The 72,089-nt window shown below is 42.2% G+C and overlaps 1 protein-coding gene across 2 annotated transcripts; it reads right to left on the reverse strand.

Moving 5' to 3' along the window:
- Positions 1–12,823: 12,823 nt before the first annotated feature.
- On the reverse strand, positions 12,824–45,142 carry DRD3 (dopamine receptor D3). 2 transcript variants are annotated; one of them, XM_045088164.1, is made up of 7 exons: positions 44,873–45,142; positions 35,378–35,490; positions 26,080–26,222; positions 18,470–18,666; positions 14,621–14,754; positions 14,472–14,521; positions 12,824–13,305 (listed from the first exon to the last, which is right to left on the reverse strand). In XM_045088164.1, the coding sequence occupies exons 1-7, from the start codon at positions 45,140–45,142 to the stop codon at positions 13,109–13,111; spliced, it is 1,104 nt and encodes a 367-aa protein (XP_044944099.1). In that variant the 3' UTR covers positions 12,824–13,108. The 2 variants fall into 2 exon arrangements, with proteins under 2 accessions (XP_044944099.1, XP_044944098.1); XM_045088163.1 differs by having other exon boundaries at positions 14,472–14,754.
- Positions 45,143–72,089: the final 26,947 nt, after the last annotated feature.

Raw genomic sequence — 72,089 nt, forward strand, 5'->3', positions numbered from 1 at the left:
TCCTCCCAAGTTGAGCCTTTTCCTTGGAGATAGCTGCTTTTCATACTTGATTGATATGTGGGTATAAAGGCCTGGTCCATGTACCTAAGGGTGGCAGAAGTCTGAAGGGCTGTCTCAGATCCAGGGAACCCTATGTGATCTGCTAAAGCTCTTGTTATAATTGAATTGTAGTAATTTGGCTCATAAGATCTGGGGAACTCAATGGCATAGGAAATATCATTGATAAGAAAAATGCCCTGTAGATTTAATGGTAAGCCTCAGCAGGAAAACCCAAATCGACCCCTAAGATTCAGAAGTGAGGCAAGCTATCTGTAGCAGGGAAGTATATACCTTTAGAAAAACAGCTCCTGGGGCGCCTGGGTGGCTCAGGTCATGATCCCAGGGTCCTGGGATCGAGCCCCACATCGGGCTCTCTGCTCAGCAGGGAGCCTGCTTCCTCCTCTCTCTCTGCCTACTTGTGATCTCTGTCTGTCAAGTAAATAAATAAAATCTTAAAAAAAAAAAAAGAAAGAAAGAAAAACAGCTCCTGGTACGCTACTGGTTCTTGGCAGAAACAGGGGAACTGACCATATGATACCAAGGGTCCGTGCAGCCAGAACTGCCCATCACAAATTCTGTCAGACCCCCAACAACAATCTGAAGGAAAGAAAGTTGTACATCCAGGGTCAGGTATGAGCAGAGCCAGAGAGCAAAAATAATAAGCTGCATGGTAGGTGGCCCAGACCTCTGTGGCATTTACCACTCTTGCACTAATACTTCATGCTTAGCTCATAATTATGGCTACCGTGGGGTGAGAAGAAAAGCTGAATTTGGTCTATGAGTAGGTAAAATCAGCATGTGATTGAAACTAAAAGTAGCCTATGGCTGTACTTCATGGGTGCCGTCCACTCAGGGATGTCTCTGAAAAATAGAGATAAGTGGAATTCTTCCTAATGGACAAAGCCTGTCAAAAGAGATACTTTGAGATAAGAATATATATCACTCATGGGCAGTAGTGAATGACTTGACTAGTGAACTCTCCACAACCTAGGAAATATAATGTCTTAGCTAGTTGATGCTAGCCAACTTGTATCAGTGCTGGTGCAATAGGCACAGTTAGGGAGAGATGGAGTCACCATCCTAGCAAGGTTAATTGATCTTGATCATCAGGAGAAGGTAGTCCTTCTCTTACATAACAGAGATAGAAAAGAATACTTCTTTGCCCAATTTTGATGATAAGGGACAAATACAACAGACATAGCCTGAGAATGGTGAGGTTGTAGGCTATGTGTGGCCCCAAAATGTGGGCTCTTTCTTGCTAAGGCTGCTCTAATTACTGCTACTGTTGGAATATCCAGCCTCCTAGCAACAGACATTTGCACTGAGCTCCCAATATGGCCCCAGCTCTTGAAAGATCAACCAGCTTCTTAGCAGCAAGTTAATTACAACAGCTGCTCCCATATTGTGATTCATCTTGATTAGAATTGACCAGAACTGACTAATACTCCAATTTGGACTTGCCCTTCCTACTCACACAGCCTCAGCCAGACAGTGCTTTTGCCGCATTTGATCCACTGGAATAGAACACTGGCAAAAATAGCATCAGACCAAGGTAATTGCTTATATCAGTGGAGGTATGACCGGCCATGCGCACATGACCGTGAGCTCCACTGCTTCTATTACACCTCCCAGAAGCTGCTAGTCTGAAGGAACGTGCAGCGGTTTTTCGGATGCACAATGGAGGCATCAACTTGGACATGATATTCTGATGATGGGGCGCCAGCTTTCAGACATTGGATATGCTCTAAATCAAAGACCATTGATGTTGCTTAACCCATCAGTAGAATACATGGATCTAGGAAACAAGAAATAGAAATAGAAGTGTTCCCACTAAACATTATTTTCCCTGACCCGCTTGAAGAATTTTGTACTTCTTGTCTCTGCTCTTTTGGACTCTGTGGATTTAAAGGGGCTTGTTCTTCTTATTTTTAAAACAACTTTATTAAGGTGTATTTTACATAGTGTATAATTCACCTACTTGAAGTGTATAACTCAATGATTTTTAGTAAGGTTACCAAGTTGTACAACCATCACAATAAATCAGTTTTAAAATATTTGTATTGTCCCAATAATATCCTCATGCCCATTTACTAGTAATCTCCATTCCTACCCTCTGCTCCAGGCAACCACTAATCTTCTCTCTGTATAATTTTACCTTTTCTGGACATTTCACAGAATGGAATAATACCACATATATAGTCTCTGGCGGTTTGCTTCTTTCTCTTAGGAAAAGATTCTGAGATTTATCTATGTCATAGTATGTATCGTTAGTTTGTTACTTTTCATTGTTGAATAGTATTTTGTTATATTGGATACACCATATTTTGTTTATCCCTTCACCAATTGATGGATGTCTGGACTGTTTCCAACTTTTGGCTGTTGTGAATAACACTATAAGGAATATTAATGTACAAGTCTTTGTGTGGATATTTGTTTTCATTTCTTTTGGGGAGATGCCCAAGAGCAGAATCACCAGATGATATGGTAAATCTATGCTTAACTTTTTAAGAGACTGTCAAACCATTTTCCAAAGCAACTGTACTATTTTGCATTCTTATTGGCAATGTGTAAAGATTCCCATTTCTCTACCCGCTTTCTAACATTTGTTATTCTCTGTCTTAAGCCACTCTTGGATGACTAATGATGTTGATTATGGTTTTATGTGTTTATGGGTGATTTTTTATCTTCTTTACTAAAATGTATGATTAAATATTTTGCCTTTTTTTGGACTGGGTGAGTGGGTTATTTGTTTTCTTATTATTAAATTGTAAAAGTTATTTGTATATTCTGTTATATCTTTTTTTTTTTTTTTTTTTTTTTTTTAAGTAAGCTCTATGCTTCAGCAAGGGGCTTGAATTCATGACCCTGAGATCAAGAGTTGTACGCTTTACTGACCGAGCCAGCTAGGCATCCCTTGTACATTCCAGATGCAGTCTCTTATCAGATACGTGTTTTGCAAACATTTTAGAAGCCAATCTTATTGTTTTTAAATGGTGCCTTTTGACATGCAAAGTTTTGAGTTTTCATAAGATCAAATTTATTCTTTCTCTTTTGATGGTGCTTTTAGTATCTCATAAGAAATCTTTGCCTATGTTAAGGTCTCAAAGATTTTTCGCTTGCATTTTCTTTTAAAAGTTTTATTGTTTAGCTCTTATATTTAATTCTGTGCTCCATTTTGAGTTAATTTTGGGTTATGGCATGAGCTGGGACCTAAATTGTATTTTTGCATCTGAATATCTAATTGTCCTAACACCATTTGTTTAAAAGGCTCTCCTTTCTTCAGCAGATTACCTTTGTTGAAAATCAATTGACCAGAGATACAAGGATTTGCTTCTAGAATTTCAGTTGTGTTTCATTGATCTATATATCTATCTTATGCCAATACAGCACTCTTTTTTAAAAAATCAATGTATTTATTTTCAACATAACAGTATTCATTGTTTTTTCACCACACCAAGTGCTCCATGCAATCTGTGCCTTCTATAATACCCACCACCTGGTACCCCAGCCTCCCCACCCCCCGGCACTTCAAACCCCTCAGATTGTTTTTCAGAGTCCATAGTCTCTCATGGTTCACTTCCCCTTCCAATTTCCCCCAATTCCTTTCTCCTCTCTAACTCCCCATGTCCTCCATGCTATTTGTTATGCTCCACAAATAAGTGAAACCATACGATAATTGACTCTCTCTGCTTGACTTATTTCACTCAGCATAATCTCTTCCAGTCCCGTCCATGTTGCTACAAAAGTTGGGTATTCATCCTTTCTGAAGGAGGCATAATACTCCATAGTGTATATGGACCACATCTTCCTTACCCATTCGTCCGTTGAAGGGCATCTTGGTTCTTTCCACAGTTTGGCGACCATGGCCATTGCTGCTATAAACATTGGGTACAGATGGCCCTTCTTTTCACTACATCTGTATCTTTGGGGTAAATACCCAGTAGTGCAATTGCAGGGTCATAGGAAGTTCTATTTTTAATTTCTTGAGGAATCTCCTCACTGTTCTCCAAAGAGGTTGCACCAACTTGCATTCCCACCAACAGTGTAAGAGGGTTCCCCTTTCTCCACATCCCCTCCAACACATGTTGTTTCCTGTTTTGTTAATTTTGGCCATTCTAACTAGTATAAGGTGATATCTCAATGTGGTTTTAATTTGAATCTCCCTGAGGGCTATTGATAGTGAACATTTTTTCATGTGTCTGATAGCCATTTGTATGTCTTCATTGGAGAAGTGTCTGCTCATATCTTCTGCCCATTTTTTTATATGATTGTCTGTTTTGTGTGTGTTGAGTTTGAGGAGTTCATTATAGATCCTGGATATCAACCTTTTGTCTGTACTGTCATTTGCAAATATCTTCTCCCATTCTGGTTGCCTCTTTGTTTTGTTGACTGTTTCCTTCTCTGTGCAGAAGTTTATGATTTTGATGAAGTCCCAAAAGTTTATTTTCGCTTTTGTTTCCTTTGCCTTTGGAGACATATCTTGAAAGAAGTTGCTTGTGGCTGATATCGAAGAGATTACTGCCTATGTTCTCCTCTAGGATTCTGATAGACCTCTCACGTTGAGGTCTTTTATCCATTTTGAGTTTATCTTTGTGTACGGTGTAAGAGAATGGTCGAGTTTCATTCTTCTACATATAGCTGTCCAGTTTTCCCAGCACCACTTATTGAAGAGCACTCTTGATAACTGTATCTTTATAGTAAGTTTTGAAATTGGGAAGTAAACACTCTCCAACTCTGTTCTTCTTTTAATAAGAATTAATTTTGGTTATTCTGGATTGTTTGCATTTCCATATAAATTTCACAATCTGCTTATAAGTTTCTGGGGACTGGGGGGAAAGTCCTGTTGGACTTTTGAGAAGGATTGTGTTGCATATACAGATCAATATCAAGAGATTTACCATCTTAACAATATTGAGTCTTCTGATCAGAGAACACGGAACCTCTAGGTCCTGTTCTTTTTCTATTTCTTGTTAAAGTTAAAAAATCATTAAGGCAAAATTCATAAACATAAAAGTAACCATTTTTAAATGAACAATTCAGTGGCATTTAGTACCCCTATCTATTTTGAGACCAATATCACCCCCAAAGAAATTGTATATCCATTAAGCAGTTACTCCCCATACCCTTCTCTCCTACTTTTGGAAACCACCAATTTACTTTTATTTCTATGGATTTAACTATTGTAGATATTTCATAAAGGTGAAATCATACAATAGTGACCTTTTGTGCCTAGCTCTTTCCACTTATTATAATGTTTCTGAGGTTCAACCACATTGTAGCACATATCAATATGTTATTCCTTTTTATGGCCAAATAATATTCCATTGTATGGCTATACCATGATTTGTTTACGCATTTGTGTGTTGATGGACATTTGGAATCTTTCCAAATTTTTGGCTACTACGAATAGTGCTGCTATGAACAATTCTATGCAAGTGGGTTTCTTGGTTTTGTTTTGATTTTTGTTTTGAATCCTTGTTTCTAATTATTTAGTTTATACACCTAGGGATGGAATTGCTGGATCATGAAGTAATGCTAGGCTTAACTTTTTAAGGTAAAGAACCTTGTTCTTTTTTTTTTTTTAAGATTTTATTTATTTGTCAGAGAGAGAGAGAGGGAGGGAGGGAGAGAGAGAGAGAGAGAGAACAAGTAGGGGGAGCAGCAGGCACAGGGAGAGGGAGAAGAAGACTCCCCACTGAGCAAGGAGCCTGACGTGGGACTCGGTCCTAGGCCCCTCAGCTCATGATCTGAGCCAAAGGCAGATGTTTAACCTACTGAGCCACCTAGGCATCCCAGGAGCCTTGTTCTTAAAGGAGGAATATGTATAGTAGGGGATGAAAACCCCATTAAGCTTTAAGTTATGGCTTTTACCTAGTCATTTGGAGCTCCTAGTGCCAGAAGGCCAACAGATAAGTGATGGAGCATCCTGGCAAATATAATTGAATCCTGATAATCAGGAGAAGTTAAGGATGTTGTGACACAGTAGGGATGGGGAAGAACACATTTGGTGCCTGGATGGTCCACTGAAGTGTCTCTCTGGATTCCTTTGTTTAATTTTACCACAACATAGGTAAGTGTAGCAGCCATGGCCTGAGAAGGTCACCATAGCCCACAGGGTCACCCCATCAGATATGTCCCTAGACCAGAAGAGTGCTAACTGGTAGTGAGAAGAATCTAGAATAGATGACAGAAGAAGGCGATGATGAGAATTATTTTGGCATTGAGACCAGTTGCTTTGACAGAGATTATAGGCCATCCCATTCAACTTCCACAGGAAGAGAGACAAACTAGATTCCTGATGAAGCTGTTTCTAGAATTTACTACATAAGGAAAGTGGAGTCAAATGGCATATAGTGCATGATGCACACCCCCTCTTCAGAACTGAGGAATTTGTTCCCCCAACTTGCCAGGAGAGTTGATAGTGAAATCTTTCAACTGCACAGATCTTTCTTGCCTAAGGCATCTCTCCTTCCTGGGGATAGTCCACCTCCAGTTTTTGGCTTGGGCCATAAAAGGCCCTGCCCCCTGAGAAATCCCAGTGAGATTGTCTGAGTTCCTTGTGTGACTACATCACATTTCAACTCCTCCCTCTGCTGAATCCTACTTCTTTCACATACAGGTGGTTGATCCCTAAGGTATATCCCATTAAAGTGACCCATTCAGGGTGCGGATCTCCTTCTTAGGGTTGCAATATGATTCCGTGTAATTTGTTGGGTCATTCAAAATTGAACATTCCAATCATGCAGAAATGAGTCTGCAGCACTCTGAACTGGTTAAACAAACCATATTTAGAAGATTATATTCTTGCTGGGCCCTTGCATTTTAACAGGAATACTAACAACATGGCTACATCCAGAAGAAATCAACAAAGATGGAGAGTGCAAGAAAATATTACCTGGAGTAGAGAAAGAGGAATTGAGACTTTGGAAAACTGTCTGAGACACCCCACAAAGGTTGCCATTGGGAAAATGGAATAGAAGTTTCTGTGCTGGAGAAAAGAATAGGAGCACAAAGGTAGATTTTATAAGAAGGCAGATTTTGGCTGAAAGGTGGAAAGAGTTTTCTAAAGGATGGCCAGTCACATGTATTGGGAAGAAGTGATCCAGCTTTTTAATACAGCAGGGTGGTGACCATGGGTCAGGGATATTAGAGAGAATTTCTTCAGTGACTTGGAGACCAGGCTAAAGTCCCTCCCAAGTTTCAAATCCCATGATTTTATGTTGTGAAAAATCACAAGCTTTTCAAGGGTCTTTAATATGAAGTCTTATGGAATCTGCTCAAAGCATAAGGCAAGACTCCATTATGTAAGTTTTTCTTAAAGGCAAACACCATCTTTACCATTGCCCATCTGGAGTGGTGCTACATGAAGTAGGGGAGCTACATGATATTCCTTCAGTTTTCCTCAGCTCTAATGAGTTTGCTATTGCATTCCTTTTCATTTCATTTTATTTATTTTTTAAGACAGAGACAATTAAGGATGGTCTTTGAAGAGTTGGACTTTTATTAATAAGCATGCTTGTAGGTTTTTAGGGCTCAGAAGATAATTTATGAGCTTCTAGAATTATGTTTAGCATGTCTTATCATAGCTTAGGAATTCAGACTTACCATTTTATTGATAACAAATCTGAGTGCCAGGAAGTTTGCACACTTGACTCAGGCCACTAAAAAGGCTATATGCCAAGGCTGGAATCTGACCTCTTACATTCTGAATGACACAACTTTTGTGCATTACCCCAAGTCATCCAAGTTCCAAGTCCTCTTGCCTTCCAGATCACTTTCTCCGTATTTTATGGATTGATTTGTGTCCCCTCCAAAAGATATGTTGAAGTCTTAAACCCCAGAATCTGTAAATGTAAGCCTCTTTTGAAAGAGTCTTTGCAGATATAATCAAGTCAAGATGAGGTCACATTGGATCAGGCCGGGTTTTAATTTGATAACTTATAAGAAGAGGGAAACTTGGACACAAACACACACATACAGCAGGGAAATACCATGTTAAGTTGGAGGAGAGGTTGGAGTTATGCCGCCCCACTTAGGGATACCGAAGATTGCTGGCAACCACCAGAAACTAGAAAGAGGCAAAGAAAGATCTTCCCCTACAGACTTCAGAGAGAGCATGGCCCTGCCAACACCTTGATTTTGGACTTGGAGCTTTCAAAACTATGAGAGAAGTCTCTGTTATGTTAAGCCCCATGGTTTGTGGTCATTTGATACAGCAGCCCTAGGAAATGAATGTACTATATCCGGGGCACTTTTCTCAGGAAGGAAGAGGTGGAGCAAGAGGAAACACATTCGGCTCAGACATCATGAAGAACACAGACAGAAAGTCTTGAGGGGTGTGTGTATTCTGCTTCTCATTCCCTGGTCAGGAGATGAGCAAAGACCCCCGCCCCCCCGCCAAGGTCACCCTTAGCAAGCACACACCTGCCATCAGCCTAACATCAGATCATGCTATACTTGGGCATGTGGCTGGCAGAGCAGGGAAAGGGTGTGCTGTTTAGGACTAGCCATTTGCCTAACAACTTCACTACAAATTCAGCCAAGTATCCTGGGTACATGTAGGGAATAAAAGACAAGAGAAAAATCAGATTTCATGTGGGTGGCTGAACAGATTGTGCCTGATAACATGAGACAATTAGAGAATCAGCAAGGAGAAAGAAAGATGGGCTGTGAACCAGAGGGGAATAAAAATAGCTGCTTGGGGGGGAGGGATGATGATGATGATGGTGATGGTGGTGGTGGTGGTGGTGGTGGTGGTGATGTCAATGATAACAATCTCTCACACTTGTTACAACTTTATAGTTGGCAAAACACTTCTAATTCATGATGTCTAATTGTTGTCTAGTGAGGAAGGCCATTGGGGTGGGTGGGGCAAGAGGTCCCAGGACTTGCGCTTGGCACTGACTCCCAGGTTCTGCCTCTGTCAGCGTGTGCGACAGAGCCGAGCTGACACTGGCATCACCCTCCACTGAGTCTCTGTGTCAGGAGGTAGTCATGGAAACTCACTCCCTTCCTAAGCTGATGAGGAGAGAATTAGGTAGAAAGGAGGAATCAAGTTAATTGCCTGTCATCCCCTCTCTGCTCTTTGTGTGTTGATTCAAATTAAGCTTTTTCAGTTTTCTGATGTCAGCAGATACCAAAGGATGAGAGCACAGGCCTGGGAGTCAGGACCTGCAGGAAACAGCCAGTTCTTAGAAAATCCCTGAACCCTTCTGCTTCTCTGTTTAGTTCTGACCCAAGCATTCAGGAAAACAAATTTCTTTGCCTGACTCCTAACCCCCTCTCCTGCCCCTCGATTTCTGGCCCAAACTCTCTGAACTGCCTTCATTTTAACCATCTCTGACTCTGCATCCATTTAGTCAGCCATTACCCTCCTCTTGCAGAGAAAAGAGCAAAGAATTCTAATTGAATTCTGCATTTATTGAAATTCACTGTAGCTCAGAGGGAAGTAATTAAATAAGTCAGTTAAGTAAGTCGTCTGTGATGTGTGTTGCCCACATGGAGCGAAGTGGAGGGAAGACCTAGAGGTTTTCGGCAACTGGGATCACCACTAGCTTGGTTGTCACCTGTGCAGAACAGGAGGAGGTCTCCAAAGATGAGGCCCTTTCCTTTCCCGTCCTATGATCTCTTCTCTACAGCCAGATGGAATTATTTGAGATTCCTTGCGTGCTCCTTGCTTGTTCATATCTTCAGCTCTTCAAAAGGTTTTCTCTGCCTAGAACACCCTCCGTACTTCTGAATTATGTCTTAACCCTGACAATACTTGTCTGGGAAGCCTCTTTAGGGCTGAATAGAGGACTTCCAAAAACCACGAAATCCCTTTACTATAGACAAAGAGCAGGTCATCAGTGTACACACAAATTCGACCTCCCCACTGTACTACAAGCGTTGGGGGCAGGGACCCTGTCTCCTTTGATGATGTTTCCCAGCACTATACCATGCCCCGCACATGGAAGGTGGTAAATCAGTATTTACTGAATAAGCAGTTCGATGAAAGGAGTATAGAGGTTAGAGTATAGAAGAAAATATTTACTTATGATTTAGAGTTGAATGTTGGTTGTAATCTCTCTGGATTTCTATACTATTTGCATTTCACCCAAATAGTATGGCGGGCCCTGAGGCCTTTTTTTAGGGCCCAGAACAGGTTTGCCCCAAGAACTCTGCCTTGCTTCATTCAGGCCAGCGTCTCTCCTGGAACTTTTCACCACGTTGGCTCTGAAAGTAGCAAGCTGTGAGGTTAAGTGCTGGCTCATGGTGGAAACTACAGAGGCAGAGGTGGTAGAATGAAGACTCCCAGGCTGAAGGGGCTGAAGAGAGTGCTCGGAATTCTTCTAGAAGGTTCTTCCTGGACCAGAAGAAAATTCTGGGAAAGGGATGTTGTCTCAGATTAGGGATAAGAAGGCTGCTGTCTAGGGAAAAAATGCCCCTCAGTAAGGATGAAGGTGACAGGATGACTCTCTCCTTGTATCTACATGGAGTTTATAGTTTTTATAGAAGAGTTCAGTATATTGGCACTCTTATCTGTCGTTAGCCAATGGGGACAATTATTCTGGACTTCCGTTTCCTTTTATATAAATGAAGGAGAGAGTAGAACCAAATGCTCTCCAAGGTCTGTCACCTGTTTTTTTTTTTTTTTTTTAAAGATTTTATTTATTTGTTTGACAGAGATCACAAGTAGGCAGAGAGGCAGGCAGAGAGGGAGAGGAGGAAGCAGGCTCCGCGCTGAGCAGAGAGCCCAATGCAGGGCTCGACCCCAGGACCCTAAGACCATGACCTGAGCCGAAGGCAGAGGCATTAACCACTGAGCCACCCAGGTGCTCCTGTCACCTGGTTTTATACAAACAGATTATGACTTTGCTGTGTGACTGTTTTAGAAGTCAAAAGTAGCAGGAGAGTGAGAGCATTGCATCGGGCAGGCCGCCTCGGGAAGTTAAGGGGTGGAGGTGGGTCAGGCAGGCTGAGGATCTTCCTGGGACCATGGCTCCGTTTTTTTCTCCCCGTCTTACTCTCCCACCCATTTTCCTCTCTGGTGGAAAGCAGTGAATCCTAGCGGTTAGTTGCATGGGCTTGCGAATCAGGTAGATGTACACTTAAACCCCAGCTCTGCCCAGTTGAATGTGTGTGACCTTGGCCTGTTAGCCTGTTTCCTCACCTCCAAAACTGAGTTTATCTTCTCTTAAGGTAATCCTAAGGTTTTAATGACTTGGTGGAAAGGAAGGATACACAATATTTGCCATCCTTCTTCTTCATAAATATATTACTACTGACACTGTCTATGTTTTTATTTTTAGAACTCTCATTTTGACATGGAATTTTATTAATTTTAACCCACTGTCCTACTTTTTTTCTGTTTATTTTGCATGGAAAATCCTAGGAATCATGTACTTTTACTTCTTCAGATATGTAACAGTCTTAGTCCCCAGTTCTGCTTGCCCAATAAACCCCTTGAACTAGACGGCATGAGGTACAGGAAGCTAGCAGGCACACAGAATTTTTCCACCAGACTTACAATATAAATACTATTTTAGGCAATAACATTTTAAAAATGCTGGCATTAAAAGCATTCAGGAGTAACAGGTAACTAGTCACTGGGGATATAAATTTCCTTCTTACACACTTAAGGGTTAGAGGAATAAAGATGGGGCAAAGAAGCCTTGGATTCTTTGTAAAGTTCTTGTGTACTTCAAAATTTTACCAGCATCACAGTGGACATCTGTCACACCTGTGCACTAACAGCTCTTCACAGTAAATTTATTGAAGTTCAAGATGATAACACTTCATAAATTATCCATAAATTGTATCTGGATTCTCTAGGCAATGAGAAATAGCTTCTGTAGGTGAAAAGGGAAGTGGTGAGAATATTCGAGTTCCTTCTAACTGCAATTTTGAATAACATCAACACATTATTTCTATTATGCCTTTCATTTCAGTTGTTGGAGTAGCCCTGTGCACACTCTGCACTGGGCCTTTATGAAGACTATCCATGTAACATCTTTGGACAGCTACCCTGCCTGCTGCCCTCAGTTCTGAGGTCCTCTGACAGTCTAGGGGGAGTCCCTACTAACCTTACAGGTGAATGAAAAAACACAGAAGCAGGTGGTGGGCAAGAGCTGTCTTCTTCATTGTCATCAATCCAGAGCCTGGGAAGTGACTGGCACTTTGTAGACACTTAAGACTTAATGGGTTTAGGGTCTGAAAGTATTGGGTCTCTGTTAAGTAGGAGATGAAGATGCTTGGGTAGGAAAACCTTATAGTGTTATGAAAAACATTATCTAAGGCATGTTATGAACCATAGAGTTTAAAGTGAATCTATAGTGGGAGTGGCCACTTTCTTAACATCCTCATCCCGAATTACTCTGGAGTTGAGTCTCTGAGAATACAGGAATGGAGTCAGAGGACCTTCTTAGTGAGAGCTACTGGGCAGGGGTAGCAAGGTTTAAAAGCAAGCCCAGGTCCCAATGTGGGACAATGTCTCCCATGGGGTGAGGAATTTCCCTCATCAGCTGCAGCCAGATTCTACAGAGAATAAGGTGCCCTTATAATTCAGCATACAGCAAACAAAAGGAATGACCACAAGGGTATAGGCCCACAACTGCACAAGGTCAGCCTGTTGGTTTAAGTAGAGGCTTGAAGGAAGAGAGACTGGCTATTCTGCAATGGTTTACTGGCTGAGATTTCAAGGACCCCTGGCGAGTTGACAATTATATCTGTTCATTTTTTCCATCACTGTGATGAATCATGCCTCTGATGACAATTGTGTGTGTGTGTGTGTATGTGTGTATAGAGTCATGTTTTACGAGCTTCTTTCTGAATTATTGCTTGTCATTCAGGGACCTCCCAACCACTTGAAGATTGCCCGGATGGAGTCAGATTTTAGCTGGGGAGGTAGAACATTCTGTTTAGGAAGAAGCAGTTGGTTAAACCTGCCACTCAGGGAGGTCCTGGCTCCGGGAGTCTTCTTCCTATCTCACGCCACAGAACACAGCACTGTCGTTCTGAGCGGGCCCTGGCCGATGGCCTCATGGCCTGTCAGCTAAGGGTGGGCACAGGGAGTCCATTCTCCTCTCCTTCAGCAAGACAGGATCTTGAGGAACGCTTTACGGAACTCGACATTGAAGGTGGTATAGATCACGGGGTTGAGGGCACTGTTCACGTAGCCCAGCCACGTGGTGGCGCTGTAAAGCTCTGGGGACACATGGCAGGCTTGGCAGTGAGTATTGAGAACGTGGGTCAAAAAGAAGGGCAGCCAGCAGACAATGAAGGCCCCTGGGTTGCAAAAGAAGAGAGAAACTGGGTCAGGGGTTTGCTTACTCCTTATGTTATAACATGAAAATGACTCACGGTTGTTTGCTTTGTGCCAGCCACCATGCTGGAATTGTACATGCCCCTTTAATTTTTACACCAACCCTATGAAGGAGGTGTGATTAGCCACCTCATTTTTCTTTCTTTCTTTTCTTTTCTTTTTGGATGAGAAAATTACATGTTTACATCTTTGATTCATCTCAGGCCTTTGTTCCTAAATCAACTTTTCTAGTTTGATATTTAGGTAGCTCTTTACTAGTCTTTTCTACTTCTCAGTTCAATTCAAATATTTATTTAATGTCTAGCTGTGCAAGACATGACCCTAGGCACTGACAGGGAAGAGGACCTTAAAGACATGACTGACGTTTCCTGCTGTTGAAATTACATCCAGGTATCCTCATGAAGTCCCTGAGACATGAGAAAGGAAGGTTTGTCAATGACAGTGAACAAGATGAATCGCCTTCACTAACTCTACATGCTATCTGTGATTTATCAACTTTTTCTCTTTAAATACATTTTCTATTTTTCTACTATAAAAATGAACCCTGATTTTGTACATTATGGAAAACTTGGTAAATACAGAAAAGTAGAAAGAAGAAAAATAACCACCCACCACTCAAAGACAATCACTTTTGACATCTTGGTGAATTAATTTTCATGTTTTTCTTTCTCTGTCTTTGAAATAATCTAGATGTTATCACACCATATGACAGCAGTTTTTTGCATCCTTATTTTTTCACTTAATATTTTAGAATAAGTAAGACTTTATTAAATAGCCAATATATGCCAGACACTTTTATTGAATTATTATCTTATTTATTATTTGATTTATCCATTTTAATTTCATAGGATAGACAACAAACACAATGAATAAATGCAATTCAGTTAGGTCACATGTTCAATTTTATATCTCATAATTTCAGCCCAGGCCTTTTGAATTTTCCCCAGAGTTAACATTGATACACAAACCCTTCTCAATTGTATTGCAAGCATTTATAAATATTACCACTATTGGATTTCCATTTCTGACAAATGTGTTTCCTTAGTACCCTCTGCCAGCTTCAACAAACTCAACCTAACCCAACCAAATTCAACCCAACTCAACCCAACTCAACATGATCCAAACTCACCAAGCACAATTGCCAGCATCTGGGTTGCCTTCTTCTCCCGAAGTGGCATTCCACGAGGCTGCAAGGGCCCCAGCTTTAGAGATGTCGACAACCTGCCATTACTGAGTTTTCGAACCTCTAAGCTGAGCTTGGGTGCCATGGTGGGGCTGAGGGAGTTCCGAGTCCTCCCCTCCCTCTTCAACTCTCCCCCGGCCTCTTGGAATCCGGGTCGCCCCAAGGCAGTATCTTGGCAGATGCTGTAGTAACGCTTCAGCTCCATGTGTGCCTGACTAGGGGAGAGTGGCTGTAGGTGGGACAAGAGAGGATCCTGACATTTTTGGGGACACTGTTTATCTTCTGCATGTTCCTGAAAAGGAAAGGGCATGCAAAGAAGTTAGAGGAAATCATCATTCTGTGAAACCTCCGGAGAGCACATCTGAGAATGTGGGATCATGAGAAGTTAAGGTACATGAAATCTGCTTCTGACTTCACAACTAAAAAATACCTACCAGATATAGAACATTTGAAAATCACAATGGCCCCTTGAGGAGGATAGTATAGGAGTATAGCTTGGCCTTTTTGAGTTAGAATGAGCTAGATATACAGAGGAACATGTGAAATGATGCTACTAAGATGTAAATCACAAAATCTGGAATGTGGGAAACTCTGTTAGACAAATGACTCAGTTTTTTTCAACAAATAAATGGCAACAACAACAACAATCGCATTTACCAGTTGCAAAGTATGGGTCTTATTTGAATTTCGAGTCAAACTATGAAAGACTTGTAGGACAATTGGAATAATGTGAACACTGACTGGATATTTAATGATAATAGAAAGTTATTTATTTGCTTAGGGTTATGTATTATGGTCATACATTTTATAAAGTCTTCCTTAGAGAGTCTTACAGAAATATTTTTGCTGAAATGTTATGATGTTTGAGATCTGCTTCATAAGAATCCAATGGGCATGGATGAGTGTAGGGGGGAGTGCAGATGAAATGAAATAAGATTGGCCATGAGTTAATTGCATGAGTTAATTGGCCCTGACTTAGTTGTATTTCTGCTTTTTTTATTTTTGAAAATTTCCATAATAAAAAGTGAAAAAGAAAGAAAGAAAGAAAAGATAAGAAAACCCAGGATTTTCACCTCAGCTTTCCTACTTATTAGAAGGACCCTTGGGCAAGTTAATTAAATACCTCTGAATCTCATTTGTAAAACAGAAGAAGTTGGGAAATTTTGGTTTAGGTTGGGTAGACCCTGAGAGTATGTGGACATTTCTGGTTATTTGGTGGGGATGAGTGTGTGCTCAACATCTAAACTTCTTTCCGTATTTGAAGAATCAGACACTATATCAATCTCGAATAGCAGGCAGGACCCTTTAGCTCCCATTACTGAAGCTATAAAAGTCATATATTCACTCTCCACACATCCTTACTAGACATCTAGAGCTCTGGCACATAAACTAAGCCCAGCCAATTAGAAATTTGCACCAAAGACCTTGAACTGGAGCTGGTGAAGCAGGGACACTTGAGAATTTGTCTAGCAGTGATATGAGTCGCAGGTCTTCCAACCTGGTTCTTCCTTAGGCATGAACATCATCATCTGAAGTTATTCTCCAACCTTCTCACTGAGTCTGAGCTACTTAGTATCCTTCCAGTAAATTCTTTTTTCTATATGTTAGTGTCAACAGCCAAGAATGCTCATTATTCTCTCCTTAGTTCAAGAAATCACAGAGCTCCAAGTGATCCTTCCCAGATTATATATTGGTGAGTGTATTTTTCAGCTCTCTGTAAACCCTCATCACTACCTTCATGGTGGGCATGAAGAAACACTGGATACTTGGGGTCTATCTGGCAGAACCCTCCACTCCCAGATGGTAGGACAGACCAATTTCTCCAAACTCCTGGCAATGCCAGCCTCTTGCTTCTCTATTCTCTCTTTAGTAGTCTCCACTTTTCTCCTTTTGGGCTTGGAGTCTCCTCAGACCTTAGATCTGCTGTAGGTAACTTGAACATTCTTAACTATTAAAAAAAATATTTACAGTAAGACTCTCTAACTGCTATACCAGGACTATAAAAAAATGGTTAATTGGCTGTACAGAGATGGGACAAAACTCAGAATGAGTTCCTAAAATTTTATTCCTAATATTGGCTTGGAGTTCAGGGAGAGGAATATTAATCTTCTAACACCTCCATTCTGCACTCAGCTTGTGTCGGGGTGGGGCAGGGCTGGCTTGAATCCTTGAAAGGATAAGGATAAGGGTGACCATGAAATTGTCTTGGTTTTCCCCCTTATATAGTGGGAAATAGGACACTTGAAAGTCTCACATTAGCCTCTCTTCTGTGTTTTTCTTGGCTCTGCCCATGTGTGTTTCATTGATACCCTATTCCTTCTAGCCAGGTGACTCTAGATGGCATTTTCACACCATGTCCAAGCGTCACTGGTTCCAGTCATTGAGATCTAGCTCAAGAGTGATATGCTTTCTGTAGATCACTTGGTGATTCTTATTCTGAAGCTCAAATCAGGATTTCATATTTGTTATTTATAAGAGATACAAGTAAAACATTGGGACCATTCCATTCTGTGGTGAAAGTGGAAGCAAGTCAAGTCAGAGTGTTGAGAAAAGGTACCTTATATTTCTCCTGTAACCAAATACATGGCTTACTTACCATTTGTCCAGTGGCATCTGATGGAATTCTGTCCCTTATTGAAAACTGCCGAATGGGGTGCAGCCTCAGACAGGAAGACTAGGGTGGGTTGAAGGAGAGACAGTTGTAGGTTAAGGTCGCCATGGTTGAACCATATAGATGATAATGTTTCAAATATCCTCAATGTTTGTCCATATCCTCAGCTTCAGGTCCTTACCTCCTATTTCATGGGAACCAATATTTTTGTTCTATCCAAACTGTGGGACTTCAATTTTGAGAGACTGACTCTTACTCAGGTCATTAAAGCTTAATCTGAGTATCTGCACTGGACCTCCCTTCAACATCAAATTCAGTTCTCACTCTGTTTATGAAGCCAATTCCTGAGCATATTGACCTTTTCTCTCATAACCTCCATGGCACTTCTATTTTGGTGCTTAATTGTCTTCATCTCAAACCACAAACTTCCTGGGGCTGTTAGTTAACTTTGGGTAGAAGGGTGCTCTATCTGCTTGTCTAGATTCTAAACTCCATGAAGGCAGGTGCTGTATAGTATTCCTGCTGTCCCTTCCCTACCAGGCGGCAAGCATGTGCTGGACACGGGGATGAGCCGACTTTCCAGATCAAAGCAAATGGAAGGTCAGTGCTGAAGCAGCTCCTTTTCAGAGCCTTGAAAGGCCCAATAACATATCATCAGCACTCCCTTTCCTCAGCTGGTCAGCCCCTTGATACAGAGACACATCTAGTAAGAAAAAGAGCTTTCTATGGACCCCAGTGATTCTTGGAATAAGTGGTTTGCTCAAAAGCCAATCCTGGGACCTACCAGCAATACACGGGACAGCTGCCACCCTACAGCTGCCAATTGATGTGACACTTGTACCATTGGGCATTTGGGGGCAATGAAGAACTTCGATGGAAAGCAGAAAACATCCAGAAACTATCCTATCACCTTTCCAAGCAATGTGAGCTCTAGGGAAGACTCACAATGCACTTTCCGGATTTGATTTCCTATTCTAAATTATTATTATTTTTTTATTTGACAGACGGAGATCACAAGCAGACAGAGAGGCAGGCAGAGAGAGAGAGGGAAGCAGGCTCCCGGCTGAGCAGAGAGCCTGATGTGGGTGGGGCTCGATCCCAGGACCCTGGAATCATGACCTGAGTCGAAGGCAGAAGCTTTAACCCACTGAGCCACCCAGGTGCCCCTCGATTTCCTACTCTAAAGCAGAGCCAATACGAGCAGATTCAAAGGTGGGTGTGATATGTGTGTCTCCGATGTGGCAGCATGAGCAGAAGCAAGGACTTCTGGACACAAGGCTAGGAAGCTATGGGGTCAGGCCCTGTTCTCCCTCTGCCCCTCCGAGGGGCTTACCTGTTGAGGGAAGCCGGGTCTGACACTGATGCACTGACTGTTCTGTCGAGTGAGGATCCGTTTCCGTCTCCTCTGTCTCAGCACCATGTAGATCCTGGTGTAGACGAGGACAGTCACTCCGAAGGGCAGGTAGAAGGACACCACTGAAGAGTAGATGACAAAATCAGGGTTGGAGATGGAGCAGACACTGGGGTCTCCTGTGAGTGAGAGAAAAGGAGAAAGCAAAGCAGTTTGCCAATATGAGACATCAATGGGGAGCACACAAAATGGCCCCATACCATGTGTGGTGTCTCGACCATTTAATCCTCACAGAACATGGGGAAGCAAGGGTGCTGGGCCCACCTCCCCCCTCACTGAGTCTTAGGTCACATGTGCCTTGTTTGTGGCGGCTTTCACCAGCTCCTCAGTCAGAAGCAGCTCCTCTTTCCTCTGTGTCCCACAGCCCTTGCCTTGCCTCTTCGCTGTGGTTAGCCCACGCGGCTGCTTGTTAAGTTGTGGGGACGGGGATATTATGTTGTCAGTTCCCTGAAGGGAGAAGGTCCAATTCATCTTTGTGCTGCTCACAGTTCCCTTAAAAAGAAAATTACCCAGCGATTACATGCCAGACACTCTCCACACTGGGACTACAAACATGTCTGTCCTTGAAGGGCTCAGTCTAGACAGACAGGCGGTCTTCCTGAATGCTGTGTTCAGTGTCACGGAGGAATGTGGCCTGGGAGCCTGGGGAGAGTGTCATAGAGCAACAGGGCAGAGGTTCCCGGGAGTGAGGCAGCTCCCCAGAAAAGCGCCTGCTGGTGTGGAGGCATTTGTTGAGAATGCCAGATCTCCGATTGGAACCTGAGGTCCAGGGCAGGTTGGGTCTGAAGACGGGGAAATTCTACTTTTTAGGGAATCTCAGGACTGGTCAGGAGTAGGATGGGGAGAGGGCTGTTAGGGAGATTGTCACTGTGGACAATGTGAAATGAGGAGCACCTTCGTCCCTGCTTTATGTCCTGAACTGCACCTGTCCCTACACATTAGAAAGTCCCTGTGGTTTTGCCTTTTTTTGCTACCAGGTATTAAAATTCCTTCAATGCCCAGAATAAGGCCTGTAATGTGCCTCGTCTGGTAGAGAAAAGGGAAGAAAACAAGTATCTTCCAGATGGTGTGCCAAGGACTTGATGCATATCATCTCACCTAATTACTGTGGCACAGGAGCTATTACTGACTCTATTCTCAGATAAGCAGGTTAAGTCTCAGAAAGGTTCAATAAATGGCCCAGCACCCCACACAGTCTGAAAGGGGCCCAGCCTGGATCTGTTTCTCCAGTCATTCTGACCTTAAAAACCAACGTTCTTTCTGTGATTTTGATTCACCTCCCTCTACCATGATAACTGGCCCCCCCTTTATCACTGGGAGGCCAGCACTGTCAGCAACAGCTATTGGGACGCCCAACCACTCTTCATAAAGGGTAGGGGATTCTCAGCAACCCCAGATCTGGCCTTGGAATATATAGCCGCAGAAGCGAGCTAGTAAGGAGAGGGCCGCAGCCAGCCACATGGGCCCCTCATTCTGCATTTTGGTCTTCTGAGCTAGGCAGAGGCTAGGTCTGGGGTGGGAGACCCAGGTCTGCCATTTACTAACTCTGGGGCATATGGCTTAACTACGCCAGGCCTCAGCTTCATTATCTGAAAAGGAGGATAAAAATAAGGTCTCAGGGGCACCTGGGTGGCTCAGTGGGTTAAGCCGCTGCCTTCGGCTCAGGTCATGATCTCAGGGTCCTGGGGTCGAGTCCCGCATCGGGCTCTCTGCTCAGCAGGGAGCCTGCTTCCCCTCTCTCTCTCTGTCTGCCTCTCCATCTACTTGTGATTTCTCTCTATCAAATAAATAAATAAAATCTTTAAAAAAAAAATAAGGTCTCATGGAGGGGTTGTGAGATTAAATGAGGAAAAATGGTAGCTATTATTATTACTATTTATTCTTTACTATGAACTATGTATAATATACCTCCTCTGAGATGTTTGAACATAAAAGGCAAGGTATCATTTGGAATGAAAACCTGGAGAGAGACTTACAAAGAAAACTATCTGTAGGGGAGGGAGAGGAGCAACGGTTAATCATTTAAGAAAAAAAGTGTACTCCGTTCTCAGCGAGGCATTTTAATGAGAGCACTCACATGAGGATCTTGAGGAGCTGCTCCCAAGGGTTTTGATCCTCTTGGGAGGAGGGTAAAATTCAGGAAAAATTAATATCGTCTTGCCAAGTCTGTGTCAGCATCCTTTAGGAAATGGCTTATAAAACTTCAAGCAGTGGTCATCAGATGGACATTTTCTGGTGTTCTGGGGGAGACAGGGTTGGAGGTGGGACAGGGTGGCAGATGCTGGTCTTTCTGAACCTATCAGGATCATGTAGGCAGTGATCAGCCCTCTTCCTGAAATCAGCTCATCTGGGGTCAGCATCTGACCGTGACTTAAACACCTCCTGTGAAGAGAGGCCTGAGCACCTTTTGCTAGTGAGAAGGGGAGCAGGGATAGATGCCCTCCCACTATTTGTCTGGTTACCATTGCTGGTTTTCGGGGTAGGTCCCCTTCGTCCCTCCAGATGTAACTTCGACCCTTCTGTACCCTCCTCTGGGTTCTGGGAAGCTGACCTTTAGATTTTATATGTTAACTCTGACTTTTTTTTCCCCAAGTTTTTATTTAAATTCCAGTTAGTTAAGGTCCAGTGTAATATTAGTTTCAGGTGTAGAATTTAGTGATTCGTCACTGACATACAACGGACCGCCAGTGCTCATCACAAACGAGTGTGCTCCTTCATACCCAAGGGTACTCATGCCTACTTTTAAAAAGCAGGTATAGTATGCTTCCATTTGTGTAGAAAGTGGATACACCGGCACATACACACACACACGTGTGTGTATGCATACTTGTTTCAAGCATTATCTTTACGATTATTAGTGTTTGCTTCTAGGGAGGGTCACAGGGCAGCTAACGATCTAGGGTAGAAGGGAGACCTACCAATATGTGTGTCGATGGATCTCCATACCTTCTGTTTTATCATGGGCAAGTAATTATTTTTCCATTAAAATATCGAAAGCAAACACATGAGACAGAGTGAAGAGAGAACACAGAGCTATTTTACAATCCCTGAGCCTGCACAGTCATCCCTTCCTTCCTCTCTTATCTGAGTAAACTGCTGCCTGTCCTTAGATCAAGCTCTGTGGTCTCTCCTACAATTTCTCCAGGCCACAAAGTCCTGCGAGGTCTGGCAGTGGGTAAAATGACCCAGGAGGCTGGTAACCAGTGAGTGAGGGCCTGCCCCGGCTCCTACTGGGACTCCCACTTCCCGTGTGTCCTGTCGGCAGGATAGCAATTCTGGAAAGCTTCTCTCCGCTGAGTCCCAGATGAGGTGGTGAAGGCAATGGGGCCCCCTGCCCCGGGGAGATGAGCTGCCTTGTCTTATTATTTGACCCAAACAGTACTGTGCTACTAGTACAGTAGCTATGGGATGAACACAAGAATGACGAATAGAGGAGATAAACGGACAAATGAGCACATAAGCAGTCGCTGGCCGGAAGACAGTGCGGAAAACCGGAGGGTCACGTCTCATTCTCTGAGATGTTGGATGTTTAGGCCAACTAGTCTTAACACTGAAGGAACAAAGGATGGTAAGAAGAACTCAACCACTTACTCATTCAACCAAAGTTTATGGAGCACCTACTGTGTTCCAGGCACCATGCTGGGTGACAAAATCCCTGGCTCCACAAAGGGATGGGAGAGGCTTTTGTGGACTAGCCTGGGAACTTGAGTCCCACAGTGATGCGAAGGGCAAGGCCAAAAGCAGGTTGACTCAACAGTTTCATGAGCTTAAAGCTCATGGAAGGATTTGTCTTCACCCTGTTCCCAGAGACAGGAGAGCCTGATGCATCTGAATTCAGGATGAGCCTGTTATTCTCTTAACTTTCTTTTGTCAACCCGGTTTCTACCAGCTCCAGTGTTCTGAAAGCCAGGTGAGGGATTCTGTTGCTCAAATCTAGTTTAGTACTCCTCCATTTCCTTGTTTCAAAGGAAAATTAAGACTATAAGTCTTGTGTCTGTGAAACGAAAGGATCGGGCCGCCCATTCAGGGACTTTTAGAGTTTCCTCTAGCACCAGTACTCCATGCTGTCAATGATGGGGTTTTTAGCTAGACTGCTGGGTCCTTGCTGGGAGCTGGGGCAACACTGATCAGCCAGTTGAGTGCCCCAACCTTGGCACTCTCTGTGACCGAAGGTCCTGCCTTATGTGCATTTCCAGAAATTCATGTTGCCCTTTTCTTGGACAGTAAGAACAACGCCGAGATGAAGGAAACTGAAGTTCAACTTTTTTCTGCCTTATGTTGTCTGATAATTCACAATCCCATAGGGCAGCTCATTTCATTAAGAAGGGCTCTGCCAGAAAGTTCTTTTGTGTTGCACAGCTTAGTGGAAATCCAGCCACTTCCGATATCAGGCGTCATTGGCATTTTCCTGCCCTTTTCTCCTCTACTTTTCGCAGGGTGAGTAGAAACAAATGGCTGAGAGAAGTCATTTATATTGGGCTTTCATGTGAACTTAGGAACTTCCTTATAGATGGAACCCACATCCATCAAGATAATGAAGCCGTACTGTGAAGGTCAGACTGAGGCAGAGGAGGACGGTTGGGCTTCCTTGCCTTGAGTTCTGCTCACTAGTTCCCTGAACTGTGTTCTAGGACAAGGTCACTGGCCTTTATATTCACCAGCAGAACTGCTGCTGTTCAGACTTTCTTGGAGCAGATGCCTAGTTAAATTTTGACGCACAGAAACCTTTTCTAACACACAATAATCACGACAATAGCAGTAGCCAATATCCACTGGACTTTACAAAGGACCCGGCACTTGGAGGCTATACATGAATAAATGGAGGGCTTACTAATTAATCTTATTAATAAACTTAAAAGTAAGAGAGAGGGGGGCCCCTGGTTGGCTCAGTCAGAAGATCTTGGGGTTGTAAGTTCAAGTCCCACGTTGGGGATAGAGATTGCTACAATAAGTAAGTAAGTAAATAAATAAATAAATAAACGACTGAGAAGAAGTCGTGCTAGAATAAATCATGTACATCTTTCAAGTAAGAGAGAGATTGAAAGAGATGAGAGAGAAGTGAGAGTGTACATGCTAAGCCACAGGCATTTTTTGCCTTCTCAATTCTATATTTGAAAATCCTTTTGGAAAGACAGTTTTCTGAGTTTTGTTTCTGGAATAATAATGATCTCACTGGTGGCAACAACACTGCAATTAGCTCATCATTCATCTTCACTTTAGATGTTGACATTAACTGGGAACTCGGTCTAATGTCAGATTTTGAGACTGTTTTTAACTGTTACTAGGGTGTGTGTGTGTGTGTGTGTGTGTGTGTGCATGAGTACAACAGCCCCTGCCAACCTCCCAGAATAAATAAGAGGAGGCCCCCCACAGACTGAATGCTGGTGGGGATTTGCTGCTGGCCAGGAGTATGCGGTGCTGTGGTCTACTGATGGTAGTGAGTCTCATACTACAGAGTCCAACTTAGACTAATGTATTTTCGTATAGAAACTAAGATACAGAAGGTGGCTTAGTTAGCAGACAAACCCAAAAAGCGTATTCAACACTCACCAAAAATAGCATTTCAATACCAGGCAGCCTTTTAAGAGTTGTGTTAGGGAGTGTTGCTTTGGGGAGTATGTGTGTGTCCACAACCCTGTTTGTGTGTATATAGTGTTATTCAGGGAAAACAACAAAGTAACAAATGGTAAAGGGTAAATGGGAACATGGTGGTAACATTATATTTTAGGAACTCCCTGAGTTAACTAGGCAAATATTCGCTGGATGACTCAACTACCCTTCAACGTGGCAGACAAAGAAACCTGACCTTGAGCGCATGGTCTGTGTTTGGCTGGTCTACATATGCTATTCCAATTTAATCCTCACTTAATCAGAAAAAAGCTCTATGAAGCAAGTACAGTGGAATTATGTCACACGTAGCATCAGATTTTAGTCAGTGATTAAAGTGAACATTATTTAGAGCTGAAATTTGCTTTGAAAATATCTCCTGAGTTACATGCAAAGATATACATGGTCTTGTTACAGCCCTGAAGGTAGTGAGTAAAGACCGTAAGATACATACCTTAATACGGCATATATTATAAAGAGTTTAAACACAACATGTGGTTTTAGAAATGAAGTTGTTGGTCTTACATGCAGGGGTGGGCATATAAAAAATGCTGGAAATTAACTTGCTCAAGTATATTCTTCAGTGTATTATTATCCCAAAGTTATCAATAAGAAAACTTAGAAAAGTTAAGTAGCTTGTTTTAGGAACACAGCCGGTAAGCAGCAGAACTGAAGTTTGAATGTAACTTTTCTGACTCCAGAGCCTCTCTCTGTCTTCCCAAATGTGTTTTGACTTTTGACTTGTTGGGCAGCAAATGACTCTTTGATGACTATTCATAAGTTAGGATTTGCCAATATTTACATGCAATGTGTTACATATAATATCTGTATACATATAAATGCACAGCTGTGTGACTTGTACATCTACACCAGAAACCAATGACCTTGGAAGATAGTAGGCATTAAACAAATCCAGATGAACACTGGAACATGACTTCATTAGTTCTCTACAAATACTCAGTGATAACTTCATTATATGTGCTTACAGTAGTTTCCATTCAACACAGGAAATTCCTGAGGCTGAAAGATGTACATGGAACAGCCAAAGAAGGCATTGTTCCATATGCGGTGTAAATTTGGATCGATGTCTTATGTCTAAAAAACCAAACATCTCAGATATTCACATTGTTAATCCATATGTCTATCCATCCACCCGTCTGTCTGTCCATCCATCCAGTAGAAGATGTATGATGTGCCAGAATTCATGGCCAGAATTTTTGTATATTAAGATATAATAAATACACTCTTCAGTAATTTAGGGATACTAGTTCCCAAATGCCAGAAGTGATTTTTGTTTAGTACAAAATTAGAACTATATATCCCATTTGAGGGCTTTTATAGTGTTATTTTGCATTGTAAGTCTATTATGTATTGTCATCTTTTCATTAGCAAATCTCAGCTGAATTATTAATATAGTTTAATTTTTTTTAAAGATTTTTTATTTTATTTATTTGTCATAGAGAGAGAAGTGAGAGCAAGCACAGGCAGACAGAGTGGCAGGCAGAGGCAGAGGGAGAAGCAGGCTCCCTGCCAAGCAAGGAGCCCGATGTGGGACTCGATCCCAGGACGCTAGGATCATGACCTGAGCCGAAGGCAGCTGCTTAACCAACTGAGCCACCCAGGCGTCCCTATAGTTTAATTTTTTTTAACTGGCCCCTTGCTTCCCACAAGTACAATGACATTTCTTTCAAAGCAGGGAGAGGCCAGATTTTTCACTAACTGGGGAAGAAATTTATGTGCTAATAATTGATGAGGTTCTGCTTTGTACTTGAATCAAAACCCAAAGCTTTGCAGTCTGTGGGATCCTTATTTGATTATGAGGTATGCTGATCAGGGTAAGACATTTCCAGGCTCAGAAACACTCAGGGTCACTCAAGGGTGCCATGAATCCCATGGGTGTCGGTAAGAGGGGCCATCACTGTTACCTGTGGTGTTGAGGCCAAAGAGGAGAGGGCAGGAGACAGCAAAGGCCAGCACCCAGACAGCTGTGATCATGAGGGCCACGCGCCGACAGGAGCTCTGTCCCGTGCCGTGTTGATAGTGAACCGGCATGACCACCGCGGTGTACCTGGGAAAGGAAGCGGGGAGGGATGGCCATGATGAGAAGGGATGGAGGAATCATTCCAAAAGTGGACAGAGGTTCCTAGAGAACCAAAGAGGTGCTACATGTGGCAGGAGAAGAAGAGTTTGGTTGGAGAAAGAGAGAAAGGGTATTTGAGTGAAAATGGAGAAAGGTTGCGCTAAGAGAGATGAAGAACTCCCTAAACAGGGAGAGGGGGAAAGAAGAATAAAGTTAGTAAAACAACAGACTGGGCCATTAGCAGGCCCCTTTGCCAGAGGTGGTTGAGGCCCAATATACCTAAAACTTGTACTCATAGACCCGAACCCTCAAGACCCTGGGTGCTGGTCTGTGTGCCTTTACTTTCTCCCACAGTATTTCAGATAATGATAGAACTGGGCCCAAAGAGGATGTTTACCCCTGCTTGTATCCTAATATAAATTCTACCCCTCCTAGTGACAACTATTCCAAGTGGCAGAGATTTTAAAAATAGAGATGAGTAATATCTAGTGAAGACTTATTTCAAAACCCAGTTTTCATGCTCTCTTAGTCCATTCAGGCGGCTCCATCAAAAATACCAGCGACTCGGAGGCTTAAACAACAAACATTTATTTCTCACGGTTCAGAAGGCTGTGAGGTCCAAGATCAAAGCACTGGCAGATTTGATGTCTGGGGAGGGCCCACTTCCTTGTTCATAGATGGCTATTTTCTCACGGGGGTATCACATGGCAAGATGGGCGAAGGAGCTCCTGGGTCTCTTTTCTATGGGCACTGATCTCATTCATGAGGGTTCTACCCTCATGACCTCATCATCGCCCAAAGGTCCCACTTCTTAATACCAATACTTTAGGGGGTAGGATTTCAACATACAAATTTGGGGGAGCCACCAACATTGGGTCTACAACACACGGTTTTCCATGGTCAATGCACAGTTCTTTGTGTTATAGGACATTGTCTTTTCTGGGATAATCCTCTCACACATTTCTAGCTACTGAGCCAAAAGATAGCTGGTCTCGTACATCTACTCATGACATCTTCCCCACTTATTCATGCATCTCTTTCCTACCAGCTTCTCTCTGCGATGGCCATAGCCTCCCGGCTGGTCCCTGCAGCCAGACTCTAAAAGTAGATTTCATCATGTCCTCCCCATCCTGGGCCCCCCAGCAGGAAACTGCTTGAGAAAGGCAGAATTTTTTTTTTTAATTTTTAAAATTAACATATAATGTATTATTAGCCCCAGGGGTACAGGTCTGTGAATTGCCAGGTTCACACTTCACAGCACTCACCATAGCACATACCCTCCCCACTGTCCATAATGCAACCACCCTCCCCCCGCTGCCCCCCCAACAACCCTGTTTGTTTTGTGAGATTAAGAGTCTCTTATGGTTTGTCTCCCTCCCGATCCTATCTTGTTTCATTTATTCTTTTCCTACCCCCCAAACCCCCCATGTTGCCTCTCAACTTCCTCATATCAGGGAGATCATATGGTAATTGTCTGAGAAAGGCAGAATTCTAAGACAGTCTTCGAGATGCCTGCCCTGTACTATTCCTCACATTGAATGGAGGCTGAACTTGAGAATATCAAGTGCTATCACTGCTGTGATTAGATTACTAATCAATAAATAGACTGAGTGAATCAAAAGGGGGATTATCCTGGGTGGGCTTGGCTTAATCAGGGAAGCCCTTAAAAGGCACTGGGCAAGTTCAATAATGAGACAACTGTCTCATGGGTGGAGAGACAGAGTTCCCAAGTATGATCTGTTACTTGATGGCTCAAATCATGCTGTAGCCTTGGTAATCCTCAGAGGTCCTTGCACACCACAATAGTAAGAAGCTGTTCATTGCTTGCCTTGCGAATCCTGAAGACCTACAAAAGAGGACATTTCGAATCTTAGCCAAGCTCAAGGACTCTATTGTGTGTAGCTGTGTCTACAAAGGCTCAAGTTTTCTTTGTCTTCTCCTTGTCCAGGGAAGCCAGAGGCCAGATTCAGAGCAGGATCCTCCTTAGTTCCTCGTGGGTCCCTCAAGGCTTGGGGCTGAGGAAGGGAAGAACATACCCTGGGCTGGAGGGGCTGGGCACACATGCCTGCCGAAATCTTCACCTCTTGTGCACCTGGCCTTAGAACTGACGTGTTAGCAATTGTATTCCCACAAAAGCAGCTCTGAGGGAGGAGATGGAGGTGGACTCTGCGAGACTAGGCCTTGGTAGCACGACATGGGGCAGAGGTGGTTTCTTTCTCAAGAGGGAGAAACAGAGGTCCTTATTTAATAAGCTCAGATTAAGATCCCACCATTCATCCCAGCGGCAGCCTGTGAGATCTCGGTTCCCCTCTTCTGAGGCACAAACACTGTAAATCCTCTCTTGAGTCCCTAACCGGGCGATCAAGGAGTGGGCGAGTCCTACCTGGTGTTCCTCTAGGCTTCTCACTCTTCTCGGTACTTTGAACTCTGCTGGGTCAGTGGGCTGAGGCTTGGAGTCAGATCTGTCTGGCCCCTAGCAGTGATCCCTGAGGTGCCTTGGAAGAGAGGCTGAGCCTTGAACCCAAACGGCTATGGTGACCAAACAGCCACTGGGAAATGGGAAAGAAAGGTATGACCCACTTCCTTCTCACCGGACCTGCAGCTGTGCCCAGCCTTCTATATACTTAATGTCCTTTCGTGAAAAAGACGCTGACTCCCCCATACATTTGTGGTGTGCTGCTCAATGGCTAACAACTGGTCTTCAGGAGAAAACAGCCCTAACTGGTACCATCTGTCAATCTTCATGGTGCAAATACTCCCACCGTTGCCCATTTCAAGCTACACCAAAGGTTTAATACCTGGCTCAACCAGTTCCTAAAATTTTGCCTTGCAGCTCTTGCTAGTCTTCATGAGCTGCCGTAAGCCTGCCGCTGAGCACACTGTCCTAGGTACGGTTAATAATGTTCAGCAACTCCCTGGAAGCTCCCGTTATTCAGTCAGGGTAGGCAATGCTGGCTCCATTTTATTTCATTTGTTTATTTTTTAAAAGATTTTATTTTTTTAATTGACACAGAGAGAGAGACAGTGAGAGAGGGAACACAAACAGGGGGAATGGAAGAGGGAGAAACAGGCTTCACACTGACCAGGGAGCTCCATCCCAGGACCCTTGGATCATGACCTGAGCGGAAGGCAGATACATAAGGACTGAGCCACCAGGTGCCCCCTGGCTCCATTTTATAGAGGAGGAATCGGAGACAGAGAGAGGTTGCTTGATGAACTCAAGGTTCCAAAGCTGGTAGAAGAGCCAGGTGTCCCCCCACTGAGGCCTGTGTCTCTCCTGTGTGCCCCACTCTCTCTCAAGGGCACTGTCAAGTCTCTGAGGACTTGTGGGGACAAGGGCTTCCTCAGGGCAGGTGGCCTTAAAGGGTGGTTTCTATTTGAGAGTACTTTGGATTCCCAGAAACTTCCTCAGTTAGTTTGATTCTATTAAGTACGGGGGGGGGGGGGGGCGGGGCGGGGGGGGGCGGTCCTGTTAAAATACAGATTCCCAGGTCACGCCCCTGGCTATTCTAATTAAGCACTTCCAGAGTGGAACCCAGAAATGTGCATTTGCATTTTGAACAAGCCAGGGCATCTTACAATCCCGGCAAATTTGCGAAAAGTCTGAATTAAGGAAAATTTCTGTCAAAAAATTTCTTGATAACTTGGGTAAGAAGTGAGAGATGAAACTACACTTACTGCTGTTACGTTCTATTTTTTTTTTTTCGTATTGTTTTCTGAACACGATTAAACTTTTGGAATAAACGAGCCCCCCCCCCCCCGGAAATCGCCCACACGCAGGATTTTCCCCGCCCGGGAGCCAGCCGCGGGGTCAGAGCCGTAGGTGCCGTTCCGGAACTAGCCAGCGGAGGGCACCCTAATGCAGCGAGAGCTGCCAGCGCCACCGGGTGAGAAGTTCACGGCTCACCTGCTGGCTCCCCCCGCCCTGTGGGGGAGGCAGGAAGGGAAGGCTCGGCTCGGCGGGGTACCGGAGGCCTGCGGGGACCCTGAATCCGCACCCAGACAGGCCACTCCGCCTCTGGTCTCCTCCGGAACGAGCCGCAGGTGACCGTCTGCCGCGAGGACGGGGCTGGGCCTCCCAGGTCCCGCCGCTGCGCTCCCCGCGCTGTTCCACTCCACGTGTCCCGCCTCTCGCTCCCTTGCCTCCTCTCCTGCGGGCTCCTGGTTCACCGGGCACTCTCGGGCCTGGCCAGAGCACTGGCAGCCTGCAAGGCTGTTAAGCCCGTGGAGGTTGGAAGCAGACTGATTTAGTGTCTGAATCCCAGTTCTTAGATTTAACTGCGTGGCCTTGGGCCAGAATCTGGCTGCCCTGAGACTCAATTTCCTTATCTGTGCATTGAGGGTAATGATGCAGCGGGATAGGGCTCTTAGGGTCATTGAATAAGATTATCTCTGTGAAGACTTTTAGTACGATGCCTGGTACCTATTAAGCATTCAAAAAAACCCTAGTATTATTATTATTGTCTTATTATTGTGCTAGCCCAGTGTATCTGTGATTATCTCTATCAGGGGGTAGAGCCAGGTTTTGCAGCCAGGCAGTGGGGGCTCCCAAACTCGAGGCCCAGAGTGTGGTAGGTGCGCCTGAGTCAGGCAGCGTGCGACAGAAGAAAGGGTGACTGTATTCTTTCTCCCGTACCTACCAGAGGTGTGATCTGGGCACCGTCTAGCCTCAGACCCTTCACTTGTAAAATGAGGATAGTTCCCCTGTCTTGTTGGGGGTGCTGTGAGGGTTACGAAGAATGAGAAGCTCTTAGCTTGGCCCATGGTACATGCTACAGAAATGGTAGCTATTGGATGGCTTCTCTTTTTAGATTCATGCAAATTCAGATTAGCCTGGAGGACCCAGGTTACTGAAGACATAGGAAATACACTTCTTTGGCTTCAAGGACATAGCATCTACAGTGGCGGATGCTGGTGTGGCCAGGGGCTCGCTCTTGGTGCCCCATTCCTACTGCCACCATGGGGGAGTCAGGAGACACCTGTTTCAGTCCCAGACCTGTGTAATGGGCTGAGGGAGCCCCTCCAGCAGGTAACATTTCTGCACACACGAGTTCTGCGTAAATGACCCCTGTGATGGGTTCCACTTGTCACTCTACTGAAAGTCTCAGGGTCCTGGAGGAACAGTGACCTCCACTTGAAGCCCTCTCCTAGGCTGGGAGGTGTGCGTGTATGCGTGCGCGTGTGTGGGACTTATGTGGGTGCTCCTGCAGGATGCTGGCGGTGGGGGAGGAGAGAGCCTGGCCTGGGTGGGAGGGCCTGAGTCTAACTCCCTGCCTGGGTTTAATGAGCCCCAGAGCTCTGTGAGGGCTGCTTTTCACCACCTTTTCTTTGGTCAGACAGGGGGTTTCAATAAATCTTTAGTTCTGTGGACTCCCCTCCTGGAATTGTTGAAGGAGAAAGCTTTTTGCAAATGACTGGAAAGCCCTTTGCAAATATAAAGTGCTTATTTAGATGCAAACGAAAAATCCAAGGTGCCTGTGACTCATCTGGTACCTATTGTGCTTGCTGCAAAGACGCGGAGGCTTGCCTGTGTGATGGGTGCCATTTGAGAGCCACTTAAAGAACTCCCTGGTGAATGAATTTGGTTGCATTATTCCCGGGCCCCTAGCGGAGGACTCTAATTCTCACCGCTCAGAATGTGTCCTCCTCCTCTGACACTTTCTCAGCCTTCTGCCCGAAGCTAGTTCTGACCCTGGATGCTGGGGGAGGGGGCCGGCCCCCTGGGGAGGCAAGGAGCCAAGGGGGGTGGGGGGAAGAGGGGCTGGTGCTTTTTTAAAAAAGAAAAGGCAGCATTAATCCAAGCATCCAGGGCTATGCCTAAGAATCTAATGACAATAGTATTACTTGCTTTCAAACCTCTTTTTATCATTTCGTTTCCTTTCCAAGCTCTTACTACCCTGTTAGTACATATCAAGGCTTCATGGCCAAAAAAATGCTGAATCCATTTGGTCAAGTTTGTCAGACTGGTGAGTAGCATTGTGTGCAGACCAAAGGTCTGCATGAATGACTGCATTTTTAATGAGTTGACCAGCTATTTGGCATCTCATGAACAGAATTTAATGCTGTGTACTGCACACGGCCCTGAAGGATGATGGAGACCGCTTTTCCAAGGCCGATTTTCCTTCCTAGAACAGAGGAGAGGCTCCGTCTTGAGGTTTTGTGAGGATTGGGTTCATGCGACATACAAGCCAAGAAGAAAGCATCCTTCCCCACTGGGGTGTAAGGCAGGGCTTGTTCCCCAGATTTCAGGTAGTGAGGGCAATGCATTCTGGGGCTTTTCCTCAAGGGAATGGAAGCCAATATGAGGTTTACTCTTTTGGTGGTGGTGGGAAATGGAAGTGTAGGTCAGGCGTGGCTGCTGCCCGTGGGAAGGTGCTCTAGGGCAGTTGGAAAGACGCACCCTCTCCTGACCACCTCGAGGTCTGCAAAGAAACGCTGGCTGAATTCAGTTCCCAAACGCGTGTGCTGGGCACAGCCTCGCCTGCCGGCCCCACCAGCCAGCCCCACGCGTGTGAGTGTGTGTGGATGGAGAGCGGAGGCACCATCTCAAGAGGGTAGAGAGGAGGGCTGGGAACCAGGAGGCAAGGAGGGGGCTGCCCCACAGCCTCTCCTGGGAGCTCCAAGGCTGATCTTCACCCACTCACTCACGTTCTTTCTGAAGGTGCGTATTTGCACTCTGAACACTGGCTACCTTCAGGCCAGGACTACTCAGCCCCGCTTAAAATTCTTCATTCAGCGTTTATAACCGGCACAGCAGGGAGACTCACAGGTGATAAGGAGCTAGGACTACTGTATGGGTTTGGGGTAGGGGAGGTGAGGATAAGCAAACCAGAGGCCATCTGCTTCTTATATCACTTATATATTTAGGTACTGAGTGTCCAAAAATCACACAAAAATCTTACATGTTCTAAGCAGAGTTCTATTCTCAGAGAGCTAAATATGTTATAAAATCCCTAACTATCCCTTCATTTTAAAACAGCTTTATCAAGATACAATTCACGTATTGCACACTTCATTCACTTAAAGTGTACAATTCAATGTTTTGGGGGGTATTTATGGAATCATGCGACTATCTCCCTTTATTTTTAAACACATTCTTTAATGGTACGAGTCCCAGCCTTATGGACACGTTCTCTAATTCTCCTTCTCAGCTGGAGGCAACCAACTGCTTCTTGAGTGGTAAAAGTCAAAAGACTATCGGTTGACTGATTCGCCTGCAGTATATCACTAGAGGGCGGGGTTTTCGGGTCCACCCTTTGGTTATTGTTCAAGATTCCCACATCAGCACATGAAAGTGACTTTAGGCTGTTGGTAGAGAGGGCAAAGGCCCTGGTCCTGCAAAGGTCAAACACTGGGAAACGAGGAGGACCTGCTCTAGGACCTCTTGTTAAAGGCAGACCGGAGATGTCTTGAGATAGTTACAGAGAAAGCACCGTGATGGAATCAAGCTGTAGAGATTTGCAAGGGCTTCATGGGACAAGGGGCAGGTGCTGTAGACCGTGAAGCAAAAGAGGGATGTGGGGCAACCCAGAAAGAGATGAGATTGAAAAGATAGACTGAGGCCATAGGGCAGAAAATTTTGACTCCTAGGCTGTGAAGGTAATTCTGATATTTACTCTGCAGGCCAAGGAGACGCTGAAGAGTTATGGGGGCGGGCAATGGGCCTTTGGACTTTAGTCCTGGGGAAATGATTCTGAGAGAGGCATGTGGGACCAATTAGGAGACTGTGGCAGAAGTCTGCTGACAGGTCATGGGAACATAAAATAAGCAGGCATACTAAGAAAGGGAAATAGGGCGGGCTGGGGGGAATGGCAAAAAATGAAGTCCAGAAGCCGTCAAGCCATTCCTAATTACTCCCAGTTAGGAATCACCAAGAAAGAGGAAGGGGACAAAACCTGAGATTCTAAGGCAATGATGCTGCCGAGAAGAGAGGACGGTTTGGTGCTTTGATGGTTTGGCTTTTAAAGTTTTGAGGAGCCAATCAGCCATCTAGGTGGTAATATGGTTTGAAACTCAGGGGAGATCTCAAGGGTGTAGCTGGAGATTTGAGGGGGCTTAGCACAAAGCCCAAGATTATGAACTTGGAGTCAGATAGACGTGAATTCCAATGCTGGCACTGCTTCATACAAGGGGTGTGTCTTTAGGTCAATTCCTTAATTCCCCTCAGAAGTTGGAAGTGAAGCCAACAGTAGCGGGTCAGCTGTCGTGGAGATGGAACGAGTGAGAGCCTGTCAGAGCCTGAGCACAGTGGGGTCACTTCTCAATGACTAGAAGACCTTGTTTGGGCTCCCCTGTTCAAGTTAAGGAGGGGATGGATGGAGCTGCTGGGAGAAAATGGCGGAGGAGAGAGAAAAGGTGGGACAGGAGGAAGAGTGAGGAACAGAAGTGCCCAGGGCCGGGGCACCCTGTTCTTCGGGATCGAAAGCGATGCCACGTGGGTGGAACGTCCCCGCATCTGAGTCACAATCAACAGAGATCCACCCACTCCAGCAACCGAAAAGCTATTCTAAAGAGACATCATTGTTTACTTGTTTGCTTTAACCTCTCTGAAGGAGACAAACAGACAAACAAACAAATAAATCACAGCCATACTTCCTAAAATTGCCCTTCCCCCATCCACATCTCTCCTCTCTCCCTTCCTTGCAGATCTTCCCACGCTTTTCTCGTTCCTCTTTTTCTTCCTCTTTTTTCCTCCCTTCTTCCCCCACGTCACCAAAAACAAAACAAAACAAAACAAAACACCCCCCCCCAAAAAAAAATAATAACAGGAAATTTTCCTCCCAACTCTCGTCAGCTTCCCTTCTGTCCTTGACCCCGCCCCCCATTACTCCTAATTAGGAATCACCAAGGCCCCCAAAGGGTGGTGAAAAGGTAAAGCCAGAATCCTCTCCAGGGCTCTGGGAGGAAGGAGAGCCTAGGAAAGCTTATGGGATGATTGTTTTTCTCCTGTCACTGGAGTTTCTTCTCTTCTGCAGATCATAGCGAGAAGAAGATGTCCTGGTGGTTGAGTTCCACTTGGCAGGGAACCCAGTGCCCTCAAACGCAAAGCCCGGATGCCCCTAACAGCAGGAGGGGCTCCCCCAGGCTAGTGTCCCATGCCACCTGGCAGCTGAGACCCGCCCACAGGGAAATCCCAGCCCTACCTGTCGATACTGATGGCGCAGAGGTTCAGGATGCTGGCTGTACACATCATGACGTCCAGGGTGACAAATACATCACAGCAAACGCGGCTGAAGTTCCAGACTCCACCTGTCACCTGAGCGGCAGAGACAAGTCGGTCAGTGTCCCCTGCGACCCAGTCATCTCGGCTGCCTTCCCGAGGCTCCCCTGTACCTGCGACCTGCCCTCCCTGTGCTTGGCACCGTTGTTGCCAAGGGCAGGCAGAGGCCGAGGGAGTGCCGGGCAGCCCAAGATGGTCACCCAAGAAAGGACAAATTCACAGAATGTGAGAACATTAGAGCTGGAATTCGTCCAGTGTTTCTCAAAGTGTGGCCAACAGTGGGGTGCTCAGTAACGATACACATTTCCGAAGGCTTCCCTAGGCCAACTGAGTCAGAATCTCTGAATCGAGAGTCAATGAATTTTCATTTTTAAATAACCCCCCTCCAGTACCTCCCCACCCCTGCGCCCCCACCCGCATGCCCATTCACCAGGGTTGGAGAATTACCGATCAAGTTCAACCTCAGGAGGAAACTAAAGCTCATCGCGGTTAAACAATGGGCCCATAGACGTCCAACAGGTAGTGAAAGAGTCTGGGTGAGAGCCAGATGTGTGCCCTGTGCCCAGTCTGCCTTTCTGAAGCCTTCTGCACAGTGGAGCGCCTACCCTATACCCAGAGAATACGCTGAGGACACATTTTCCACAAAACCTTACCTCTAAAATGAAAATCTATCTGGCTTCTGTTTTAAAGCTGGGATGCATTCTGGAATGGTATCTGTGAGAGCCTATGTGAAATCAGTCTGTGCCAGCATGCCCGCCTTGAACACCCCGGCTTCAGTGCCCAGGAGGTGGGCGGAAAGGTGGGTGCAGGGCATTGGAAAGGGGCGCAGGTCCTCTTGTCCACTCACAGCACCAGGGAGGACAGTCCTGACCTCACGCATTTAGGAATTCTGAGAATGAGAAACTCATGAAAAGGGGGATGTATGGTCATAATAGCTGATTTACGGGAGCCAGGAGAATGAGGGATATTTTTCTCAGTCCATAGGATGCTTGTATGCTGCAAAAGCTTTTTGCAGAAGCTTTGAATTTTGTACATTAAATCTCATTTTAACATATGTCTCCTATGCAATATATATCTTAAATTGGGTAAAGCCCACTTTTGTTCTGTAAAGTTGTAAATTCCTGTTTGTGTCTGTGAGCTGGGGTGAAAATGTAGGTGAGAGAGGATAGTTACAACAGCAAACTCCAGTGCATGCTGGGTGTTTATTTGTTCGTTCATTCATTCATTCATTCATTCAGCAAGTAGTTGTGAAGCCCCTAATACTTGTTTATAGAGGAAGCATCTGTTATGTGTTTTAAGAGGTTTTAAAAATGTGTTTTGGGGGGTGTACTTCGGGTGGCTCAGTTGGTTAAGTGTCTGCCTTTGGCTCAAGTCATGATCCCAGAGTCCTGGGATCGAGCCCCACTTCGGGCTCCCCGCTTAGTGGAGAGCCTGCTTTCCCCTCTGCTTTGTGCACACGCTCTCTCTCTCTCACTCTTGCTCTATCTCAAATAGATAAATAAAATCTTTAAAAATATATACTTCCGGCCCTGTCCTTGAAGAATGTATATGATAACTGAGGAGCAAGGCATTCTTAAATAAAATAACCAGAGATCATCATGAGGGCCTAACATTCTCAATAAACAATCTAATGTTTATTGAGGACTTACCTTATGTGGGTCACTGGCCCACGTGACCTATTTCAGGAATTTCTATAGCTTTGAAACTTTAGATTCTGAAAACTGAATTTGTTTTTTACTATATGGGCTCATAAAGCTTTTTGGGGACAAATTATACATTTATCTGATAGGAAAGTAAATGACTGTTAGTTAATTCTGTGGGAGCGGAGACTTTGACTTGTTTGCTGCCACATCCCCGGCTCCTAGAGCAGGACCTACCATGCAAATATATTCTGGAAGAGTGAATGGTCTCTGACAAAATCTGTATTAATACTGATAGTTAACATTTATTGGATGCTTACTAAGTCTTGATGTTCTGCGAAGCACTTGATGCACATGACTTCTATTGGTGCTTATCATCCTATGAGAGATGGCTACTGTTTTCATGGTAGAGAAAGGGACAAAAACTGGGAGAGGGTCGGAACCCCACCTGGGGTGGAAACAGCCAGCAGACAGACGCAGGCAGTGCACAGGAATGCAGGTCACAACCTGCCCTGTTCTAGGGGAGCGTCAGGTCAGGAGGGACCAGGTGCTGGAAAAGGATGGGAGTTGGGCTAACACAAGGGGAAGGGAGAAAACCATATGCTCATCAAGGATTTTTGTGTAACAAACAGCATCACCTCCCTTCTCGGAAACGGGCACCCTCTTTTCAATCACCTCTCTCACAGGGTTCCAAAAATAGTGCAAAAGACAGGGGTGGCTGCTGGCCTTGGGGTCTAGTGAAAGCACACACTGGGCAGGTTTTTTGCTCCCTTGCTTTTTAAGCCCCTCATGGCCAAAGCCCTTCAAGCTGTGCTCTGACTTCTCTTGTGCGCCCCACCCCACACCCATTCTGGCTGGCCTCTTCTCCTGTCTCTAATTCTGCCTTCAAAATCCCCATTCTCCTTGATCTCAGCTAAGTGTCAAAAAAACAAAAACAAAAACAAAAACCCACGCTGACCAGTGGATTGAAGTAATTCCCACTAAGGTGCTGTCACTTAGGCTTCCCTGGGTCTTACTCCTTAAAATAAGTCTTTAATTGGTGGATGTGCAGTGGAAATACTGATTTTACTTTATTTATTTATTTTTTTACTGGCGTCCTCCACATCAAGTAAATAAGAGTAAGCAATCAGTAGAGCTGCGAAGGGCCATGACCACACCTAAGTAACTCTTACAATGTTCTCACAGCAACCTGATGAGGGAAATAGTGTTTCTAATTTATCCGTACAGAAATGGAGACTGAGAATGGTTGTGTGATTTGCGCAAGGACGCGTAGCTGGCAAAAGAAGCTGGAATTTCAAACCCTTAATCTTAACAATTACTCCATCCACGTCAGTATCTTGCTGTGCCCCTGCTGGGAAGCACACAGGTCCACTCAATCCTACCATCGTAGGAGGGATGAGAGCTGGCACTGGCCCGTTCTACCACACAGCCCATATTTATTGAGGGCCTGGTACTTTGCCTGGGGGAGTATACTGAGATAAATGAAACCTGTTTTTGAACCCCAGGGCTTCAGCATATAGTGTGAGCACGTAAGGGGGACAAACATATGAGTGGGTGTGGGTGAACTGAGGGCCCAGGAGAGACAAACCAAGAAAATAACTACGATACATTGGGAAAAGTGCTGATGGTGAGGTAAGGACAAAGTGTGGGGGGAACATAAAAGGGAAAGCGAGTTTTGAAATTAAGGCAAAAAAAAAAAAAAGTAAAAACAAAATCTGATGGATTTAAGCCTCTTTAGAGACATGATTCTACCTTTCTCCTAAATTCTAATGAATAACTCACTACAGGATTCTGCACAGCCAGGTGGTGTTACTCTCACTTGCTAATGAATATAACTAACTCCCTTTGGCAATGCAGAAGGTGGAAGTAAGCAAGAAAGTGTCTTCAGGTACCGAAGTTGGCTATTGATTTCCAACAGACACAGCCTAAGGCAGCATTTCCCAAATTTACTGATTATAAGGCAGCATTTCCCAAATCACCTGAGGCTCTATTTAAACAAAATGATTCTCAGGCCCCACTCAGAATAATAAATCCCTCCAGTGATTCTTCTACTGCCTGGGAGGTTGGGGAAACCCGGGTCTGGGGATTTGGGGGTGGAAGTGGGGGCATGACATTGTCTTCAGAAATCCTCATCCCTAAAAGCAGGGGTCCTTGCCCATTCTGTGTCCCACGGATCCCTTTGTTCTCGTGGTTCCCTTCTCAGAAGAATATTTGTAAGTGTATATAGTAAAATACATTAGATCACAAGGAATACCAATTATATGGAAATATAGTTACCCAAGTATTTTAATATATGTGCTTCTTTAATAATGCACTAAATAACAAAGCCTAGCGACAGGTCCAAAATTCCTATAACTTCTAAGTACTTGGGAGTGTAAATGGTATTTCAAGGTGTGTACGACAACTGTAACGCGATTTGAAAATAGAAATATCTGTGATTTCTCTTGGGGACAGTAAGGATTTCTTCTGCTGTGGGTTGATGCCTACCTTCATATTTGAAGAAAATGCTCAATTTCAGTGTAGTGAAAATAAAGAAGTAATTTTATTTACATCCAAGTTGATGGACTCCCCTGATTAAGAATTCCTGCTCCAAGGGATGGGATTTTTAGTTGTGTGGGGAGATGTCCAAGGCGCAAAAATGGAATTACTTCTCTAACCTCTTCATTCCATTTTTGTTCGCCACATTTGGAATCTTTCTGGGGTGCAGAGGGATTGTGGTGAGGCGAGATAGGGGATCCAATGACCTGAATCCCAATGTCCTCATCTGTGAAATGGGGGACAGTTTACAGATTAGTGGCTGTGAAATGTTCATTTGTAGCAGGTGGCCAGCTGCTTGCATGAATTACCTAAAATAGGAGTGGGGGAGGAGCGCTGGTATGATTACCATAGACTTCCAGGGCCATCCCTGGAAATGCTGGTTTGGTGGACCTGGGGTAGACCCAGTAGTTTGTATTTTGAACAAGCAGTTCTCCGTAATAAAGATTTAGCTCAGAACTGCTCAAAGTTTAGATGTGTAAGAGTCATGGAAGAACCCATTGAAAATGCAGACTCTCCCTTATTTTTACAATGTCATTACAAGGGTCAAAGTTTCCTCTCCCCAAAAATAGTGTTGCTCTTTCCTGTAGTCACTATCCGACCTTGATTTCCTGCCTCAACACTTACCCCCTGCTCTTTTTTGCTTGGTGTATATTACTCAGTTCTCACGTCTTTTTTTTTCCTGTCCACACTGGGACCCAAGTAGTCTGAGTTTAGTATTCTAAAGGTTCCTCTGGCTGCTTACGTTGCCTTTCTGCCCTGATATAAGTGCATTAAATATCACAAAGGATGCCTAACCGAGTAGAACAAAATGGGATGTTTGTGCTTGGAGAGAGAGCTCCACACAGACTGCAGCTTCTAAAGCAGGAAATTAAAAACTTGAGAGGGAATCAGAGATAGAACTATTTGTTGTGGCACAGAAAAGAGTTTTTGAGCAAGTGCTGCAAACTGAATTAAAGAGATGGCCAGGACTGAGCCCACTGAAATAGAACCTACTCTGAGATCACCTGCATGATTTCTATCCTAAACTTGCAGCTAGGCCCGAGGACAAAGAAAACTGAAGAAGGTCAATGACTAGCCCCTGCTGGTCACCCAGCCCAAGCCAGGCTCCTGAGTGCCTTTAATGATGGGGATGGTACCATGAAAGCCACTGTGTTGTGTCTGTGCTGCCATCCCCTGCCTTTGTTCCAATAGTCCTTGGAGTCCACTGTGAAACTGTGAAATTCCGGAGCAAGTCTTTGGTGTGCACCATGGAAGGAACATATTATCTCTGCTAAAACAACTCTTTCATCCAGTGATTAGTTCAGAGAAAATCATGTGCTAGAAGCCAGTCCAATCAAGTACATCTTAACATTTCTAGTAAAAATTCTGGGACACAGATTTTCCATCTTGGTGTGAACGGTGGGGTGCACACATGTGAGGCCTATAGTTTAGACTATGCCATGGGTAAGGCCAATTCCTAGAAGAGAGCTGAGAGAATTGTGGAGAAATGGAACTGGAGGCTGGTTCCAACTGTGCCTGCAGCCCACCCTACCACGGGGCTTTTAAAGTTCTTGGTGTGAAAGCAAAATGCATTCTGTTTGTTGCTTAAGTCAATTGGAACTCAGTTTTCTTTTACTTACTACTAAAAGTGTCTTAACTGAGATATTTATAGTTCACACCTTTTAGTTATCAAAGTACTTTCTCACTGATGACAGTTGAGCCTGACATCAAGCCCATGAGAAAGAAAAGTATACTTGTCACCTCCATTTTATTCCTTTGCTTCCAGGTCTTCTGACTTCCAGTTCTGAGTCTTTCTCATAGCATAACCCTGTGCAGGAATGACATTCATCCCAGTGAATTCCAGAAACGCAGTGCTCTGTGACATTTTGTTTGCCCATCTCACAGTAATTCTTCCTCATACCACATCCTCTTTTTAAATAAAACCCACATTTTCACTTTCTTTTCTCTCCTCCCATGTATCCTTCCCTTATGATCCAGTTTTGGTTAATTAAACTTAAGTGAAGTCCCTTAGGAGAAACTTTGAGGCATTCCAGGGAAAGGGCTTTCTCTTTCCCTCTCTTTCTTTCTTTCTTTCTTTCCCTGCTGTCCCCACCTATCCTATTCTTGAACATGGCCATGATGCTGAGGGCCATGGCAGCCATCCTTTGAGCAGCCCGAGGAGGTAAGCCAGCTTGTCAAGGGTGGAAGAGATTGGTCCTTGACGACACCATGGGGCGGCTAAATTGACACCAAAAATCCCCTTCCTCCAGAATTCTTGTCGTGTGAGAAAAGTAACTCCTCTTTGTTTAAGCCACAGTGAGTAAGGTTTTCCAATATTTACAGCATACACACTGGTGCCTGGCAAAATTAGGCCATTTTCCTTCAAAGGAAGGAATCCGGCCAGTATGAGCCAATATTTCCTTCAAAGAAGATAGATGTATTCAAATCAAAGCACAGGAAGCTGTGAATTTGGCAGCTAATTTGGCCACTACATTGTGTTCCTCTCATTTCTGTGCTGTCCTCTTGGACAAACATTTTGTGCTTGTCCTCAAGCCTACAGCAGTCTCTGTACTGTGGTCAACACTGCATCCTTTTCTCTTTCCAAGGGAGCCCTTAGGTATAATCATGTAATTACTAGACCAGTTACTCAAACTGGACCACAATTAGGACAAGTTAGTATGATTAATGCTTTGCTCTTCTCTGAGATGCATGGACTTATATATTCACAGTCCTTTTAAGGGCCCAAGGTACTCTTTTCTCTCATTGAGATACCCTGTCTGCTTCTGAGGTTCACAGAAATCAGGCAGGTATTTAAGATGAAGAAAATTATATACTGTGTTGGGTTAGGGAGACCTGGTCCTTTGGAATAGAACCTTCTAATATCTTAACTGGTTGCCTGTTAATTATGGCTGCTTTAAGTCATGTTCTTTTATTGAGAGAGACCCTTAGAGGACTGTTGGCGAAAGTGGTACTGAAATATTAAGTTGCATTGACAAGAGCTTTAAAGCAAGTAGGGAAGACCAAAAAGAGGTCCAAAGCCCATTTCCCAGTGGCTCTCCACTGATCTTCTTTATATAATTGCAGACATGTTTGACCATGCTCTTGATTGCTGAAAACTTGCACCAAATAACCTGTTGGACAGAATGTGCACTGATTTTTATGAGAGGGAGCCAAGGGGAGAGATCATAGATCCAACCTGCAGAGAGTCCAGTAAGCCTTTGGCAAGATTCATGCTGGCTCTCTGTGGGGTCGGTTGCTCTTCTATGCTCAGCAGAAGGGGGACATCATCAATTTTGGCAGGTGTGGCTGACAAGGGATGCCATGTGTGTCTAGCATGGAAAAATCACAATGTCAATATACTACACCAGTATCTACAGAGATTTTCCAAAATGGCCTATCCAGAGTCCTGGAAGCAACCCCAAAGAGATAGTTGAATAGGGATCTTGGGGGGCTTTGTTATAGATACCTGAAGACTGGCTTTATTTCAGAGGCAATTAATTTAATATATTTATTAGAGTGAAGGTCCTTCTTTCTGACATGCAGGCTTCTGAAAGACCTAAGAATCCTTGTAATGTATAGGGGTGGACAGAAATACTTTGAGGTATGGTATGGTGATGTTATGAATCATTAACTAATCCATTCTGGTTGGTAGCACTTTAAATCTGCCTACTCTTGAGCAGAAATATCACATGTGTCTAATTTCTTTTCAGTCTCATTATTATTGAATGTAAAAAAAAATAAACAGCTCATTGAAACAATAGATATGGTTGCAGACGGTGTAAGCAGGAATCGCCCATCTAATGCATACATTATAGAAAAGAGTCATTTAATCATTCATACAGCAAATATTTATTTAGCACATATTATGTGCCAGGTAGTGTGTTTGGACTACAGGGGAGAAAAAAAAAGAACAAAGCCATAGCTTCTGACTTCAAGGTTGTCTCAGTCAGTTTGGGTTGATGGAAAAGTCAAGATAATTACAAGATTTTTTGCCATCAGGATTATCTTAATTGGGAAAAATTAACGTTTGGTTTTTTCCCCTCCAACTCTTCCCTTAGCCTTTACATCTATCCCAATCAGCCTAGATGTTTTTCTGCTTTTGCTTTCCTTTTCTTTTTTCTTGGTTTCTTTCCTTTATGTTTCCCCTTTGAGATCATAAGTCTAATTTTAGTTCCCAGTCATTCTTTAATAGGGATACCAGCCTAGGCAGTCTATGTTTGAGGTTTTTGCTCTCCTGTGATATGTCATACTTAATTAACTGTCACCTTCACTATTAATATTAACTGAGATATTAATTTGATGAATTTTAATTTCTCTTAATCATAGCATCATTTTGATCCTTCACTGGATACCTCTTTAAAATGATACATGATGCACAGTGCAGGGGAGACATATTAATGGTACATTAAAGTGTTTTTAAAAAGCTCTTTAGTAATTGCATGTTTTCCTGGTAAGACTATCTGTTTCTTGAACAGGTGTAGGCACCCTGATTCCTTTGTTAGCAAATGGATGTTTTGTCTTGATCACCTCCTGACTCTGTTTTGCACTCTCAAATGAAAATACTTTCAAATTTAAGAAATGTTTCTCTCCAGAAGAATTCTCCAGGGTCTGCTGCATTATCTGACTGGCGAGGGCTCTGTACTATTAATGGAGGCATCAAAAATATAAATGTGAAGGTTTGGTCTGTTTGGTAGCAGAGTCTGTAGAGAGCTGGTACCCAGGAGGAAAGAACTGAGTGCAAGGGTAACTAAACTATCAAAAGAAGTCTGATCTATTTGCAGACTGTTTTTTATCTTTTCCACTTAGTCTTTACATTTTTTTTGTTTTTTCTATTATTCCTTCTTCATCTCCCTCCCCCCCACTGTTGTCCTGCATCCTTCCAGCACACCCCTACCCCACTGTATACATTAAAACACTGATGAAGCTGCCCACAGACTGCCTCCCTCAACCCCCCCCCCCCGACATCTTTGAGACATGACTGGCACAGCGATTAAACCTAATGCATTTTTAGGATGTGTTACATTACTCAAGTCCAGTCACCTGGTTGCTGGAGACCCAGGAGCACAATCGTTCCTGGCTCCTTCATTCTGATGTGGGCATGTCATGTCGGATAATGGGATAAAGGGAGAGTGACGGGACCTCTCCTTCCTTCCTAGTCTCAGGATCATGGCAGGGAACATTTTGAGTCCAGAGGCCAGGAACGCAGGGAAGACAAAGACAAGGATGGTCACACACGCAGCCCGCAGGTGGGGCTCACTCACCTCCAGGTACACCACCCAGGGCATCACCAAGGTGGCCACCAGCAGGTCAGCCACGGCCAAGCTCACCACCAGGTAGTTGGTGGTGGTCTGCAAAGCCCGTTCCTTCAACACTGCCACACACACCAGACCGTTGCCGAAGATGATGGCCAGGATCAGTGCGCAGTAGGAGAGTGCGTAGTAGGTGTGCGGGCGGGCCCGGCTGGCCCCTGTGGAGTTCTCTGCCCCACAGGTGGAGTTGATCTGGCTGCTCAACTGGCTCAGAGGCGCCATAGCCCAGAGGGAGAATAGCGACCCCTGTGGGTTTCCTGGAAGAAGACAGAAAACAATGTGGGCAAAACTGGACCCCTTGGAGCTTGGCCGCTTGGGTACATGTTTATGGATTGCTTCAGCAAATATTTATTGAGCACTTCCTTTATGCTTGGTACTCTTCTAAGCACTGGAAATACAACAATGAACAAAAGGGAAGATATTCCTGCCCTCATGTTGGGGCCCACTGGGGGAGGAGAATACAGTAAGAAGTAAGATAAAGGATGCAGTATGGAGGAGAATACAGTAAGGAATGAGTTAAATAAAGGATGTAATACGTTCAATCATGAGATGCATTTTGGAGAATGATGAATCAGAAGAGGAGGTGAGGAGACGGTGAGGATTACGTGTGTGTGCATAGGCTATCTGAGGGCAATATTTTTTTAAACTTTTCCTAAGTTTCAAGCTTTTTTTTTTCTTTTTAAAATTTTATTTATTTATTTGACAGACAGAGATCACAGGCAGGCAGAAAGGCAGGCACAGAGAGTGGAAGGGAAGCAGGTTCCTTGCTGAGCAAAGAGCCGGATGCGGGGCTCAATCCCAGGATCCTGGGATCATGACCTGAGCCGAAGGCAGAGAGGCTTTAACCCACTGAGCCACCCAGGTGCCCCATCTGAGGGCAATTTTTAACCAGGATAATCAGGAAGCCCTTGTGAAGAAGGCGGCACCTGAGTCAAACCTGGAGGAGACGAGGAAGACAACGCCGGAGATATCTGCAGGAAGAGTGGTCCAAGCAGAAGGGATAGCAGATACAAAGGCAGGACAAGGTGCTGTGTGGAAGGCAGCAGGCAGTCCAGAGGGGCTGGAGCCCAGTGAGGCAGATACAGAGTGGAAGGGTGTGAGATCAAGAGGCTGTGCAGGGCACTGAAAGAGCTGTGCTTGGACCCTGAATGAGATGTAGAGCTGTTGCAGAATCAGATTCCCAGCTCTGCCACTTCCAACTGCTGGACCTTGGGCATGTTACTGCACCTCTCCTCTCTGAGCTTCATTTTCCTCCTCTGCAAAGTGGAGGAAACAATGGAATTCACCATAGGGTCTTTGTGAGGGCTAATTGAGCTATTAAATATGTAAAGCATTGAAAGTGATGATACCTAGAAAGCCATGTAAGTGTGAGCTCTTTTTCTCATACTGGACAGTTTCTGTTAGCTTCCCATCCCCCTTTCCTTGTTTTCTCTCCACCCTCTTCTGTTGCCCCATCTGCCTTTCCTCCTGCCTCCCTCTGTCTCTTCCTTTAGTTTCTCATCTCTGTCTTGCATCTTGCTTAAGGCACGGTGGGTGTGGGATGGCGGCTTGTGGGAGAAGAACTCAAGAGTAATGCAGTATAGAGACAGTGTAGTGGTTTTTATACTTAAGGAAAAATTCATGTGTGGAGTTTTGTTTGAAACCTCCTAATTTTGAAAGACTGGTTGTCAATTAAAAAAATTTTTAAACTCTAATGAAGTCCCTTCTCACCCCCACCCACAAAATCTTACATCTACGGGCCAATGGCCCATAAGCATAAATTTTCAACTTCTGAGCCCTCACTTTTCAAACAGGGAAATAAGACCCAAAGAGATTAGTAACATGCCTTAAGTCATAAAGCTTATTAGTGGCAGAACTAGCATGCAGGCCTCTGATTCTTCCAAAACTCTCCTTTGGCATCTGCAAGCTGTAACAACTCTCGTGTCACCATCCCATTGGGAAGAATGAATCCTCGAACTGTGGGGACTTTGGGCTTAGGGTGGGAAAGGCATCGGAGCCCCTCAGCTGCCCCTGTGACACCAGCCTCTTGGGGCCAGTCCTGAAGAAGGGACTCTGGGCTCTCATAGCCAGGTTTTTGTGTATCCAGGAAGAAGTGGGGGTGGGAGGGGGAAATGTGACAAAAATCACCGTGTCTTATAGAAAAATATGGAAATGCCTGTGCATTAAAGCCTTGTGTGCTGGCAGAGGGACACCTGCCGTGGGATCTGTGCTTTAGACGGGCCCACTTCAGACCGCCTCTGTCATATCCTCCCTATGGGATGAGGTCATGCTCTCCCACAATGCCAAGGAACACATCCAACAAGAGTTCACTCTCTCATTCTAAACCACATTCTGGGCACCAAGATCACAGAATTCTCTGACCAAACTGCATGGAGCCTGTTTCCAAAGCCCCATTCTGGATCTGTCAACCCGAGTGTAGGCTGTGTCGTGGATATTTAGGACCCCTGAGCTCAAGGGGTGGCTCTTTAGGGGAGCTCAGATGAGAAGCTTGGGTACGGCATGAAGTGGGGAGAAAAGAGGATGGAGTCCCTGGAGCAGGATTTGGGTTGGAAAGCAGCTTCTCCTGCCCTCTCACATTTTGTTTTGAACTCTTAGGGACCAGGAATCCTAAATTTAAACCTGGCCTTCCAGATGGTTACAGAGGTATATTTTTCAAGGCAGGAGTATTAAACGTCTTATTCACTGCTTTGTGGGTTATAACTAAAATACTTAGAAATGGAGTATATGCACCTCCATGGGAACACTTGCTCCAGGCAGAGGTAGAGGTTGGCTTGGTGGCCAGGCTTTGCTCTCAATCCTGGTATCTGCAGCTCCCCGTCAATGAGGGAATTGGCCTAATCATGATTGTCATTTTGTGTCTCATTTTGAAATGTTTCATCCTGGAATGTGTAAGTGTGAAAATGAACAAATGATTGTAAGGGGCCGACTTGGAATGAATTCAGAGAATTATTTTAAAAGAAAATTGTTCTTTATCTTGGCACACTGTTTGTACTCAATAAATTTTAAAACATAATAATAGTTTCTGATAATAATTATAATTTTCTCATTATTTGGAAAGGGCAGCTGCTACCCTGGAGATAGGAAAGCTGCTGCCAAGAGCTTTTTGAAAAATACAATGCTTTCTGATTGTTGACGGATATTTCTACCTTTAAGGCCAAGCTCAGACCCAGAACACCTTTCCTCCCGCAGCTGGACCAGTTGGGAAAACAGTAGCCAGAAATCAGTCTTCCATGGGATCTGTAGTTAGCTACTGATGTCTTAGCCTGATCTCACCTGACAGGTAAGATGGAAACACAAAACCTTGGGATATTTGTTACCACCTTGGACTTTTTACCCTGTTGATGTTTGACAGCTACTTAAAAATAGTGCAGCTGAGTGTCAATGGCTAATTAAACGAAAGGAAACCCTCAACTCTGAAAATCAATTGGGAGCCTGATGTTGGAATCATAATTGCATGGATTTCTGATTTATTATTGTCTTTGCATGTACCATCTCTGGTCTTAGGTCCTGTGTAGTAGCAGGTGGGTGTAGCCTTGGTTGTCCAGGCAGTTCCTAATGAGTTGATGTGGGAGATGGAAGCAGCAAGTGAGTGAGAGCCTGGATTACTCCCCGCCTCTCAGCTAATTGTTTCAACTCTCTCCCTCCTTAGAGCTTTCTTTCATCTCTCTCTCTCTCTCTCAATCTCTCTCTCTCTCTCTCTTTTTTTCCCCTTTAAACCAGTATTGCTTATGTAACACAGAGCTGGGTTGGGATTTTTCCTTTCTCTTTCCCTCTGATAAATATATTACCAGATATCAAACTGGTTTCTGTTAGGGAAAAGCAGGAAGCCTGGAGAATTTTTTAACTTAACCACTCTTTAAGTAATTCATACTGATAGCCTGGTCTCCTCACCAGCAAAATGTGGATATCATACCCACTCCGTGGGGTTATTGCGAAGATCAAATAATATTATATATGTCAAGTCTTGGCACTGCTGGCATCTGGGGCTGGATAATCCTTTTTGGAAGTGGGCATTGCAGGATGTTTAGCAACACTCCCCTTAACCCAGGTTGTGACAACCAAAAATGTCTCCCGACACTGTCAAATATCCCTTGTGGGACAAAATTATTCTCTCAATTGAGAATTATGGCTCTAGTATAATGTCTAAAACAAGCACTTGAAGTACTGTGGCTTTTATTATTAAAGGGGAAGTGGGAATAAGTGAAGGGGTCAAGTAAGCTCCAGTTGCAGAGTGGCCAATGGACTTGGAAATTAAGAGATTACTGGTGACCTCAGCAAAGAGTGTTAGTAGCTAAGAATGGATGAGCAGCGAGAAAATGGAGAAGGCAAGGACTAGAGGATTAGGGCTGGTCTTACTCTTTGAAGATTCATTATATATAACACTACTCACAAATTTTAATAAACCTTTCAACTTCTTGCAAAGTATTGATTTACCTTGGTCTTTATAGTTTATTCTAGCATCTCTGAAAGTGAGTGCATAATTTATTTTTATTTTTTTTAATTAATTAATTAATTTTTTAAATAAACATGTATTTTTATCCCCAGGGGTACAGGTCTGTGAATCGCCAGGTTTACACACTTCACAGCACTCACCAAAGCACATACCCTCCCCAATGTCCATAATCCCACCCCCTTCTCCCAAACCCCCTCCCCCCAGCAACCCTCAGTTTGTTTTGTGAGATTAAGAGTCACTTATGGTTTGTCTCCCTCCCAATCCCATCTTGTTTCATTGATTCTTCTCCTACCCAGAAATGGAACAAATAATTTATATGGAACCAGAGTGCATAATTTATTTTAAAGAGCAGAGGGACAGAGAGTAGTCAGGCCCCCATCAGCTATGACATACATCCTACTTTACTGATATTCCCTCAGTGCTGAGCTACATTCTGCCTAGAACGTTTGTGAGGTGTCTCCTTGGCACTTGGTTGCATACCAGGCGTGTTAGGAAGATACTCATTAAAGTTTACCAGGTCTTAATTATTTGTTCCCTTTCCTTAAGAATACTGAATTGGGCAAAAACCAAAAACAATAAAAACAAGCACATTTGAGTTCTCAATTTCCTTCTGAAGACAGTAGTCACCATCTCTTCTGTTTACTACTGTGTAGTGGGTACCTAAACTTTCTCTCATTTTAATATTTATAGTATCCCTGAAGGTGGATATTGATATCTCCTTTTTATAGACTAAAAAGCTGAGTCTAAATTTTCTTAAGATTATATAATTTGTAGGGAGTTGTATTGAGCTTAGCTTTGATCTTGGGTCTCCTTAAATATCAAACTCACAGCTTACTTAATGTGTCTGTGGACATTGATGTATGGAGACATTTCCAATTAGAGCTGGTTTTTCCTAAACTCAGAACACAACACCTTAAAAACAGGGTTCTGTGACCAGATCTTCACTTGCATCAGATCCCTGTCTTCTGCCCTCAGTTTCATCCTGACCTCTAGTCTGCAAAGCTTTTCTGGTTCTGGGCTTCAATGCAGACTTTCTATATTGGCTGAAAAAGTTAATAATTATAGCTAAAATTTATAATCATTATCATAGTTAAGCCTCGCAGCAACCTGATAGAGAAAGTAGGTCCTATTATTACCCCCATTTTGCAGGTGAAGAAAGTAGGTAATAGAAAGGTTAATTATCTTGCTGGGGTCATACAACAATAAATGATGGAGCTCATTCAACTCTATCTGTTTCTAGACCCTACATTTTTAACTACTCCACTATTGGAGTGAGGGAGACAAACTTGAAATGGAGACACATTTTAAAACCTTGCTTTTTCAGAGCACCTGACCAAGCCCTGTGAGAAGTCAAAGCAGGTGCACACTGCACATAGAAACAGTGGGAGTTACATTGTCATTATTATTAGAGGCAGTCTTTAGCATTTCTATGGCACTTTATTCTTGAAAATTGCTGTCTAGTTTACTTTCCAATGAAGATTCACAAGTGCATTAAAATACATAGCATACTTATATATTTGGACATATTTACATTGTTGGCAAATGCGCCGAGAAAAACCGTAGCTGGAAGCCAAGGTTATATACATTTTAGTCTCTAATTAAACCTGCTCCATTAGGCAGAGAATTCCCACCTTCCCTAACAACTTTGAATTACCAACCATTTTATCATTTTAATCAGAGAGAAAATGGAAAGTCAATGGATCAATCAATAAGCAAATATTAATCAATGGCAAATCTCGGTGCATTAGATATTGAATTCAATAATGAGTAAGATCTATTTTGTATTTGCTTTAATTCATAATCGATAATAAGCAGGATTCTGTATAGATGCTTTAATATCAAGCATTCATTTGGATACTGTCAGTATTTTCCTTGCTTGACACCACTGCTCACTGCTAGCCATGCAGACCTTTGAAAATGTTCAACTAAAAATAAACAAGTGTCTGAGCAAAATTTTTTCATATCATATTTGCTTCTCTTTGGCTCCAAGAGATCCAATGGTGTGTCAAGCAGCAAATCTTCATGCATACCTAAGGACAGACATCTTACTGACCTTTTAGTATCAGTAAGAAAAGGGCTTCCCTTATAAAGTACAAAGAGACATGCAGAATGAGTGTAAAATCCAAGTCCCACTCTGCTATTGCTGCTTTATTATTTGTGCATGCATTTTGATAGTATTCGATTAAACTAAATGCCTGAACTGGAACAAATACCTAATTGCAACAACTTCCGTTGACCCAATAAGCTACAATAAATAATGAAAGTCCAACAATTAAAAAACAATATCCTCAAAATCATATGCTATCATTAAAGAAAATATACACAATCATCATCTCAAGTACTGCATATCTCTGTTGGGAATAATTGGATTCTGACTTGGAAACAGCCTGACTTTAAATAGACCATTGAAAACAGTGCCTCTTCAAACCCTCAGCCCTGGATTACCAGGATGCTAAATTGGGGAGTTTAAAATAACAGACCCTTACAATTAAGTAAGACCCTTAAGGGGAATACAATCAACTTCCATACAAATCCCAGGGATAGTAATACCTTTTTATTTTCCATCTTTTAATTCTGCCTTGATAGAGCTTCTAGAGCCCATGAGGATCTAATTTTGGGGGAAAAAGAGAAAGAGAACAGGTTTCTATTGTCAAAAATGAGGGAAAAAATGAAAACAGCTTCTTTAGGGTTTCTGGTTTTTAAATAAGAGAGGGTGCAGAGTTTTAATGCATATTTGTAGAGAACCACAGAACCCCAAGCTGGTTAAATAACCTTCCAGGAAAATGCTGTGCATTAAATTAGAAACAAAAAGAAAAATTACTTACCCTGAAAATTTCTTCTGATTTCTGGAGACTGTGGAGTTTAGCACCTCAGTGGCTGCCTTCACTTACTGACAGCAGACATGCCCAAGCAAAGCAAACTTTGCCTTTCCAAGGACACTGAAACTGTGGAAATGAACAGAAAGAAAATCACCCATTTTTGCCTCTAAGGTGAAATCACTTGTGGGCTGCTCTTACAGCTTTCCTATTAGACCTTACTGCATGCTTCATAGCTGCTTTCAAATCCATGCGTTTCCTCTAGAGGATTTGGGAGGGACCCTGAACTGATCTGTGCTGGGGTTAGCCCTTTAGAGGCTCTGTCCTTGGTGCTGAAAGCGAGGTGTAGCAGGCAGAAGCAGGATCTGTTTTCTATCTGTCTCTCCTCTTTTCCCTCTGAGCCTCTATCTGCTGCGTGCTATGTTTTTTTAGTACATGTGTGTTTCCCCCTCAGTGCTCTTTTTATCCGTTATTCTACTGTCTTTCCTTCTATGCTTTAATTTCTCTTGAATAACTCTAACCTTCCTCAGCTTAATTGCTTGGGCAGCTTTTGGTGGGTGTAAAGATGATCGCTACAGAAGAAGCCACAGATCAACAAATTGCTACCACAAGTGGTTAATAAAAATCTGTAAAATTTAAAACACAATTGACAGAATAATTGAACTTGGAGGTGTAAGCCTGTCTGGGAAAAGAAGGTTAAAGAAAATATATTACAGTGGAAGCAAAACTGAGGCGTGGAATATAACTGGTGATAAAAAGACGAGATAAGCTTAATATGGTGAGATATGTTAAATATTTGTTTAACAGCACTCCTTGCATTCAGAAACATTTACCGATTCGTTCTCACTGCTCTTCTGAGATATATGTGAGTAAGCTTTCTTAACTCAACTTTAGAACTAGCTGAAGTGGGATGCAATTAAGGGCAATGCCAGTAAGTCTCTGAAGCAGCACTAGAACTTAATCTTACCATGGTCACCTATTCATATAACATCTTACCACGGAATCTTAACTATTCCTTGTTCTCTTGTTTTTGAGCTCTTCTTCCTTCAGACAGGGTGGCAAGTCTTTCACTCCTTTCTCTGCCAACAGTGGATGTGCTTGGCAGCTGCAGTGCAGACAGTCATGGGGAGTCTGGTCCAAGTCTGACTATGATGGAGACCTCTGCTGGTTGAGAAAGAAGCAGCAGTAGCAACAAGGTTTAAATATGGCTATTCCTAACAACCACATTAATTGAGCATATACTATTAATCAGTCATTTTGATTCACTCTCTCTTTTAATCTTATCAACAACCCTAAAATGTAGGTATTATTTTTATGTCCCTAATTTACAGATAGGAAAACTGAGGCTTAGAGAGGTTAAAATAATTTCTGAAGGTCACACAGCTAACAAATAGTGGAGCCTGGATTTGGATCCAGACATCTTAATTCCGGAGCATGTTCTCTTAATTCTTCAAAAGGTGAAAATTTTAGATTTCCCAGGAGACTGACAATATGTCATAGAGAATAATAATTATAATGACAAAGATGATGATATCAATCATACAATATTTGTATGGTGACTAATAATTTATAAAGCATTTTCTCATTCATGTTCTTGTCTGCATCTTACATAAATCCTCATGAAACCTGCTTTTACAGAGGCTGCTATGGATTGAATTGTATCCCTCACCCTCTATTCCCCCCAAATTCATATACTAAAATCCTTACCTTCCAAATATGACTATATTTAGAGATAAAATCTTAAAAGAAGTAACTAAGTTAAAATGGTGTCCTTAATCCAATCTGACTGGTGTCTTTATAAGAAGTCAAAGAGATATCAGGGAGTCACACACAGAGAAAAAGTCACATGAGAAGGCAGCCTCTATAAGCCAAGGAAAGAGGCCTCAGAAGAAACCAAACCTGCTGATGTGTTGAACTAGAATTCCTAGCCTCCAGAACTGTGAAAAAATAAATTTATGTTGTTTAAGCTACCCAGTCTGTGGCATTTTATTATGTCATTCCTGGGAAACTAATACAGAGACTTAGAAAGAGTAGAACCGATATCGAAGGTTGCTCATGATTCATAGGGCATACATACATTGTTATGTGACATAACGATAATGAATGTGCCCTAAAGCTAGAATTCCCAGTTTGAATGTGAACCCTTAGTCTCTTCTTCTGTGGGTCAGGGGATCAAGAGAATAGGTACTGTCCAGAGTTGGTATGTCCGATTTGTAAAATTGGAGAGAGTGTGTGAGTAGATTGAAGCAGCAGGGTAGTTAAAGTTCAAGGTCTTGGGCACCTGGGTGGCTCAGTTATTTAGGCATCTGACTCCTATTCAGGTCATGATCTCGGGGTCCTGGGATAAATCTTGTGTTGGGCTCCCTGCTCAGCACAGAATCTGCTTGTCCCTCTGCCCCTCCCTCCACTCATGCTCGTGCTCATGCTCAATCTCTCTCTCTCAAATAAATAAATAAAAATTTTTTTTTAAAAAAAGGTCTTAACTGCTCATTTTTAATACCATGGGTCCACCTTTGAGTATCCTATGTTTATTTTCTTAAACATTTGAAGATACTGTGTCTTATAATAATGTTGTCTGATAATACATGAATGTAGCAGGGTAGGGAATGTAGCAGGGAAGGCTAAACTTTCTGTGTTGGGATCCCATGGTGTATCCTCACAGGGCAACCGTAAATGTTGCTTGCAAATCTTTCCTCACCATTTTTGCTATGCCTTTTTGGGGCAAAGTTCAAAGGAAGATAATGAGTGATGAACATTCTTATTCTAATTCTATATAGGACCAGTGGGTGGAGGAATTAACTGCCTTGCCCAAAGTCATAGATCTTGGCAGTCCTCAAGCTGGATCAGGTGGCTCGCTGGTAGACTCCCTGACTGCCTTGGTGAATAGGATTGGTGTAGGAAATGAAAGGAGGTGGTGAGTGAGGCAGTCCTTTCTTTCAGGACATCCCTGTAGGTGAAGATCAGCAATTGCTCCTTTTAATCTGGCACTTTTCATTCATATAACACTGAACAAGTTTAATTATTTTAAGTAAATGGAAGTCTTATTCATGATTGGCATTGAAGATTTTGAGATCTGCCTTCTGGGAAGAACTCCAGGACGCCTACAGAACAGACATCCTTGGGCAAAAATCAAGAAAAATGCAGATAATTTTCCTCATCTTCCTTCCAGGAACCCATCTCAGTAGCATGACTGGAACTTTCTCACGTACCAGCCAACAGTGCTTCATGAGGAAGTTTTTATCTCTTGAACTTGCAATGGGAGGTTTAGAGTAAGAGTTAAGAGGCAGTGGGTTTATGATACATAGGCATGCTCAGTGGTTTTGTTTCAAGGAGAATTGGTGTAAAACTTGTGGTAGAAGTATTTCCCTCTCACTTTTGCAGTGCTGTTCCAGGGTAGCAATTGCTGGTTTCATCATTGGTGTCTTACTTTCAGCACCAAAGATCAAGTGCAACATGGCTTTTTTGGCCCTACTTTAAACTTGCACAGAGCTTACACTCAGCAAGACAGTATGGAGACCCAATGCGGAGGTGTGGGGAGCCAATTTAGAAGGCCTTGCATGAACAGAAGAACATTTTGTTTCCATGTTTCACCACAAGTAGCATTTCTCACTGTGAGAAGGAAGATTTGATTATGTTGATCTTCAATTGCATGAGTACTGATCTAGCCACCTGGCGTGTTTTTCACTGGAATCAGGCCTCATTGTTGTAGAGTTCAAATGTAAGTTGGCAAATGCAGTAAGTGGTCCAGACAGTATGGTTGCTTCTTCCCGATCCCAGCCCCTATTCTTCTCCAATGACACTGTGGTCTCATCATAGATGAGAACTATCTGAGAAAGCCTTGGATCTAATATTTGGATTCATTCTGCTACTGTCAAAAATTATTTGAAAGAGAAAAAAAGCTCAAGTGATTTATTATTGGTCAGTACTAAGCTTCAGTCTTGGTTCCTTTCTACTAGAGAATGGCAGTAAATAACATGTTAGGCTTCGCAACCAATCAGATCACTCTTTTACAGGTAGCACAGTGAAGGTAAAGAAGAAAGTGATAGTTGTCTTTATATTCAGATCTACTGTTCTATGTGCTTGTATCTTACTTCCTTTTTTAATGTAAACCCTTCTTCACTTTTCCGACTATTTTCTTCCTGTTTTTTCTCCCCTTTATCAGATAATCTTTTATTATTCTGGATTTCCTCAATTTCTTCCAATATAGTCTATATTTCTTTTCTTCTTCCCCAAAATATATATAAATGGGAATGGGGTTGGGCTAGAATTAGAAAATTTCTATCATGATTAACTTATCATTTGTTCGAAAGGATTTTGGGTTGATGAGTATGGTAAGTTATATTTCCCCAAAATGACCACAATTGTATTTCCCATCCCTCACGTTGCTTGGGAATTTTGTCACTTTACCATCAAGAGGTAGAGTCTCATATCTCTCTTCTTGAGCCTGACAGGCCTTTGTAACTGCCTTAACTAATGTATAATGGCAAAAGGGACTATGTTATCTCTGAGACCAGGCCATGAAAATGCCATGCACTTCCATTTTGTTTTCCTGAGACACTTGCTTTTGGAACTCAGTCATCATGCTGTGAGAAAGCCCAACCAGGCCATGGAGGAGTCTACATGGAGAGGAACAAAGATGGTCGTCCCACAGACCTGGCTGTGTTTCCAGCTGAATGCCAACTTCAACCTGCCACCCATAAGAGTGAGTCATTTTGAAAGGGCATCCTCCAATCTCCAACTGAAGTGTACCAGTTGAGAGCTTGTGGAGCAGAGAGAAGCTTTCATGGCAAAGCTCTGCCTTAATTTCAGATTCATGAACAAAATAAATGTTTGATACTGTTTTAAGTTAATAATTTTATTGTGTAGCAATAGATAATAGGTACACCGAGACTCAGTTTTTCTTGAATTTGTTGAATTAGTAGTCAGAAAAGCACAACTCAAATTCCATCAAATCCCATCACATTTTGAAACAATTACTGATTTGTTATTTAGTGTGTTTTGTTTGAATCTCAGATGCTGTTTGTCTTAGAAGTTTTATAAAACCCTATTACTCAAAGTATGGGCCATGGACCAGCATCAGCTTCACTTTGGAAGCTGCTAGAAATGGAGAATTTTAGACCCCACACCAGACTTACTGAACCTAGAATCTACATTCTTAACAAGATGCTCAGGATATTCACTGAAGTTTGAGAAACACTGGTTTAAAGAACAAGCTTGCAGGTTGCCGATGTAGACACTAGACAGTTTATTATTTGCTTTTATTGCCACCCTAGAAGTCAGGAGTCTGTATGTATGGGAGGTGGGGAATGAAGGAAATGGAGGACAAGTATTAAAACAGAAGTAGAAATGGGTGGAAAGGTGAGGACCTGGGAGCTGAGAAGGGGCCTTGAGATGCTAGATTGTGTGAGGCCTGTTTCAATAGTTTCTCTCTTGGGGGTTTGGGATATTGTAAGGAATAAGATGGAGGGATAATAGAGGTATTTTATTTTTTTTCATAATTGACAACATTATATTATAGAGTAGACTGTGCTTTTCTTGAAAATAATATATATGTTTATTTTGTAAAAATAGTTTTAAGGCCCTTTAGGAATTCCAGGAGGAAATGTTCTCTGAGATTGGAAATACACTATTATTATTGTTGCCATAAGTTGGGGTTTGAGTGTTCGCACACCATGTCTCTCTTAGGTAAGTGACTTTATAATGGTTTGATCCCTGCCCTAGAGTACAAAGGAGCCCATTTATCTTCATATCTGATTTTTCAAGATACTCGGCATGTATAAAGTATATCTATAGTCCATTCTCTATGGGTTACATTTTCTAATTCTCAAAAGTTTAGTTCTCACCAGCAGACAAGACTTGTAGAACTTTGTATGTTAATGACAATAATCTTGCGTTCAGTGGTAGCTTTTGTTCCCTCCACAGCCCCTTAGTAAACACGTCATTGATGTCCAGATACTTACTGTACTGCTATGATTGAAATATGGTCACTTCCAGAAAAAAAAAAGACAATTAAAAATTGTCTGGTTTGAAAAAGGACAAATACAACCATCAAAACAAAGGTATTTGGTGCCATTAGAGCTCTTAAGGGAGTTAAAAACTCAGATTTATTAGGATGGTATCCTTATTTCTGGAAATGGCTCTTTCCTCTTGTTTTCTCTTAAGAAAAGATTTTTCTTTCTCAAACAGGTTTCAACTCTTTTTGTTTTAAATATGCCATATAAAAGGGCTGATGGTCATCAGGCTCTGATTATATGAGGATACTTAGTAGAACCATAACTTGTAGCTTAGGGAAGCAGATTGTGTTTATATCCATCCTGACCACACCTCTGAAATGAGACACTAGACAGTTTCAATGTAGTCATGCCGCCTATGCCTTAGGAATAGAAAAGGAGAGGAAAATATGTGAGTATATTCCCCTACTCATAGAGGTATCCAAGTGTGCTTTCCAATACACAAAGGGAAGAATCAAGTTTATTATTTTGGCTGGAGCTTTGGCAAATAACCGAAAATCCCCCTTCTCAACTGAACTAAATGATAAGAAGTTGGTTATCTCACAGAAGAAGCTCAGAGGTAGGTGACTTCACACTAATTCATCAGGAATCCTTTCTTTCCTTCTGTTCTGCCAATCTTAGCATATAGTTGTCCTCAGGCTTGCCGCATGGTTGCTCTAGGTCTTCATATTCTCACACCACATCCAGAGGTGGAGAAAGAGACCTGCCTGTAAGATTGAAGAAGCCTTGAGACACCTGGGTGGCTCAGTTAGTTAAGCATCCGACTCTTGATTTTGCCACAGGTCATGATCTCAGTGTTGTGAGATGGAATCCACATCTGGCTCTGTGCTGGGCATAGTGCCTGCTTAAGATTTTCTCTCTCCCTCTGCCCCTCCCCTGCACTGCACTCATTCTCTCTCTAAAATATCTAAGTAAGTAAGTAAGTAAATAAATAAATAAATATTTAAAAAAGACTGAAGAAGCCCTGCCCCAGAAGTCCCTCAGCAAATTCTCTTTATGTTTCATTTGTCAGATTTATATCACATGCCCATTCTTGAACCAATTACTAGCAAAGAGATAAGAACACTGGTATTAACAGATTTATCAGGACATTCCTGAGTTACAGGGGAAAAGACTGGGTACCTGAACAAAATATGAAGTTTGCTAGTGAACAAAAGAATAGGTTGTGGTGAATGGCTACCTTGGAAATTAAAATGGACCCCCAGCACCGTTGTTAAAGAGAATCACCTAAAATGCTATAAAGACTATTATAGTCACATTAAAATGATTTTAAAAAGTACAACAGTCATGCCACTCCAACTAATTTCATTATGCAAATTTCATTCTAGTCTTTGTGCACATGTTATATATTTTTATATAGTTGAAACCTTAATTTTATAGTCCATGTTTATCAGGCAAATTATTGTGAATAATATTTGTACACATTTTACATTATTGTTATCACCTTTAATGACCAAATTCTTTTTTTGAATTGATTTTAATCCAGTCTCTATCTTTTGAAACTTTTACTGTCGTTAATACAACTTTCAGAAACCTTTAAAGGGGATATTTGTATTAAAGGAACATGAAGCGTGAGGTTGTTATCAGCATATTAGGAAGAGCAAGGGCCAGTAGCTGAGAGATCATCAGACTTGGAGTCTGAGATGAGAGTTTTGTCTTAACCCTGCTACTTGTTGACTGTGTACCTTTTGACTGGCTTATTAATTTTGTGACCTCAGTTTCCTTTCTTGGAAAACATGAATTTGGAGTAAGTAACATCTAAGATCATTTTCAGCTCCTATTGTCCATAATTTTATGAATTCTAAGATTCTCTGAAAAGCCCGAGTGCTTGGGCCTCAGGCTAGAATACTGACTTAGTAGAGGCATCAAGATTGAACACTAGTGGCCACATTATGCCTGCAGAAAACTTGGGTTTAGCCAGCTCATTTTTATGTAAAGTGAATGCGAGTACTTTTTCGATTGAACAGGCACTATCCCCTTAGACTACAGTGTTCATTGATGTTTTGCATTAGGATGCTTCATAGTCTCATAGTCCTTGTTTTGCCTCTGACGGGCTTTGAGTTTGCAACCCCTGGAAGAAGGTGAGACTGGTGATTCAATGAATCACCCACCTGAACTCAGCACCTAGCTTTCCATGGAAGTTTTCCTTTGGAGTATTGTTGAAAGGAAGCTTTATTTGTTCGCAAGATCTAGTGATGGTTTCCATGTTATACACATAAACACCTTGTCAGGCACCAGAGACAGGTTGGAGAGGATGATTGATGGGAGTGGGCTTGTGAAATCACACCTGCTGTCACAGCAGATGGGGAAAAAAGCCGGAGTAACCTGTGGAATTGCTGATCCTTTTTGAAAATTCATCCTAAAAACATTATTTGAGTTCTTTTACATACTTAAGAAAGAGTCAGTATCACAAACCCGGCTCTAGGGGAGTGACTACTCTATGAGTTTTCAGGAGTATAATTTCAAAAAAATAATAAGAAGCCTTCAGCAACCAGGTGAATTGGTGTTTGAGCTCTGAGGTGATGAGGCAACTCTTTTCTTTGGCAGGCAAAAAAAAAAGTCATTCAAACTGCAATTTCTGGCTGGGTGCCCACAGGGCATATAAGCCTATCTTCAGTGCATGCTATCCCAGTCCACCCATAGCACTGCCTTTGGGGCACAGAATGCATCTTAGAGAAAGAGAGAGAGAGAGAAAAAAAAAAGAGAGAGAGATGACATTGACTTTGTACAGAGCAAACCAATGAATGGGCAATGGGAAGCATGGCGATTTATACCAACTGGGAAGCCGCATGGACCCAAGGAGGGGGCTCTGAGGTTACTGTTTTAACTTTGTTGGCTCTGTCCTGTGCAATTTAGGATTATGCTATCCTAATTTTACCTGATGCACATTAAAAAAATTTATCCAACATAAATTCCACTATGTTTACTGCACTGTTTCATAGAAGGTACAAGGTGTAAAGTTTGGGTGAGGAGAATATGCACACGTGTGGAGCTAATAAGCAGGGGATGAGTTTAACAGGACTAGGCAGTAGGCTACAAGGGAGGGGGTCAAGGCTATGATTAAATCCAGAGGAATCCTACAGACAGAACTGTAGGTGAAGAGGAAAGGGCACATCTTCTAAGCGGAATAAGACTTTCCAGAGAAGCTGGAAATTGATTTGAGTGTTAGAGAGGCTAGGAGTAAGGTTTGCGGTATGGTGCAGTTTCATATACCAGAGTTTCGTATACCAGTGTCTAAAGTCTCAGGCAGTTCAGTTACTCACTTCCTTAGTCATGCGTACAAGCATTCATTCGTTTGGTCAACAAATATTCATTGAGCATCAGTTCAATGCCAGGCCCGTTTTCGGTGGATAATCATGACAGACAAATCCCCGCTCTGATAAGGGAGACAGAGAATAACGCCAGCGAACAAAGGAAAGTTTCAGGTAGTGATTAGCATTATGCAGAGAGAGGTAGAACTGGGTGATGTGACAGCGATTGGGTGACTACAACAGAGTAGGTGCTTTCTTTGCTTCTCTGAAGAGATGATGGCTAACGACGATCTGAACGACAGAAAGCAGCCAGCCGTGCAAAGGTCAGGGGGAAGAGCATTTCTGGCAGAGGGAACAGCTGGTGCAGAGGCCCCGAGATGGGAACGTGTTTGGCACTTTTGAGGAGGCCAGTGTCACCGGAGTGTAGTGGATGACAGGAGGGGTGGAACAAGGTGGGACTAGAGAGGGAATATGCCAGATGGTATAGGAGTTTGGATTTTATTCTAAGTGGGATGGAAGATATTTGAAGGCTGAACAGAGAAATGATATATGCAGATCCCTCTGTATATGAGAATGGGTCACAAGAGGAGGAAGAGAGGAAGCAGCGGCCAGGGAAGGGACCGGTGTTGCAATCCAGAAGCACACTGGCGTTCCTTGGACTCCAGTGGTGGTACTGGAGATTGGGGGAGACATGATTACATTTGGGTTATGTTTTGGGGTATAGAGTTGACCGGACTGAACAATAGATTGGATGCGACCAAGAGGGAAATGGAGTTGCCAAGACAGTGAATTGGACTCGCTTATTAAGAATGATCTGGTTTCTCTGAAACACTTATAGAATCTCTCTCACAGCACTGAGCTCTCCAAACAAAAGTAAGCATATTGTGGAAATAAAGACCAACCAAATGAGAAAACCAAAGGTTATTTCCTCGGAGCTCTTTAATAGCCAGGGAGTCAGCCATTGTCACTAGATGTGGCAGAGACTCAAAGGCAGGCAGCTTTATAGTGAAAGAAGGGAAGGCTCTAGGGATGGCCTGGGGAAGCTCTACATGTGCTACAGCAGGGTGTCCAGTGTGACTGGTTAGGGGTGCATATTTGTCTTTCTGTGTTTGGTCCTAAGTTGGAAGTGGGGAAAATCATTAGGGAAGTGGAGAGGCCAGTACTAAAACAACTGGAATGAGAAGAGGAATGAAGAGGGTAAAGAACAGTTAAAGCTTCCGTGTCGGGTTGGAGAGAGTGGCTGAGCTGACCCAGGAGGGGCTACTTCTCCAGCCAGGAAGGCTCCTTCTCCCTGCCGCTCAGAAGGATTCCTGAGTCAACGGAGCCTACGCTGGGCTTCTGTTTCTCAAGCTCTACCAACGTAGAGAATCCCTACTGCCTCTGTGTGAGAGCCTCTTCTGGCTTGGGGGGCAGACGTGGGGTGCGGGAGCAGGGAGGAGAGGAACACTCCTTCCTTGTATCCCGACTGGTTTTTCGCAAGCACTTGCACATCCTTTGCTTGGGGTTTGTGTGTATCTAATCCTTGGAGTCCTTTACACAAGACAGAGAGGGATACAATATCAAAGTTGAGAAAAAAAATCTTAAAATAAGTGTCTTAAATTTCACTTACCCAGTTTTTCTGTGGATAAATACACACACACACACACACACGCACGCACGCACGCACGCACAGAGTTTGAATGTTTGAATAAGATTCAATTAGCTTTTTTGTTGAGTTCACCAAGTAGATACAACTCAGATTGTCTTACTGCCCTATTCCTCTGCCACCATACTCTCAGTCAGTTCTAATTTAAAGTATTCTGTCCCATAAGTAAATTCATATCTGTCAGATCATGTGTTCTGACTTTTGATTTCTAGCATATGGTCAAGGTGTCAATCAGCTTCCTTCCCTGTTCACCTCAGTGACTGAGGTAGTATGCCCTAAATGATCCCCAAAGTGACATACTGTGAATTTTTGTCCTTCTCCAAGTCAGTGTTTTAGACTCAGTTTCCTCATAGTATTTCCATTCAAATGGTGGTTTTCCTGTTGAGTTGTGTTTCAGAAGCCATGCCCTGGCAGGTTCCCTTGAATCCTGAATCCATTGTACTTTCTGTCCTCCACACCTCTGAAAGTGCGTCAGGAGGGCCAGCATTTCTGATCCTACAAAACCCTAGTGTATTTTGTCATCAGCTTTCCAAGGGATGGCCTTGGAGTGACTGACTACCTGCTTTTCTCTGTTCCTTTGAAGGAAAGCATGTTGTATTGTTTCACAAAACTCTCTTCTTACCTTGCCTCCTTCCACAGAAAAGACTAATGTAGTCTTGGAACATATCGCAAATTTTTTTTTCTTTTGAGTGTGTGTGTGTGTGTGTGTGTGTGTGTGTGTAAGTGGGTTCCATGCTCTGTGTGTAGAGCCCGGTGTGGGGCTTGAACTTATGACTCCAAGACAAAGACTTGAGCTGAGATCAAGGGTGCGATGCTTCATCAATTGGCCACCTAGGCACTCCTGCCCTTGCTTTTTTTCTTTTGAAATCACTCAAGTAAAACAAAGTCTCCTCTTGCTTTCAAGTCATTTGCCACTAATGTTCAGAGCAAAATCTGCTTCCTCAAGGAGGAACAACTCTCCTAAGACTTGGGGAAGTGTGTCTGCTCTCAATTCTTGGGAAATTCCCCCAGGCAGGTATCTCCCATCAGCTCTCATCTACTCATCAGTGATTTTTCTTCTAAAGGAACCACTTGAGGCCGAGCCAGAGGCTTGTCAAGTGCTTTAGGGCTTTTGGGGAGCATGGAGGAAGGGAGAGAGGCTGGGTGAAGAAGGGGGCATGACGGAAGGGTTTATGAATCTGTTACTAAATACCAATAATGCCTTTTCTGGAGGAAGACTTCCTGAATTCTAGGAAGGAGAATGTAAGTTACTTTTGTTTTATTTTTGTCCTATTTTTAATACCTGGGAGATACTTTCAGAAATCTCTGTAAAATGAAGGCCAAGTGCATACAGCCCTAGTCTAGTTAAGGGATGCCAAGCTGGTATGTCCAAGGATAATGATGCACCCCAGTAAAAACATGAACATCAAAATGAGGCGGTGTTAAATTCATAATCACCTAGTCAATAAAATGTACAACATTATGAAAAGACTTCAATTATTCACAAATTGGCTAGGCAAGGTAACTAAGTTCCATACCAGTCTTTATTCCTCACGCAGTAACAGAAACTGGCAAAGAGAGACAATAAGGCATAAAGTACTTTCAAAAGTTATTGGCCTTGTGATTGAAAATCTAGATAAGTTTGCTTTCCAGTTTGAAATTAATTCAAAGTGGGGAGGGGTAGCTAGTATATTGCAATGTAGGTTGTTGCAGTTAGGATTCAAAGAGTTAAATAGAAAACATTTCTATTTATACTATTTAAATATCTTAGTTGCATATAAAACATCAATTTTTCTTATTAGAAGATCTCCCTTGGTGATACTTATGGGACCAAGACTTTGTGGAAAATGGTTGATGGGATCTTAAGTTTAAAAAGATTTAGCAGTCTGATTAAAGTAAAGGAAATGTCCACAAAACTTCAAAACTATGTGACCTTAGGCTGTAGAAGGACAAGTTTACAAAACTAGGGAAAAGAATGTTCTCTGTGCTGCAGACTGTCCAAGCCATCTTTGGAATGTGCAGCCAGAGCACATTTTAAGCAGGATGGTCCTGTCAGTGGAGGTATTCATGATGATTCATGATGGCGGACTGACTCACAAGGTGTCTCTCATACTAACTACGCTTTGTGATCACCCCTAAATTTTTTTTTTTAAATTGGAGGGTAATTGACAAACTGCCCATATTTGGAGTATGCAATTTGTTGAGTTTTAATGTAAATGTAACACACCTGCAAACATCACTAGGAAAGATGGTGAACAAATGCGTCACCCACAATAGTTTCCCTGTGCCCATTTGTAATCCCTCCCAACTACCCCCTTGTGTATCCAATCTCCATTCCCAGGCAACCGCTTCTATGTTTTCTATCATTATGAATTAGTTTGCATTGCTAAGAATTTTCTTCAAATAGAATCATACAGCATGCACTCTTTTTTGCCTTTTACTCAGCATATTGCCATTCACTCAGTTATTTTGTCTGATTCATATTGTGTGTGTATGAATAATTCATTCCTTTTTAACACCATGTAGTATCCCATTGTTTATCCATTTCCAGTTTTTGATTATTACAAACAGAGCAGCTATGATCATACACATACAAGTCTTGGTGTGGATACGTGCTATATTTCTTAGGGATAAACACCCAGGAAAAGTAGAATGGCTGGATTGTACGATAGGCGTAAAAGAGTACCACGCTGTTTTCTAAAGTGGTGGTACTATTTACATTCCCGCTGACAGCTTAGGAAAGCTCCAGCTCTGCCGCGCCCTTGCTGATCCTTGTATGGCCAGTGTTTTTATTTTAGTCACATCAGTAGATGTGAGGTGATAGCTCTTGGCGGTTTTAGCTTGTGTTTTCCTAATGAGTAATGATGTCAAGCATATTTTCACATACTTCTTTACCATCAGTATATCTTCATGTCAGTGAAGTGTCCCTTCAAACCTTTTCTTCATTTTATACATTTTATTTTCTGATTCTTGAGTTTTGAAAGTTCATTATGCATTCTGGATACAAGAGTTTTAACTGATCGTTGCTTTGCTAATTTTTTTTTATCTGTATCTGCTTTTCATTTTATTTTTAATAGTGTCTTTGGAAGAGCAAAAGTTAAAAATTTTGATGAAGTCCAATTTACCAAGATTTTCTTTTCAATGGCTTGTATTTTGGTGTCTTATTTAAGAAATTTTGCCTAACCCAGGTCACAAGGATTTTCTTTTTCTTTTTTCTTTTTTCTAGAAGTTTTATAATATCAGGTTGTATAGTTAGGTCTATGATACATTGTGAGTTGATTTTTGTTTATGGTACAAGACATAGATTGGAGTTCATATTGCTTCTACTACCAGTTGTTGAAAAAACCACTTTTTTCTCCATTGAGTTTCTCTTGCCCCTTTATAAAAAATTAATGTCCTTATATGTATAGGTGTGTTTCTGGATTCTCTGTAATTCCATTAATCTACTGTTTATATTAATACCAGGACCACACTGTCTTGATTACTGCAGCTGTATAAGGCTTAAGACCAGGTAGTGTCAGACCTCTCTGATTGCTCTTAGTTCTTGAAGTTGTTTTGCTCTTCTAGGTACTTATTTCCATATGAAATTTAAAATCAGCTTTCATTTTTTATCAGAAAAGTCTGTAGGGATTTTGATTGGAATTACATGTACTCCATAATTTAATTTGAGGTCTTCCCCAAATTTCAATATTGGAATTTTTTACTGAAGTTTTCAACTCATGAATAAAGATATATCTCTTCATTTATTTAGGTCTAGTTTATCACAGCAATATTTTATAGTTTTAAGTGTATAGATCTTTCATTTTTGTCAGATTTATCTCTAAGTATTTTATATTTTTAATGCTATTGGCAATGATAGTCTATAATCTCAATTTCCAGTTGTTTGTTGGTAGTATATAGAAATACAATTGTTTTTTATATATTGATCTTATATTCTGCAACCTTGAACTTACTAGGTTTAGAGCTTTTTAAATGTATTTCATTTGTATTTAATAAATAGATGGTTTTGTCATTTGAAAAAAAATGACAGTTTTATTTTTTTCCAATCTGGCTGACTTTTATTTCTCTCTCTTTCTAAATAAATAAATAAATAAAATTTGTACTGTGCTGCATTTTTGATAGTTTCTGTTTTAAATGTCAAGTTTCCTAATCTTTTCTTCTGTGATGTCTAGCCTGCCATTAATCCCATTCAGTACATTTTTTATCTTCCAAATTGTAGTTTTCATGTCTAGAAATTCAAATTTTTTTTTTCCTTTGGATGCCTGCACTTTACTTTCTGAATGCAGTTGTAATCATGATTTTAATGTCCTTATCTGCCAGATGTAATATCTGGATCATTTCTGGGTCATTTTTGATTGATTTTTTTCCCATCCTTCATTATAAGGAGTTAATAACTATTGGAACTAACCCCTGAGTGACATTTAAAAATTTCTGTTCAACAACTGATTAACAGGCCAAAAATTAAACAGTCCAAATTATAACATAAACCAGAAGAGCCATGCAAAATGTCTTTAAGGAGAAGCATATACATTATGAATTGATTGTTAGGAACCTGGAAGTTAAAGTACATTACTAATGAGAAGAAGGTGATGAATGACAAGCGACAAGAGCAGCAATGACAGAGAAATACAATTAGAGATTCAGAGAAAACTAAGTGCACATGAGAAAGTCATGTTGTAACAATGAAGTAAATTACACTGTATGGTTTGAGCAATTGATGGAAATGGAAAAGCAGCATTTTCCGAAGCAATGAAACAAAATCTCAGATATTTCAGGAAGATGAAGAGGACCAACTGACGTTTTGTATTCATGTGTAGTTTCTTTGGGCTTGTCATAATTACTAGATTTAATAATATTCCTATAATGTGTTTAGTTTTCCCTCTTGCAACTAATTTGTCTTTTTTATAAGCTATTTTTCTTTCAGAGAACCTGTCCCTATTAATTTCCTCCAAAGTTTCAAGCTTTGTTCTCTTTTTAAATAAAAAAATATTTTTGTTCTTGCTGTTTAATATTAGCGGTATCTTCAGTTGCTTAAGAGATATTTGATGAAGTGTTACTTCTTGGAAACTTAAACTCATACTCATTAAGAAACACATATTGAAAAACTCTCACACAACCACTTAACCCTCTTAATGTTTTTTTTTTTAATTTTTTTTAACATCAAAGAAAACAATTTTTGGATGGAATAGTTCTTGTTTTAAAGAAATTGTTTTCTGAAGTTCAGTGATGCCTAAGGTTTCCTTTTAGGTCATTTTTTCTGTCACATTGAAATAAAATTTTATCTCATAGCTTTTATTTAGGAAGAAGAGGTATATATATTAACAACCTTTGTGTTGGGTGAGAAATTTATCATTCTTTTGTTTCTTTCCTGTCTCCTCTCCCACGTCCTGGATTTTATTAATGAAATTGAACATCTTGGGGATGCCTTGGTTGCTCAATTGTTAAGCATCTGCCTTCAACTCAGGTCATGGTCACAGGGTCCTGGGATTGAGCTCTGGTCAGCAGGAAGCCTGCTTCTCCCTCTCACACTCCCCTTGCTTCTTCTATTCCTTCTCTCACGGTCTCTCTCTCTCTGTTTCAAATAAATAAACAAATTTTTTAAAAAAGAAATTGGACATCTTATATTCAGATTATTTTTGTTATCTTTCAGATTATTTATTATCTTTCTGACTAAAGAATTACATTTGGCATTACTATTACTTTAAAAAACAGTGAGTAGCAATATTTTTTTATTAGTACTATGGGTGGTTTTCCCTGGGATACAGACATGGAGATATGGTACAGTTCAGTGTGTCCCTGCTCAATCTTGCTTTCCAGGACCCTTGTTCCTAGAGAGGATTTCCTACATCTTCCCTTTTATGCCTCTCCCCCAGATGCCACCACCATTGCTGTTTCTTGTAATTGAAATGTTTTCAATTTTGTCCTTCAGCTTTCTGCAATAGTCAATCTGTTACTCATTTGTTTTTATATCTGTTTTTAATTCTCACAATAATGGCTTGCTTGTTTTAAGTCTCCATGAAATCTTTCCTTCTTTTATATTGCTTTCTCTTTATTATTAATGATTTTAGTTTCATAAATAAAATGTTCTTTCTTGAGAATTCTAAAAGAAACAAGAACATTTAGGGGAAATTTCTCCTTCAAAGAAGACATTTTTTTCCCCTTCCATTTGAATGATCTTTTTCTTTGTGATTATTTATATATATTTTAGAATTACATTTTAATTTTTTATTGGCTTTTAGCAATATGTATTTGTATTGCATTTTATTCCTTGTTATAGGGTTTGTAATACACATCTGTAATTTTTCATTGTCTGTCTACAGTTAATATTAACATGAATAATATTCACTTCATTTTACGTGAAATGTAATAATATTTCAACCATAAAGGTCCATTTATTCCCACCCATATTCCTTAGGTTATGTTTATTATATGTATTTCATCTACATACATTATAAACTCCAACAAGGTAATGCTATTGTTTTTGCTTTAAACAATTTGAAATATTTTAAGGAAATGAGAGGAATAAGTAGTCCTATATATTTACCAGGTATTAACAACTTCTAATGCTCTTCATTCCTTATTGAAGATTTTTATTTCTATTTGGTTTCATTTTCCTTTAGCTTGAAGAACTTCTTTATACTTTCTGATAGCCCACCTCTACTGCAGATTAATTCTTTCAACGTTCTTTATTTTGTCTTCTTTTTTGAAGTATATTTTTGCTGGATATAGAATCCTGGATTGACTCTCCCCCGCCCCTTTCATTACTTTGAAGGCACCAAGTCTCTCTTTATCTTTGATATTCAGCAGTTTGACTATAATACTTCTACCTGTGGTTTTCCTTGTATTTATTCTGCTTAAAATAAATGTGACTAAAGTTGAGTTTGTAAATTTACAATTTCCATTAACATTGGGAAACTTTAGGCCATTTTTTTTTCAAATATTCTTTATTATCCATTTTCATACTTTGTCCTTGAGAGACACTAATTATATATATGTCAGACCTTTTTATATTGTCCTATCAATCTCTGAAAGCTCTGTTTATTTTTTCTTCCAAATACTTGTTCTTACTTCTTCAGATAGAATAATTTTTATTAACTTATCTTTATTCTTCTTTCTTTTGTCATCTCCATTCTGTTGTTAGATCTATGCAGTGATTTTTTTTTTTAAGATTTTATTTATTTATTTGACAGACACAGATCACAAGTAGGCAGAGAGGCAGAAGCAGGCTCCCTGCTGAGCAGAGAGCCCGATGCGGGGCTCAGTCTCAGGACTTTGAGACCATGAAATGAGCTTAAGGCAAAGACTTTAACCCACTGAGCCATCCAGGCACCCCAATGCAGTGATTTTTAAAAATATGTCTTAAATTTTCAGTTTTTAAATTTACATGTGGTTTCTTAAATGTGGTTTTTATATGTCTGGTGAGATTTCCTATCATTTTTTTCATTGCAAGCATGACTTTATTTCACTTATCAAGTGTAGTAGTCATAGGTGCTAATCCAAGATTTGGGTCAAGTATTGTTTTTCACTTATTTTTCTCTTGAGAATAAGTCACATTTTCCCAGTTCTATGTGTGTTGAATAATTTCATACTTGACATTATGAATGGTAGGTATGGATTCTGTCATATTCATCTACAAATTTATTTTGCTGGAATTGTTTAATTAGGCAAGTGACCTGATTGTACTAAAAAATGCAAATTCTGTCTTTTAGGTGGCAACTGAAATCTTAATACATTTCTTTTATATTTAGTTGGAGTTTGCATCACACATTTGTGGTTCAGGAATGAACCAGAGCTTTAGACTGAATTTATACATAAAATTAGGGGTACTTCCACTCTGGCTTCTTTTTTTCTGGGATTCATCCCTCAATTTCCAGGGGCTGTGGTTCTCCAACGCTGCTATCTGGTTCTTCAGATCAGACAGTTCATGAATTTCTATTGGAGTTTTAGCTGCTCTGAGTAGTTATTCACTGCAGTTTGCCTTTAAGTTAAATACCATCAAAAGGGGAAATTTGACATGTGCACATTCCTTTTTACACTCCTTTAACACTCCTTCAGAATCCGCCTGCTTTTGTTCATTCTCTGGTGTCTTTGGATAGTTTGCTTTTTGTATTTTGTGCAAAGTTTATAGCTGTCATCTGTAGGAGAATCAGTCTGGTTGGAACTTACTTTGTCATGACCAGAATTGGAACCAAATCCGTTTCTTTTGAATCACAGAATCTTTATAAAGACGGTAATTTTCCTGTGCTTACTCATCTTTAGGAAGTCAATTTATGCTTGACATTTATCAACTTACTGTAGAGCAAGAGTTGGAATGGCTTATTTAAGAGGTTGATGTGGTCAGTTTCTCAATCCTAAGTGCAAAATGAAGAAAAAAAGTATAAAGTGAAAGTTTAATTATTTTGTAAATCTGTGTTCTTAGTGTAGAGACGTTGAAGACTTAAGGGAGTGGAGAGGTAGCTGGAGCTAGGAGCAAACTCTACAGGGAATTTTGCCTCTGTGACAAAGGGTTTGTATCTGGTATGGGATAACCTTAGGAGGATTTCTGATTTTTTGCACGACAGGAGAACCTATACCAGATATTATGTTAGAATTTAAACCTCACCTACACTCAACTCAGTATATGAATTAACTTTCTAACAACTAGAGTTGCCAGTACTGACCTTGATCTCACATAAATAGTGAATTTTTTTTTAATCACTGGAATGATTCAAATGGAAGCTTGATGATCATCCATCTTTTCTTAAAATTACCTCTACTTTTATTATGAGGGGTGGTTGGAGAATATGTACTGTGTTCTCCCTGGCACCTAGTAGGCCCTCAATAACTAAAGGTTGTCTAAACAAATATTTATTGAATTCATTATATGCATGAATTAACAGAAAGTGTCCCCCCCCGCACTGAAATATGGGTTGGCATTTTATATTTTGAAGAGCAAGGATTAAAGAATTAGGGTAAACATTGTCTAATGTCTTTAGAATATTCTGGAAGGTGGAAGGGGTCATGAATAAAGTATT

Source organism: Mustela putorius, unplaced genomic scaffold, assembly GCF_011764305.1.
Source record: "Mustela putorius furo isolate JIRA1106 unplaced genomic scaffold, ASM1176430v1.1 tig00003834_pilon_pilon_pilon, whole genome shotgun sequence".
Lineage (NCBI taxonomy): Eukaryota > Metazoa > Chordata > Mammalia > Carnivora > Mustelidae > Mustela > Mustela putorius.

Coding starts and splice junctions, on each gene's coding strand:
- DRD3 (XM_045088163.1), bottom strand. CDS start 45,142: ATGGCGCCTCTGAGCCAGTTGAGCAGCCAGATCAACTCCACCTGTGGG. Junction 35,491..44,872: donor CCTGGGTGGTGTACCTGGAG/GTGAGTGAGCCC, acceptor TCTGCCGCTCAG/GTGACAGGTGGAGTCTGGAA. Junction 13,306..14,471: donor GATGCTGGCAATTGTGCTTG/GTGAGTTTGGAT, acceptor TTTGCAACCCAG/GGGCCTTCATTGTCTGCTGG.